Raw genomic sequence first — 72,089 nt, forward strand, 5'->3', positions numbered from 1 at the left:
AAGATTGCTCACTGAGTAGATACTGTTTAGGCCAAACTGGTAGTGTCCCAGCTAAGGCTAATTCCAAAATTCCAAACTGTTTAATGTCATGGAATAAAATAATTCTTTTAACAGAAGCAAAGGCCACTATTGCACAATATCATATTATCAGCACCAACAAGTAGAAACATAGTTAGCTCTCTTGGCTGTGTTTAACTTACAGAACACTCTGTTTGAGGACTCATACAGCTGCAATGTTCTGACCTAAGGGAGCATCTGGCCAGTTCCTCTGAGCCTAAACAACAGGAAACTTAGCCATTTTTGTTTGTTTTCCTTGAGTGTGACTCTTTGACAAGTAGGTCTCTTTTGAGGGGAAAGAAAAAGGCTGGTTGGGTTTTAAATTATAAATGAATGTGGAGGAGGAGAAATAGGATTAACACTGGTTGACCTAATTTATGCTAGGCATTGTGCTAAGTGCTTACGGCCGTGTCCTTATCCCATCTTCTCAAGATCCCTGTCTAAGTGATATATTAGCCCCATTTTATAGGCAAAGAGACTGAAGTTCAGAGTGGAATGAAGTCCCATAGCTGGAAGAAATTGAAATTAGAACCAGGATCTCTCTAGTACCAAAGTTCATGCTCTTTTTTGTCCATCATGCTTCTATTAATATGGAGGCTGAACACAAAAGTAACCCACAATCTGTGGCTGCTTTATTGATTAGTTCTGTGGTTTCTGGAATGGTCCTACTCAAATGTGATTGGCAACTGAGTCCATAAAAATGTCACATTTCTCTTTAGGTTTAGTGTGTTAAGGAAGCTTTGATCATGTCATGTACCTTAAGCAGAACCTGACTATTTTTGTCTTAGGTAAATTTGACGTTGTACAATACTGACATCTCTTTGGACTCCAGCCTTTGCAAATATTAGGCTCAATGTCAGGATTGAATAGTGAGCAGCAGCTTAGGGCCTCAGCCTAGGCAAGAAGAGAGGACTAGGAAAGTCCAAAGATTGATAAAGAGAAAGCTTACAGGCAGGCAGGCAACTCCAGGTGTCAGAATTCAGGATAAAACAAGTCCTTTTGGGTCTCAGATATTACAGACCCAAAAGGTCCTGCTGTGAGAGAGAAGATCATGCAAAGAAGTAACCTAAAGTCCAGATGATCAGTGACCATGCATCATATCTAAATGGTGCTGTTCCATAGGCAATTGGAAGCACAGCTGGCTTGCAACTCAGGAAAGATATCTGGTCTGGAGAGTTATCAGTCAATAAAGGGGCAGCTAAAACCCTGGGAGCTGATGATCTTGGGCAGAGGAGTGTGGAGGGCAATGTGGAGTGAGGAATGAAGAGGGTCAGGGGTCTGAGAGTCCTTGATGTCTGTTAACTACTCCTTCCTCAACCTGCAGCAGGCTTCCAGCTGTTCTGAACACTTCCTATCCACTCTGTTAGTTAAGGAAAGGGAGGACCTTGAGATGGCTGAACATACAACAGCCAATACTGATCAGATGAGATTGGCAGTGGTTTATTAGTCACATATACACACAGGATGGGGAAAGAGCAACCCCACATGCCATGAGGGGCCACATAGAACAGAGTGAACCAGCAGAGGCTTTGGGAGGCTAAACTGAGTTCAGAGGTTTGTCTATTCATGGAACTGGACATTCTAATTATTGAGTTGAGACTGTATTTGCAACTTAATATGACAGTAGAACTGTCTATTACTTAAGAATGAATGGAAAAGTATAAGAGGGAGGAGTTGAATAAAGGGATGGTGGAAGACAACTAATGTTTTGATTACCAACTGTGCTTCAAGATTTTTGAATGTACCAATTATATTTCCAACTGTATTTCCATTTAATAATCCCATTGTCAGTTCACCCTCAACCTGTCCTAACAAACTCATTATCTTCCTTCGTACTAATTTCTGTTTCCCACCTCCTCATTTCTGTTTCTGACAGAGTCATTTTCTCAAGTGATACTCCTGCCTCAGCCTCCCAAAGTGCTGGGATAATAGGTGTGAGCCAGCATGCCTGGCTGCTAAAATTTTTATGGAATTCTGTAGAATTCTTATGTCTATGTTGATGAAAAACATTGGTCTGTAGTTTTCTTGTATTGTTGTTTTTGATATCAGTGTATTTTGCCTCATAGAAAAATTCAATAAAACTTCCTCCTCTTCAGTTTTTCTGAAAGAGTTTGTATATATTTCATATTATTTCTCCTTAAGTGTTTGGAAGAATTCACTAATGAAGGTTGAAGTTTTCATAGGAGATTTTGAACTTTACATTTAATTTCCTTAATAGATAGAGGGCTATTAACGTTTCCTGTTTCTTCTTGAGTGAATCTTGGTAGTCTGTGCCTCTCAAGGAATTTGTCTGTTTTCATTAGGGTTGTCAAATTTATTGATGTAGTGATGCCTATAATATTTCCATCTTATTATTTTTAATATCTTTAGAATCTCTACTGATGTCAACTCTCTTATTATGGATAATGGTAATTTGTGTCCTCTTTCTTTTTTTTTCCTGATCAGTCTAGACAAAGGTTTATCAATTTTATTGATTTTTTTTCAATATACAGCTTTTGATTTCTCTATTTTTTTCTGACCTATTTAATATTAATAAATTATTATATAAATTTTTAGTTATCCAATTCCCGTGTCTTGGAACATCTGCACTTTTATGCAATGATCTTTTGAAGGATTTTTGCTATTACATTTCTTGTATTTATAATGTAATATTCTATGCATATTGCTATGGTCTGAATGGTTGTGTCCCCCCATGTGTTGAAATCCTAACCCCCAAGGTGATGGTATTAGGAGGCGAGACCTTTGGGAAGTTATTAGGTCATGAAGGTGGAGCCTTCATGAGTAGGATTTGTGCCTTATAAAAGAGACTCCAGAGAGTTAGGTAGCCACTCTGGCCATGTGAGGTTATAACTAAAAGATGCTGTCTAGGTTGAAAAGGCCCTCGCGAGACAATGAATCTGCCAGTGCCTTGATCTTGGATTTCCCAGCCTCCAGAACTGTTAGAAATAAGTTTGTGTTGTTTATAAGCTACCCAGTTAATTTTGTTATTGTGGCCTGAATGAACTAAGACATATATGAAAGAATTTATGAAACCTATTTGTAGGTTGAGAAGTATAAATAAATACCTATTTGTTTCATAGATTTGTTTTGTAGATTAATACCTGTCAGATTTCATCTTTCTGATTTCTGCTTCCTACTTTATCTCTCAGAAAATAAATTCTCTTAAAGTTGTGGAGTCATTTGATAGTGTTCTAATTGTACCTAAGAAAAAGTGTTCTTCTTATCAGTCAGGTTGGTTTGTTTTTCTAAGCTAACTTTCACTGAGTGCTTGCTATGTGCCAGGCAATTCTTATCAGTGGCCTGAGAAGCAGGTGTTACCATCATGTCTTCTATGGGTTAAGTTTGCTTTAAGGCATAATCAACAGAAAACGCAACACTAGCTTAAGCAAACATGGGTTTATTTTTCTCTCAACATAAAGTTTGCAGTTAGTACTGCAAGATTGTTATGATAGCTCTCCAATGTCACATGTGACCTGGTATCTTAACATTAGGTTCCCCAGGAGGAGAACCTGAGTTAAGGATTATGATAATGTGATTTACTAAGGAAGTATTCCCAAGAAATACTGATAAGGCAGTAAGGGCAGGGCAAGACAGGGCAGGGACAAGCAGGAATCTAAGAATGTGATCTCATGCTAAAGTGCAGAACAGGGCAGATTCAGCATGAGCCCCATAGGAGAATTTTTGAGTGAAATTTAAGACAGAGGTATTCCATCCAAGAACTGGGGAGGTGGGCTTTCAAAAGCCTTGTGAGGCTTGTTGGGAGTAATGCAAACTCATAGACATTTGCATCTCTCCATGTGAGGGGGCAAAGCAGCATCAATACCACAAAGGCAATCCTTATAAGAGCTGCAAGTGCTGGATATTGAAAGAACATGGAAGATGGTGGTGGTATGGGTGTGTGGCACATATGGAAATAGTATCAAATAATCCAATATAAAGAAATCCAAGGGAATTTGGGCAGAGCACCAATATTGTCTACTACACCAGGATTCCTTCATCTTTCCCTCCTGCTTTTTTTTTTTTTTTTTTTTTTTGAGATAGACTCTTGCTTTGTCACCCAGGCTAGAGTACAGGGGCATGATCTCGGCTAAATGCAGCCTCTGCCTCCCAGGTTGAGGTGATTCTCCTGCCTCAGCCTCCCGAGTAGCTGGGATTACAGGAGTGCGCCACCATACCCAGTAATTTTTGTATTTTTAGTAGAGATGGGGTTTCATCATGTTGGCCAGGCTGGTCTTGAACTCTTGATCTCAAGTGATCTGCCCACCTTGGCATCCCAAAGTGTTGGGATTACAGGCATGAGCCCGGCCAGGCCCCTCCTGCCACTTCTAATGTGTAGGCCTTTGTCCCCATGCTCATCACCTTGTGGTCAGAAGTTAGCTGCTCTGCATTCAGCATCCTATCTATGGCTCAGGCAGGAAGAGAAGAAGGGGTAAAAGACTGAAAAAGGACATGCCAGTCAAATATGTCTTTTTAAAAGAAGTTTTTCTTAAACCATTATCCTGCTTATATTTTATTTTCCAGAACTATGCCAAATGGTTACCCCATCTAGCTGCATGGGAATCTGGGAAAGAGTGTATTTTTAGTTGTGTGCACTGTTGTCTGGTAAAAAAAAAAAAAAAAGAGGGTCTATTGGTAAAGCAGTAGGGGTGGTGGTTGTGGATATTAGGTAGACAATTACAATATTCAGTACTCCCTATTTACAGAGGAGAAATAGATATTGAGAGAGGTTACTTACCTTACCAAAGTTGCACAGCCTATAAGCAGCAAACCAACCCTGCTCTTAATCCACTGGACACTGATTCACGTGATCTCTTTGTGGGAGCATCCTCTGTGCTAGGGACTGTAATTAAACTTGGACAAGTATTTCATCTTTGTATTAGTCAGGGTTCTCCAGAGGGACAGAACCAGTAGGAGATACACACACACACACACACACACACACACACACACACACACACACAATGTATATATATACACAATGTATATATACACACTATCTATCTATCTATCTATCTAACTATCTGAGTTTATTAAGGATAATTGGCTCACACGATTAAAAGGTGAAGTCCCAAAATAGGCCATCTACAAGTTGGGGAAAAAGAGAAGCTGGTGGAGCGGTTTAGTCCAAGACAGAAAGCCTCAATTCCAGGGAGGCTGAAAGTGTGGCCTTCAGTCTGAGGCCGAACGCCCAAGAGCCCCTGGGAGGCCACTAGTGCAAATCTCAGAGTCCAAAAGCTGAAGAACCTGGAGTCTGATGTCCGAGGATAGGAGGAAAGGAAGCAAATGCCCGGCAAGGGAAGAGAGTGAGAAGACTAAGTTAGTAAGTTTATCACCCTTCTTCCACCTTTGTTCTAGTTGTGCTGGTGGCTGATTGAATGGTGCCTACCCACATTGAGGATGGTTCTTCCTTTTTCAGTCCACTGACTCAAAAGTCAATCTTGGCAGGATGCGGTGGCTCAGCCTATAATCCCGGCACTTTGGGAGGCTGAGGTAGGCGAATTGCTTGAGCCCAGGAGTTTGAGACCAGCCTGGACAACATAGTGAAACCCTGGCTCTACAAAAAAATGCAAATATTAGGTGGATGTGGTAGCACATGCCTGTAGTCCCAGCTACCCAGGAGGCTGAGGTGGGAGGATCGCTTGAGCCTGGGAGGCTGAGGTTGCAGTGAGCTGAGATTGCTCCACTGCACTCCAGCCTAGGTGACAGAGTGAGACCCTGTCTCAAAAACAAACAAACAAAAATGTCACTCTCCTTTGGCAACACCTTCACAGACACACCCAGAAATAATAATTTACCAGCCATGTAGGCATCCCTCAATCCAGTTAAGTTGACACCTAATATTAACCATCACAGTCATCTTGGCGCTTCAGCAGGAAATAATTCATCGATTCTCCCTCTACCAACTTGCATTCACTTTCATCTCTTGATTTATTTCCTCAGATTCCTAAGTCCCCATACCCAATCCTAACCGCTAAAGGGGTTAAAACAACTGAATTTACCCCTTTTATCTAAGACCTACATCTGGAACCTGCTTAACAAGACCTTGAGAATGGATATAAGAATAGATCAGGATGGGTGTTAGGGTATGGGGATAGACAATTCAGTTATATGTCTTTCCCTGATGACAAATCCACACTGATCTTTCTCACCTTTGTACAACTGTAATGCAGAGTTGGAGTTATATGGTACATGTTTTAGGGGGCTGGGAATGGTGGCTCATGCCTGTAATCCCAGAACTTTGGGAGGCCGAGGCAGGCGGATACCAAGGTCAGGAGTTCGAGACCCACCTGGCCAATATGGTGAAACCTCGTCTCTACTAAAAAAATACAAAAATTAGCTGGGCGTGCTGGCAGGCACCTGTTGTCTCAACTACTAGGGAGGCTGAGGCAGGAGAATTGCTTGAATCCGGGAGGCAGAGGTTGCAGTGAGCTGAGATCACACCACTGCACTCCAGCCTGGGTGACAGAGTGAGACTCTGTTTAAAAATAATAATAATAATAATAATAATACATATGGTACATGTTTTAATTTACATGTGAACAAGGAGCATGGCTTAGGTTTCTTTTGTGCTGTCATGGTGCCTAGCAAAGTCACAGTACATATGGCACCTATTTGATGTATAACTGCTAGAAGATGAGATTTCAGGGCTGTATAGGCTTATACTTGAAGGGAGAAGGAGTTTTGGGAGAAGCCTACTACTCTAACCACCCACTGGCATACCACAGCTGAAGATTTCTTTTTTTAAAATTAATTTTTGTTAACTTTTGTTATAGGTTTGAGGGTACAAGTGAAGGTTTGTTACATAGGTAAACTCATGTCACGGGAGTTTGTTGTACGGATTATTTCATCACCCAGGAATTAAGCCCAGTACCCAATAGTTAACTTTTCTGTTCATCTCCCTCCTCCCACCCTCCACCCTCAAGTAGACCCCAGTCTACTTGTAGTTATAAATTCATAATGACCTCCAGCTCCATCCATATTCCCACAAAAGACATAATCTCATTCTTTTTCATGACTGCATAGTATTCTAGTGTGTATATGTACCACACTTTCTTTACCCAGTCTGTCACTGATGGACATTTAGGTTGATTCCGTGTCTTTGCTATTATGAATAGTGCTGCAATGAACATTTGTGTGCATGTATATTTATGGTAGAATGATTTGTATTCCTATTCCTCTGGGTATATACCCAGTAATGGGATTGCAGCTGAAGATTTCTATCCATCATGAAATTTTTCAGCATGAGGCACAAGGATCGAAATTATTTTTTGGCTTATTTTGTTCTGCAGAAGTGGGGATTATGAATAAATTGTTTTAGTTTTAAATCAAGCTGCTGTTTTCAAATTAGATTGGCAATTTTCTTTCCAAATTCCCCCTGAATCTCAACTCTTACTTATTTCTTCCCAATTCTAAGTCATTTTGCTCATTCAAATAAAATTTTCTTGACAGTATTTCAAGATAGTCAGTAAATACATAAAAACCTAAAGAAGAAAAATAAAATGAGTAAAAAGTAAGTTTTGACCCAATTATCCTTACTGATACAATGAAATGAACAAATTCTTTCCAGTAATGTGTATTTGGACCGTGAAAACACATACAGGTAAGTGACAAAAATGCCACCCCACATTTAAATATTTTAATCAAATTATACTGACTATAATGATGATGGAAATTTTTTTTTAAAAAAAGGAAAATTAAACACAGAAAATAAGTGAGCTGAGTTGAAAGTTATCTACATAAGGAGTCAGAATGATCATATCAAGGTTCTGGTGCAGGTACCTGTTAGCTGTTTGATTCTGAGTAAAAGTCACTGAACACCTTTGTGCCACCCACCAGTATGGGCACTGACAGTACAAAGGTGAAAAAGACACAATCTCTTCTCTTGAAAATATTACTTAGTTTTGAATAACCAAAATTATCAGGCAATGACCTACTCCAGATACCAACATTGGTAGATTGGAATATGCTTACTTTCACTTAAGAATTTCAGAATATTGGGGTCTCTGTTCCAAGATGGCTGAATAGGAACAGCTCAAGTCTACAGCTCCCAGCGTGAGTGACATAGAAAATGGTGATTTCTGCATTTCCACCTGAGGTACCCGGTTCATCTCACTGGGGCTAGTTGGACAGTGGGTGCAGGACAGTGGGTGCAGCCCACGGTCCGTGAGTTGAAGCAGGGTAAGGCATCACCTCACCCAGGAAGCACAAGGGGCTGGGGAATTCCCTTTCCTACCTAAGGGAAGCCGTAACAGATGGCACCTGGAAAATTGGGTCACTCCCATCCTAATACTGCACTTTTCCAATGGTCTTAGCAAATGGCACACCAGGAGATTATATCCTGTGCCTTGCTCAGAGGGTCCCATGCCCACGGAGCCTTGCTCACTGCTAGCACAGCGTCTGAGATCTAACTGCAAGATGGCAGTGAAGCTGGGGGAGGGGCGCCCGCCATTGCTGAGGCTTGAGTAGGTAAACAAAGTGGCCGGGGAGCTCTAACTGGTTGGAGCCCACCGCAGCTCAAGGAGGCCTGCCTGCCTCTGTAGACTCCACTTCTGGGGGCAGGGCATAGCTGAACAAAAGGCAGAAGAAACTTCTGCAGACTTAAACATCCCTGTCTGACAGCTTTGAAGAGAGTAGTGGTTCTCCCAGCACCAAGTCTGAGATCTGAGAACTGACAGACTGCCTCCTCAAGTGGGTCCCTGACCCCTGAGTAGCCTAACTGGGAGGCACCTCCCAGTAGGGGCTGACTGACACCTCATACAGTCAGGTGCCCCTCTGAGACGAAGCTTCCAGAGGAATGATTAGGCAGCAACATTTGCCATTCTGCAACATTTGTGGTTCTGCAGCCTCCACTGCTAATACCCAGGCAAACAGGGTCTGGAGTGGACCTCCAGCAAACTCCAAGAGACCTGCAGCTGAGGGTCCTGTCTGTTAGAAGGAAAACTAACAAACAGAAAGGACATCCACACCAAAACCCTATCTGTACATCGCCATCATCAAAGACCAAAGGTAGATAAAACCACAAAGATGGGGAGAAACCAGAGCAGAAAAGCTGAAAATTCTAAAAATCAGAGCGCCTCTTCTCCTCCAAAGGAATGCAGCTCCTCGCCAGGAATGGAACAAAGCTGGATGGAGAATGACTTTGACGAGTTAAGAGAAGAAGGCTTCAGAAGATCGGTAATAACAAACTTCTCCGAGTTAAAGGAGGATGTTCGAACCCATGGCAAAGAAGCTAAAAACCTTGAAAAAAGATTAGATGAATGGCTAACTAGAATAAACAGCATAGAGAAGACCTTAAATGACCTGGTGGAGCTGAAAACTATGACGCGAGAACTACGAGACACATGCACAAGCTTCGGTAGCCGATTCGATCAACTGGAAGAAAGGGTATCAGTGATTGAAGATCAAATAAATGAAATGAAGTGAGAAGAGAAGTTTAGAGAAAAAAGAGTAAAAAGAAACAAACAAAGCCTCCAAGAAATATGGGACTATGTGAAAAGACCAAATCTACGTCTGATTGGTGTACCTGAAAGTGAAGGGGAGAATGGAACCAAGTTGGAAAACACTCTGCAGGATATTATCCAGGAGAACTTCCTCAACCTATCAAGGGAGGCCAACATTCAAATTCAGGAAATACAGAGAACACCACAAAGATACTCCTCGAGAAGAGCAACTCCAAGACACATAATTGTCAGATTCAGCAAAGTTGAAATGAAGGAAAAAATGTTAAGGGCAGCCAGAGAGAAAGGTCAGGTTACCCACAAAGGGAAGCCTATCAGACTAACAATGGCTCTCTCGGCATAAACTCTACAAGCCAGAAGATAGTGGAGGCCAATATTCAACATTCTTAAAGAAAACAATTTTCAACCCAGAATTTAATATCCAGCCAAACTAAGCTTCAAAAGTGAAGGAGAAATAAAATCCTTTACAGACAAGCAAATGCTGAGAGATTTTGTCACCACAAAGCCTGCCTTACAAGAGCTCCTGAAGGAAGCACTAAACATGGAAAGGAACAACTGGTACCAGCCACTGCAAAAACATGCCAAATTGTAAAGACCTTCCATGCTAGGAAGAAACTGCATCAATTAATGAGCAAAATAACCAGCTAACATCATAATGACAGAATCAAATTCACACATAACAATATTAACGTTAAATGTAAATGGGCTAAATGCTCCAATTAAAAGACACAGACTGGCAAATTGGATAAAGAGTCAAGACCCATCAGTGTGCTGTATTCAGGAGACCCATCTCACATGCAGAGACACACATAGGCTCAAAATAAAGGGATGGTGGAAGATCTACCAAGCAAATGGAAAACAAAAAAAAAAGCAGGTGTTGCAATCCTAGTCTCTGATAAAACGTACTTTAAACCAAGAAAGATCAGAAGAGACAAAGAAGGCCGTTACATAATGGTAAAGGGATCAAGTCAACAAGAAGAGCTAACTATCCTAAATATATATGCACCCAATACAGGAGCACCCAGATTCATAAAGCAAGTCCTTAGAGACCTACAAAGAGACTTAGACTCCCACACAATAATAATGGGAGACTTTAACACCCCATCGTCAACATTAGACAGATCAACGAGACAGAAAGTTAACAAGGATATCCAGGAATTGAACTCAGCTCTGCACCAAGCGGACCTAATAGACATCTAGAGAACTCTCTTCCCCAAATCAACAGATTATGCATTCTTCTCAGGACCACATCGCACTTATTCCAAAATTGACCACATAATTGGAAGTAAAGCACCCTTCAGCAAACATAAAAGAATAGAAATTATAACAAACTGTCTCTCAGCCCACAGTGCAATCAAACTAGAACTCAGGATTAAGAAACTCACTCAAAACCACTCAACTACATGGAAACTGAACAACCTGCTCCTAAATGACTACTGGGTACATAACAAAATGAAGGCAGAAATAAAGATGTTCTTTGGAACCAATGAGACCAAAGACACAACATACCAGAATCTCTGGGACACATTCAAAGCAGTGTATAGAGGGAAATTTATAGCACTAAATGCCCACAAGAGAAAGCAGGAAAGATCTAAAACTGACACCCTAACATCACAATTAAAAGAACTAAAGAAGCAAGAGCAAACACATTCAAAAGCTAGTAGAAGGCAAGAAATAACTAAGATCAGAGCAGAACTGAAGGAAATAAAGACACAAAAAAACCTTCAAAAAATCAATGAATCTAGGAGCTGGTTTTTTGAAGAGATCAACAAAATTGATAGACCACTAGCAAGACTAATAAAGAAGAAAAGAGAGAAGAATCAAATAGACGCAATAAAAAGTGATAAAGGGGATATCACCACTGATCCCATAGAAATAGAAGCTGCCATCAGAAAATAGTATAAACACCTCTATGAAAATAAACTAGAAAATCTACAAGAAATGTATACATTCCTGGACACATACACCCTCCCAGGACTAAACCAGGAAGAAGTTGAATCCATGAATAGACCAATAATAGGCTCTGAAATTGAGGCTATAATTAATAGCCTACCAACCAAAAAAAAGTCCAGGACCAGATGGATTCACAGCCGAATTCTACCAGAGGTACAACGAGGAGCTGGTAACATTCCTTCTGAAACTATTCCAATCAACAGAAAAAGAGGGAATCCTCCCTAACTCATTTTATGAGGGCAGCATCATCCTGATAACAAAGCCTGGCAGAGACACAACAAAAAAAGAGAATTTTAGACCAATATCCCTGATGAATATCGATAGAAAAATCTTCAGTAAAATACTGGCAAACCGAATCCAGCAGCACATCAAAAAGCTTATCCACCATGATCAAGTGGGCTTCATCCCTGGGATGCAAGGCTGGTTCAGCATACACAAATCCATAAATTTAATCCATCATATAAACAGAACCAAAGACAAAAACCACATGATTATCTCAATAGATGCAGAAAAGGCCTTTGACAAAATTCAACAGCCCTTCATGCTAAAAACTCTCAATAAATTAGGTATTCATGGGATGTATCTCAAAATAATAAGAGCTATTTATGACAAACCCACAGACAATATCATACCGAATGGGCAAAAGCTGGAAGCATTCCCTTTGAAAACTGGCACAAGACAAGGATGCCCTCTCTTACCACTCCTATTCAACATAATGTTGGAAGTTCTGGCCAGGGCAATCAGGCAGGAGAAAGAAATAAAGGGTATTCAATTAGGAAAAGAGGAAGTCAAATTGTCCCTGTTTGTAGATGACATGATTGTATATTTAGAAAACACCATCGTCTCAGCCCAAAATCTCCTTAAGGTGATAAGCAACTTCAGCAAAGTCTCAGGATACAAAATCAATGTGCAAAAATCACAAGCATTCCTATACACCAATAACAGACAACAGAGAGCCAAGTAATGAGTGAACTCCTATTCACAATTGCTTGAAAGAAAATAAAATACCTAGGAATCCAACTTACAAGGGATGTGAAGGACCTCTTCAAGGAGAGCTACAAACCACTTCTCAATGAAATAAAAGAGGACACAAACAAATGGAAGAACATTCCATGCTCATGGATAGGAAGAATCAATATCAGGAAAATGGCCCTACTGCCCAAAGTCATTTATAGATTCAATGCCATCCCATTAAGCTACCAATGACTTTCTTCACAGAATTGGAAAAAACGACTTTAAAGTTCATATGGAACCAAAAAAGAGCCCGGATTGCCAAGACAGTCCTAAGCCAGAAGAACAAAGCTGGAGGCATCACACTACCTGACTTCAAACTATAGTACAGTAACCAAAACAGCATGGTACTGGTACCAAAACAGAGATATAGACCAATGGAACAGAACAGAGCCCTCAGAAATAATACTACACATCTACAACCATCTGATCTTTGACAAACCTGACAAAAACAAGCAATAGGGAAAGGATTCCCTATTTCATAAATGGTGCTGGGGAAACTGGCTAGCCATATGTAGAAAGCTGAAACTGGATCCCTTCCTTACACCTTATACAAAAATTAATTCAAGATGGATTAAAGACTTAAATATCAGAACTAAAACCATGAAAACTCTAGAAGAAACCCTAGGCAATACCATTCAGGACATAGGCATGGGCAAGGTCTTCATGTCTAAAACACCAAAAGCAATGGCAACAAAAGCCAAAATTGACAAATGGGATCTAATGAAACCAAAGAGCTTCTGCACAGCAAAAGAAACTACCATCAGAGTGAACAGGCAACCTACAGAATGGGAGAAAATTTTTGCAATCTTCCCATCTGGCAAAGGGCTAATATCCAGAATCTACTAAGAACTTAAACAAATTTGGAAGAAAAACTCAACCCCATCAAAAAGTGGGCAAAGGATATTAACAGACCCTTCTCAAAAGAAGACACTTATGCAGCCAACAGACACATGAAAAAATGCTCATCATCTCTGGCCATCAGATAAATGCAAATCAAAACCACAATGAGATACCATCTCACACCGGGTAGAATGGTGAACATTAAAAAGTCAGGAAACAGGTGCTGGAGAGGATGTGGAGAAACAGGAACACTTTTACACTGTTGGTGGGACTGTAAACTAGTTCAACCATTGTGGAAGACAGTGTGGCGATTCTTCAAGGATCTAGAACTAGAAATACCATTTGACCCAGCCATCCCATTACTGGGTATATACCCAAAGGATTATAAATCATGCTGCTATAAAGACACATGCACACGTATGTTTATTGTGGCACTATTCACAATAGCAAAGACTTGGAACCAACCCAAATGTCCATCAGTGATAGACTGGATTAAGAAAATGTGGCACATACACCATGGAATACTATGCAGCCATAAAAAGGATGAGTTCATGTCCTTTGTAGGGACATGGATGAAGCTGGAAACCATCATTCTGAACAAAGTATCGCACGGACACAAAACCAAACACCACATATTCTCACTTATAGGTGAGAATTGAACACTGAGAACACTTGGACACAGGGTGGGGAACACCACACACCAGGGCCTGTCGTGGGGTGGTGGTAGGGGAGAGGGATAACAGTAGGAGATATACCCAATGTAAATGATGAGTTAATGGGTGCAGCATACCAACATGGCACATGTATACTTATGTAACAAACCTGCATGTGGTGCACATGTACCCTAGAACTTAAAGTGTAATAAAAAAAAGGAATTTCAGAATATTGAGTTATCATATGATAAAATCATTATAGTCTCACATACATTTGGAAAATATACTTTATTCAATAATATAAACAATGTAGTAGGTGTATTTGATTATTTAATAATTTTAAGTTTATTGTACAGATGTACATGTCAATAATTAGTGTTTTTCAGATAGGATGATATACATTCTGCTTTTATTTTTATCTCTTTGGTAACAATTATTGACAAAATAATGAAACAAAGATAAATTGTTTTACAGTTGTAGTACCCTTATATGGTAATTCTCAGCCTCTTTTATCTTATATTCTACCAGCACTTACATCTAATAGGTCTCAATAAAGTAGAAATTTAAAAGTATGTACTTTCAGAAAAGGTCATATTTCATAAAGATTCTGTTACTATGTTAGTCATTTATCATAAGTGTTAAGTCTAAGAAAAGTTGTAATAGAAATTGCTAACACTTTAAAATGAAAACTACTCCTTTAGTAGTTAAAAAATGTTATTATATGGTTGAGTATAAATTTCATTACCCTAGTGAGCGTAAAAAACAAAGATGTTTAGCAAAAAAAATTGCCATTAATAGCTTTATCTAAAATTCTACAACAGACAAAGCAGAATAAAAGTTTTGGCATCCAGAGGTCAGGTGATACAGAAATGAAGTTCAGCGGGTGCAAAAGATATATCAAGGGCATGGTAGTTAAAAGAAATGAAAAGAGACAGATGTCAAATGAATATTCCACAGTAATCAGTGTTATCAGGAAGCTGGAATACAAAAAGACTTGTGCACATGGGAAACAAGGATTAGAAGCAACTTTGCCCAATGTGACAGTGAGTATTAAAAGATATAGGTCCCTGGAAGCCAGGGTCAGAAGGGATGGTAGGCCATGGACATGAGGGACAGTCAGTTACTGAAATTTTAATGTTAATTCGGTATCTCATCTAGGCTCTGGTAGGTTAGAAGTTTTCTGGCCTTACCATGGTAGTTGGATTATATGGTACTTGGATGCTCTAAAACATGTTGTGACTCAGTACTCTTTAAAAAAAAAAAAGTTTTAGCATGTTACATATTCCTAATAAGTGAAATTTTATGTCTGAACTAAAATTTACTTTACTTCCTCATGTAAGAATGCCTTGCTTAAACTCAGTATATAAAAATCAGAATTTTAAAAATTAAACAATTAGAAATGAAGTTATTCACTTTACAAATACTGGATTTATTTTTCTTAATTTTTCAATTATCTTTACTTTTTCACACATTTATGTTACCTGGCTTGCCATGTGGGCCTTTGAAGTTCTGTATCCCCTGACAGTAAGGGAGAGCTGCTCTGAGTGTTGCCTAAGACATCTACAAACAAACCTGGTGTTTTATTCCAGTTGAAAAAATGATAATTCTGTGAAGCATCTGGTCTTCTTTTTACTAGCAGCTCTAGTGTTTGAGCCTATCGTTTGGAACTGAGGAAAATTATTTCTCTAAGTAGCTCTTTAAAATGGATCCCTGTCTACAGAGAGACTTAAGTTATGGCTCTTTCTCTCCTCAGTGGCCTTAGCTCTAAATATGAAGTTCTTTCTAGACTGAAACTAGAGAAAAGTAAAGGTCAGACTGTATCTGTTTAGAATGTTGACAGTTTCTTTACCAATACCCTATTTAATATACTGATACTTGTATTGAATATGCAGTTATACAGAGGGAAATAAAAGAATAACTGGAGGATTAGAAAAAATATTTTTATACATAATAAGGAAAACATTCCACACATGCTAAGCACTCTTCATTTCCCTTAGATGTCACCTGCCTCTTTCTTTATCTCTCATTCCTTCTCCAGTGGTAGCATTTGGGTACTCAACCCAAGACCCACAGGTTTCCATCAACTAAGTTTCAGAGAGCTTAAACAAGATATTTTCAGTACCCAAATTCTCAGAAGAGTCTACTTCAATCAGAGCAAGATGATTATCTTTTACACCTATAAACACTCCAGGATCAGTCTTGCATTCAAATGAAACACAGTTGGAGGGCCTATTATGAAGGACAAAGAAGGCCTGGTCTGCCAGTGGTTTTTCACACTTATGGAGCTGAGGAAACAAGAAGAAAGCAATCCATATGTGAACGGGAAGTTCAGAGTCAACTTTACCTGCCTGTATTGGAAACTAAGGGGAATACTTATTTATAACTTGATATTTCTAGTAAGCTTGCTTAGTGAGTTGTGGAGGGAAGAGGGGGAGAAGTAAGTAGAGGGCCAGAGGGGTGGGGGGTGGATTTGATTTAATTCACTGATAGTCAACATAGAGAGGCAGTATGGATTAGGGTGATTGGATCTGGATGCAACAGTTCTGGATTTGTACCCTTCTTTTGACATGTACTATCTCTGAGACCTTGGGCATGCTGCTTTCTCTCTCAAGCCTCATTTTTTTAGTCTAACCAGTTTTCTAGATCAGTCAATCCTCAAAATATCTACAGACATGAGTAAATATAAATTATTATTATTTTGAGGCACTAAGTTTTGGGATGGTTTGTTACATAGCAACAGTTGACCAATACAACAACTCCATTGTAGAGTTACTGTGAGTATTAAATAAAATAATATTTGTAAAACATTTAGCCCAGTGCTTGCTATATAATAGAGCTCAGTCTAAGTAGCTCTATTATTGAGTAGTTATACATGCCAAACACTAGATTATATATGTTTAGGAATGTTTTGCTTAGGAAGATGCTGGTTACTATCCACTATTTATGTTAATAAGGCCTTACATGGCTGTGTTAGTTAGCTTTATAATTTTGTGTATTTATATAATTTATCTTCTATATTATGCTCTCTTCTGTTTTCTTCCATGCCTCTACCTTTGGCTTGTTTGTCAAAATAGTTATAATTACACATCATGACCAACGTAATAATGCCATTTGCTAACTAAAGAAGAATATGCAATTAATTCTATGTTCAGAATGTAGATGTTAGGTTATTTGTAAATCTTGGCACATGGAAACGCTTATGACTCTCCCTTAAGCAGGCTCAGAATGGAAAATTTTTTTTTTTTGTATTTGTTTAAGAAAACGATATTATACAAAGAAATGTTTCCTAGAGGAACATAGTAGTTCCTAAAGCCAAATAGAAAGGATTTGAGATCACTCTATGTAACAGTGCTTCTAAAACTTTAAGGCACATATGAATTTCCTGGAGATTTATTAAAATATGCTGATTCTGATTTATTTCTGGGGGGCTTGGAGTCCTGCATTTCTAACAGGCTCCCAGGTGATGCTCTGCTGCTGGCGGAGAGCAGACTTTCAATAGCAAAGCCATACATGCCACTTTCCTCCCTTCCTTACTCTAGAAGCAAGTCATTTGTAGTAAGTGATTGTGCTTTATATACAACAGCACACAAAAAAATCCTGCAAAATACCCCAACTCCCAAATCTACACAAGTTGGTGGAGTCATTCATGACAGTTCTGTAATCATATATATATATATAGATAGATATAGATATAGATAAATTTTTTTTTACCTCCACAGAGTGCTCCTTGTTGTTGGCATGCAACCAGAAGTCTTTTGTAGGACTCAGGGTTACCATTAACATCTTACCATCAACACCATCACCTTACAATTAAGAAAGTATAAATGATAAAGTTAAGAACTGTAACTCATCTTTATTTAAATGAATTCAACACCCAGGAGAAGAGTCTAAGATGTTACGTAAAATAATTACTTCATTCACTAACAGTTATCTTAGAAGTATTTGTACCCAAATTCAAGAGGCACTGATAAGTAGAGGGTACTTATAAACCGGAGAGAAATTAGTTTTCTTATATGCTTTTTAATTGGAGAGTTGTGACCCTAATGGGTACTTCTCTGGGCATCAGCTTTCCTGTCTGCATGTAAAGCCACTCATAGTGTCCCCCAATATTCATTCCTCTTTTGGGATAGTAATAGAACATTCCCCAGCTTGCCTTCTTATGGCTAAGTGTAGTAATACAACTGAGTTCTGACCAATGTGAGATAAGAGGAAGTGTTAGGTGCAACTTCTAGGTTGTACCCTTAAAGGGAAATAGAATGCATGCATCTGTTTTTCTCTGTCCTGCTGACCACACATTGTCATGCTCCCAAGTACTCTTAAACCATGTAGATGTTGGCAGAACCACAAGATAGAAGGAGATGGGTTCCCTGGACAACTTGTTGAGCCATTCCAGCCCTGGCTAAGACAGAAAGTTTTATCTAGCATAAACCACTCTTGTTTTGGATCTGTATTGAGTGTAGCCAAAACTTTATCCTAACAATTAAGCTGTAAAATGGATGAGAATGCATCCTCTGAGAATCTAAGGTTTTACCATGAGCTTAGGTTGGAGATAACCTTCTGAGACTATCTTTTTTCCTATGGGGCAAAAAGGATTTTTTTGGATTTATCTTTACCCCATAGTTAAGAATTCAAACACTATAGCTACCCAGCCCTCCAAATTACCTGATTCACTTGAGGGGCGTTGAGACTCATAGTAACTCAGTAACACCTTATCTGAAAGAGAATGCAAAAAATCCCTCTGGTGAGACATAATTTTGTTAAGTTTTCAGTTCCAACACATACATAACATCAGAAAATATCCTCCCCTTTTATTATATATCAATAAAAGCAAATCTTTTGTGGTTTTGAGAAAGGTCTCAAAAATGCACGAATATGCTCTGATGAATTCTCCAATATAGTTGTTATTAAAATATTTAAAATATTTTTCATAGCAGTGGCATAAAGGTTGTACTTTGGTGATACTAATAAGGCTAGAAAGATCTAGTGGATAATTTAGAGACAGCAAATACATGTGGCCCCTCTTTCCATCTTTCACGACAGATACTGCATTTCAATGTCAGCATTCTTCTCCGATGAACCTGACAAAGCTTCTGAATCCATCTTGACATAGAAGTGGATTCAGGCACCCACTGCCAATGCATTAGAGTTAGCACACAGCATGACCTGTTTGCCATGTCTAAGTTAATCCATTGTTTAAAGTTTGGTAGATTTATTAAAATGTTTTACTTTTATTAGTCATTATTACATCATTATAGAAAAAGAAAATAATCTACCTTTCTTTTCATCTTTTTTCAAGTCTTCAACATATATCTCATAACTTTCATCCTCCAAAGCAAAAGTAACGGATTGATCATTGTATGTGCTTAGAGAAGCAAGATATTCTGTAATAGGTGAAATTCCTGTTGTTAAGAATTCAAAAATTTGTCAGGCACAATTCTTTTGGCAACCTTTTAAAAAAATGCTCCCTCAAAAAACATTTTTGCAATTTGAGTTGCATTTTGTATGTCACTGTTGGCTAGATGAAAGCCTTTGATACAAGTTTTACATAGCTAAAAGGCTGAGATGTGACCCTTGAATGGGATTAAAGGTGCTAGTGTCCTGCATGAAGGCCCTGGGAGGCCATGTGAGTGTGCTTATGGGAGGGTTTGGTGGGGAAAAAGAAAATGGAAAGCAACAGACATTGCTTGAGGAAACCTTCACTTCATGATACCACTTGGTCTGGGGACTGTGGTAAAGAAGGGACTGTATTTTGATACACATGGATAAATAAATGTTCATCTATAAAGTATGGAGTTACCCAGAAGTTTCTGACAGTCCTGGAGAATGCGGATATAAGCCCTGTTCTCTCCTCTGGCTAAATAACAGGGACACTTAGTGCAGTGTTCCCAACTTTTAAAAAATGTCAAAATACCCATAGAAAATGATAATATTTTTATAGCCTGCTGAGGTAAACTGGAGCAGATTTAGGGACTACTTAGATGGGGCCTGGAAAAAAATAGTATACAAAATATTAAGGAGAATGTTACATACTGAATTTGTACATGAACTTCTAAAGTAAATGATTTAGAAATACTTAATGAGAAACTTCAGTGTTGCTTCTGAGAATTTAGGACATTTATAGCAGGAATAATGCTTGAAATGGCAAATGCAATTTCCAGGTAAAGTTTTTTTTTTTTTTTTTTCCCTGAGACAGCCACTCTTGTTGCCCAGGCGAGAGTGCCCTGGCATGATCTCAGCTCACTACAACCTCTGTCAGGGTTCAAGCAATTCTTGTGCCTCAGCCTCACAGGTAGCTGGGATTATGGGTACACACCACCACAACTGACAAATTTTTGTATTTTTAGTAGAGACAGGGTTTCACCATGTTGGCCAGGCTGTTGTTGAACTCCTGACCCCAGGTGATCCATCAACCTCGGCCTCCCAAAGTGCTGGGATTACAGGTGTGAGCCACCACACCTGGCCAAGTTTTTGTTTTAATGATGATCTCTTCACTTCTTGAAGTCATCATCAACTTGGAACCTTATACAAGGACGTGATAAAATTTAAAACCAACTTAACTACTACCTAAAATGTATAAAGTGTTAGAATTATATTTAAAAATATAATAGCTCTTTTCTTTCATGGTCAAAATGTTGAAATTTGGGGGGGAAATGTGATTTTTTCCCAAAAGATAACATATTTTCACCAAAACTAATGACCATGGGATTCCAATCCATAGCAAGTATTTCAAAATACTGGTGGAGTGCTAACTAGAGAATGCATGTGCATTATTAGAACAGCTACCTTGCGCCTACTTTGGATACTATTAGATGGGTACATCAGCTGCAAATGGGCAGAAGTTTCTGGTACACGTTAAAGACACAGACTTGGAACTGCTACCTGGAGTAGCACTTTCCAGGGTCCTGTGTCATACCTCCCTCCTCACTCCCACATCACCCCTGTAACCAGTCATACCTGTGATACTTGAATCATGAAGTGCTCTAGTATATTTCTGGACCCCTGATATACCAAAGGCAAAGGACTCCACAGTAGACTGCTGTTGACAGGCAGCAAGTACCAGATGTCTTTTGTGCTTTCTATCTGCAGACCAGATGGGATTAGGGATGGACCATCAATCCCCACTCTGCACAAACACCCCTTTGAGGATTCCCAGTTAAGGCTGCTTGCTGAGAGTAGTGATTGACTCCAGGGCTTTGGCCACTGCATGGTCCAAAGGGATTGATACCTCTTGGCACGCTTATTCCCCAGTAGAAGCACACTCATTAGAGATCAGGAGGAAGAAAACTAGTCACCCACAGTCTCAACACCCAAAAGGCAAGCACTATTAACACTTAAACCTATTTCCTTTAAATTAAAAAAATCACTTAAAAATATTGTAAACATATTTACACATAGTTGTGTATCTTTTGTTTTCACTTAACATTATAACATAATCATTTCTCTCATGCTATTGAAAATTCTTTATATGCCCTTTTAAAAATAGCTAAAAACCAGTTCATCATTCTTAATATTTTCCAAAAGGAACCTTGGAGTGAGGAAAAATAATTGCATATTTAGATGTGGTAAGTGAAGGCAAATAGATACTTATCACTATTGCCAGAGAATGTACGGTTCCCCTTACCTGTTTTCAGCGAAGGCCTTTTGGTGGTTTCTCTCCTAAAGTAACAGGCCTCTTTTTTTATCATAAGGCCAGAGCGGAGCTTCATAAAGTACACGTGGCAAGCTTCTTTGGCCTTCTGTTGGGATTCTAGACAATTGAAAAACTTGTGAGACTATTTCATTCCATTCATCTTTATCCTTTTATAAATCCTGAGTGTAGCAGACCAAGAAAGCAAGTACAGGTTCACAGTATCTTATCAGAAATCCTTAACTCAGCTGTGTTTCAAAATTCAGAGTTTTTCATATTTTAGGATTGTAATATAGAGCATATACTGCATATATGTAGCACCCAAGAAGAGATGGGGGCAGCACCCCATAATCAAAATTAGTTAATTTTATATTGAAACATAGGAAAATTTACACAAAGTGATATAAAGACCTCATGTTAGTTCACATCAGGAGTTAACTAAGAAATGAGTTTATGTCATATTTTGCTGTCAAATAAGTTCTGAAAAACTTTAGGTCTTTAGAAAAAAATTTTGGTTTTCAGAATTCCATATGAGGGAGTGTGAACCTGTATCCAACATATATCAACCTTTGCCTAATTGAGGGGGATCTTTTACTCATATGAAATGTGCAATCTTTTCTCCTTGTCTAGAATACACTTTTAATAATTTTGGAGGGATTGCTGAAGTCTACAAAGGTTACTGATATTAAAATAACTACCATTTACTAAGTGTCTACAGTGGGCCAAACACTGTGCTAATGATTTTACGTATGTCTCCATTTAATTCTTCATAATAATCTTGCAAGATAGGCATATTGTCCCCATTTTACAGATCGTAATCTGAGGCTCTCAGGAATCCTGACACTTGCCCAAGATTACAGGGCTGGCAAGAAGTTGTGACTGAAGTGTGTCTAAAATCAAACCTATTCTTTCCACCACCATCCACTTACCGCCATCTAAGAAAATGCTACACTACAATTTGAGGGACTAACAAAATGCAAATTCAAATTAAATCAGTCAAAGTAAAAAAGTTAATTCAGTAATTATTTCATTTTGCTAAAGAAAAATCTAAGTCTCAAAAAGAAAATTAAATTTGCTGCTTGGAAAATCATAAAAAGTCTTTCAGAATCAGGTAGAAAAGAAAATTGTAACACATGAGTCATAGGATCTCAATTTTTAACATTATGTAGTAAATGAATTATCAAGCAATTTATACAATGAAGTCAAATTTCAATTAGTCACAGTAATTCAGAAAATAAAATAATTATTTGTGACTCTGGGATTCATTTTATGAATTGAAAAAATTCTCCAGAGGATTTGCCTTCCTAAAATAATGCTTTTTAAAGATAAGTGGAAAAGCTTTTATTAGCTATTATTTTGAATTAATCCACATCTTGCTTCCAATTCAGATGAGTAGGTACCTTTAACTATCTTCAATTGATTTAATAAGGGAAGACCACTTAATTATATTCATACCCACTCTAGAACTCTCTACCATTGATTCTCAATTCAGAAATATCAACTGTGGTATCTTGTATTTATATTTTAGTGCTTTTACACTTACAAAGATAATTCATAAAGAAAACTAGTGCCAGAGCCAGCATTGTACTTATTCTCCTGACAAGTAATTTAATACAATACTTTACTGACTGTTGTATTAATTCATTTTCTGCTACTATCACAGAATACCATAGACTTGGTAATTTATAAAGCAAAGAAATTTGTTGGCCAAGTGCTGTGGCTCACACCTGTAATCCCAGCACTTTGGGAGGCTGAGGCAAGAAAATCGCTTGAGGCTAGGCATTCAAGACCAGCCTGGGCAACACAATAAGACTGTCTCTACAAAAAATTAAAAAAAAAAAATAGCTGGGCATGGTGGCCTGCTCCTGTAGTCTCAGCAACTTGGGAGGCTGAGACCAAAGGATTGCTTGAGCCTGGGAGTTTGAGGCTGTAGTGAGCTATAATCATGCCACTGCACTCCAGCCTGGGTGACAGAGTGCGACCCTGTCTCTAAAAAAAGAAAAAAAAGATAGAAATTTATTTCTTACACTTCTAGAGGCAGGCAAATCCAAGAATATTGTGCTGGCATCTGGTGAGGATCATCTGATGGTGGAAGGCAGCAGTGAGTACGTAAGTCAGAGAGGAAATCCGGAGAACTCACTTTTATAACAAACCCAATCTCCTGATAACCAAACCACTCCCATGATAACAGCAGTAATCTGTTCATGATGGTGGAGTTCTCATGACCTAATTACATCTTAAAGATCCGACCTCTCCGGAGGTTGCAGTGAGCTAAGATAGTGCCACTGCACTCCACCCTGGCAACAGAGCGAGACTCTGTCTCAAAAAAAAAAAAAAAAAAAAGAAAAGAAAAAAAAGAAAAGAAAAGAAAAAAAGGTCCGACCTCTCAACACTGTTACAATGGTGATTAAATTTTAGCATGAGTTTTGGTGGAAACATTCAAACCATAGCAACTATACCACATTGTCTTTTCAGAGCTAAAAGGCATAATATGATAACTGAAAGAATGCTCACTCCTTATATTCTTTATATTTTAGTCAGCATCACATGGGAACGTGATAGGCATGCCTAATACTGAGTGTGGACTCTGGGGGGAACAGGATTATCAGTCTTGGGTAGTTAAAAGTGAGGGTCACAATACTGAGGAAGTACTGAAGATGTGGAAATCTTTAGGAGATAAGAAGAAAGTTAAAGATGTAGGTGTGGGGGCTAGCATCTAGTAGGACAAGCACTGGTTATAGTTCAAGGATGGGGGTTACTACATTTGAAGTATTGAAAACACTTGGCATCAGGAGAATTTTGAAGAACATATGCTTTGGTGTTTTGGGAAGCTGAAAGTGTGAGGGTTGTGTTCTGGAGAGGAAAGTGCAAAGCTGGCATGGACATGCGGACTTTGCAGGAGAGAGCATTCCACTGGGGTCAAAGAGCCAGCTCAAATGTATATAAGGGCTGTTACCACTTTCCATGTCTCTATCCTGCCTGCTCCCTGAGGGCAATGGCTTAGTATCAATTTTAAGAAAAATCCCATAGCTAATTTAATCATAACAGCAGCATGAATCCCTCAGGGATTTCTTGTGAGTAAATAGGAAAGGCCCTGGAAATCTTTCTATAATTCTGCCACTCAGAGAACCAGATTATGGCTGATAGAAACCACAGAGGTGAATCACTCCATCTTCAGTTTCTTCCCCGAGCACGGATTTTACCAAGGTGTCTTCTTACTGCTTACTACCCTTGACCTGTCTGTGGCATTGGACTCTCAGGACCACTTCTTTCTTTGAACCCCTCTTTCCTTATGCCATGTCACCAGTTTCCCTAGGTTCTTCTTGTTTCTCTCTGACTAGTGCACCTTGTCTCTGTTAGTTATCCCTCTACTGTCTGCTCATAAATGTTGGTGTTCCTCAGGGTTTTGACTTTTTCTTCTTCTCTCACTCTTAAACTTTCCTCCTGGGCAATCATGCTTGCTCCAATGACTTCAATCACCTTTTTAGAGGCTGATGACTCCCCAAACTGTAACTCTATCTTTGGTCTTTTTCCTGAGCTTTCTAGCTGTTTTTCTTTCTCCACAAGTCATTTTGACCCAGCTACTTCAAAGCATCACTGTCTCTTTCTGTGTATATCTTCTGAATTCTGGATATCTCTACCTGGGTGACCTGCAGCTACCTTAAACTAAAATACACTGGTCTTAGTCTCTTTTCTGCTGCCATAACAGAATACCATGGACTGGGTAATTTATAAAGAAAAGAGTTTTATTTGGTGTCTGGTTTTGGAGGTTGGGAAGTCCAAGATTGAGGGGCTGTAGCTGGTGAGGGCCTTCTTGCTGTGTCATCACATGGTGGAAGGCATCACACATGGTGAGAGTGCACATGAGGCAAAGAAAGGATGGGGACTGAACTTCATCATTTTTATCAGAAACCCAATCCTGCAATAACTAACCCACTCCCATGACAATGGCATTAATCCATTAATGAGGGCAGAGCCCTTATAATCTAATCACCCCGTAAAAGTCCCACCTCTCTTTTTTTTTTATTTTTATTTTTTTGAGATGGAGCCTCACTCTGTTGTCAGGCTGGAGTGCAGTGGTACAATCTTGGCTCACTGCAACCTCTGCCTCCTGGGTTCCAGCGATTCTCCTGCCTCAGCCTCCTGAGTAGCTGGGACTACAGGTGTGTGCCACCGTGCCCAGCTAATTTTTATATTTTTAGTAGAGACGGGGTTTCACCATGTCGGCAAGGATGGTCTCAATCTCTTGACCTCGTGATCCACCCGCCTTGGCCTCCCAAAGTGCTGGGATTACAGGCATAAGCCACCTCACCCAGCCGGTTCCACCTCTTAATACTATCACAATGGTAATTAAATTTCAACATGAGTTTTGGAGGGGACATTCAAACCATGGCAGTACTTATAATAAAAAATGTCTTTATCTTTTTCTACCCCCAATACATTTCTCCTGAATTCACTATCTTGAGAAACAGTACAACTATCTAACATTATCCACCCAATTCTTTTTTTTTTTTTTTTTTTTTTGGAGACAGAGTCTTGCTCTGTCACCCAGCCTGGAGTGCAGTGGCGTGATCTCGGCTCACTGCAAGCTCCGCCTCCCAGGTTCATGCCATTCTCCTGCCTCAGCCTCCCGAGTGGCTGGGACTACAGGCGCCCGCCACCATGCCCAGCCAATTTTTTGTATTTTTTAGTAGAGACGGGGTTTCACTGTGTTAGCCAGGATGGTCTCAATCTCTTGACCTCATGATCCACCCTCCTCAGCCTCCCAAAGTGCTGGGATTACAGGCGTGAGCCACCATGCCTGGCCTCTACCCAATTCTTAAATCAAAAAGCTGAGAATAATTTATTTTTCCTTCTTTCCATTCTTACAATTCATTCAATCTGTCATTAAGTCTTTTTGATTTCACCTTCTGAACATATCTGAAATCTAGTCCGTCCTCTCTATTCTGTTGTCTTAGGTCACGCCTTCATCATTAGTCCCTTAGATTAATGCAGTAGACTTCTAACCAGTTTCTGTTTCTACTCTTGCCTCCTCACTTTATCATCACACTACTACCATCACACTTCACCAATGTGATCTCTGTAAAGTAAAAATATTGTATCATTCCTCAGTTCAACATTTTCAATGTTTCCCTACTGTCTACAGGATAAAGTCAAATCTCCTTTACTGTAACAGATCTTCTATGGATAGACTCAAACTAAAGGGGTTGATCTCTACTCAGTTCTAGCCAACTATTGCCATGCAAGATATGGACCCAGTGTTTCTAGATCTTTGGATTTTTTTAGAGAAACTATATACATTTAGATTTTCATTAAAAATATCCTATTTTTAAAAAATTGACTCAATTAGAAAATATCAATAACAGTGTTCAATCCTAATAAAATACTCCTGCTGGATGGATCTATCCCAAGGCTCCCATATTGTGACCTCTGGCTAGATCCATGAATGAAGACGGCTGGATTTTTAGGGAAGAGAAAGTGTTGATGGATGTGGGGGAAAGAAAGTAGGAGAAGAGAAAAGCCTGACCCTGGGAAGTAGCTTCCTGGAAACTGGGAAGGGAAGGGTTGTGAGAGGCTTTCCTCCAGGTCATGAAGTCCTGTACCCTGTTGGCATTAGAGGCAAAATGCCCTGGGGGTGACCACAATGTGGGACTGACTGTGGGGATACCTGCAGTGGTTGGCTACTAAGTTTTGTGGCATTGTGAACTGTGGCTTGTGTTAGATCCTGGTAGCTCAAGAGAAGGAATTAAATGTGCTTTCTTGCCTTGTGTCTTGGGATCTTAGAGCAGAAGCTTATTTAGAAAAACAAGATATGACATATCTTGCATTTTGAGTTGAGAAGCAGTTTACACCTGTCACATACCCCAGAGATATCTGTCAAAGTTTTCACCAGGATTGTTTAAATAATCACAGTTTTAGTGCAGTAGCTCTATCCTGCTTGCCCCCATCTGTGGGTTTACTTTCCATGATTTCAGTTACCCACAGTGAAATACAATAAGATATTTTGAGAGAGGGAGCGGACATTCACATTATTTTCATAACTGTGTGTTGTTCTAATTGCTCTACTTTTTTATTAGTTATTGTTAATCTCTCATTGTGCCTAACTTATAAATTGAACATTATCATGGGTATGTATCTGTAGGAAAAAACATAGTATATATAGGGTTCATTACTATCCATTATTTTAGGCATCTTTTGGGTGTCTTGGTACATATTCCCTGCAAATAAGAAGGGAGTACAATATTTAACTGAGCCAATATTATTGGAAAGGAAGATCTGCTAAGCGACAATTAAAATAATGTGATGTATTTGTAAAGCCATACAAATGAGTTTGAGATTATTTTTATCACTGTCCTCTAAATGGTATAGGTAAGTAGTTAGGGCCACTGTTCCCTTAAAGGAGGGGTTACATTTTAACTTTTGTATCAATACCACCAACTCTGGCGTAAACTGTAGCCCACTCCCTCATTCCAGTGTCTATAAAGAGCCCATATTTCCTGAGGTACAAAGAAAATGCATTTTTTATTGAGAGGCAATTTAGGGATGCAAAGTCACTGAGTCACTGTTTCTACAGAGAGCATTTTGACTCAGCTACAAGTAAAAGGATTAGTTTAGCTGTGATTTCCTGGTTGTTCAGAAACCACAGTCAAATTAGTGATTTCCCTGGTCACCAAAGAACAGTGTGGGTGGGCCAGAGACTCAGGGAAAACAGAATGAGACAGAAATGATATTAACTCTGCTTTCTCTTCTACTGTACAGATGATGTACAGAGAAATAGAAAGGAGCATGAAGGACAAGGTTATGCCAGTCCCCACCATCATTCCTTATCCTCCATTTTCTTTCCAGTTCACCAAGGCTCCATTAACTTACTTTTGTGTTACTGCTCCCATATGAAAAACAGATCCTAAAATTGCATGCTTCCTGGCCAAGTGCAGTGGTTCGTGCCTGTAATCCCAGCACTTTGGGAGGCTGAGGCGGGTGGATCACTTGAGGCCAGGAGTTCAAGACCAGCCTGGCCAAGCTGGTGAAACCCCATCTCTACTAAAAATACAAAAAATTAGCCAGGTATGGTGGTGTGTGCATGTAATTCCAGCTACTTGGGAGGCTGAGACAGGAGAATTGCTTGAACCAGGAGGCAGAGGTTTTAGTGAGATGAGATGGCACCACTGCACTTCAGCCTGGGAGACAAAGTGAGACTGCCTCAACAGAAAATAAATAAATAAATAAATTTGCATGCTTCTTTCCTAGGACAGATAATTTTAAGGATCAAAGAGTTATACAGCCCTTTAATCTCAGAGCTATAGCTGCCACCTGACTTTACTTACCTTCTATCTTATTACAAACTCCAAGTTTGCAGCTAGATAGACTTGAGCATCATTTGTTGGTTCTGCTTTATTTCTATGGTTTGGCTTTGATTGGTTTGGTCCCACCAAGTCTCCTGTTGAAATTTGATCCCCATTGTTGGAGGTGCGGCCTAGTGGGAGGTATTTGGATCATGGGGCGGACCACTCATGAACAGCTTGGTGCCATTCTCACAAGAACGAATTCTCACTCTTAGTTTGCAAGATGGTTGTTGAAAAAAGGTTGGTCCTTCCTCTCCTCTTTCTCCTGCTTCTGTTCTCCCCCTATTCTCCCCCTATGTGACCTCTGCATGTACTGATTTCCCTTCCCTTTCCATCAAGAGTGGAAGTAGCCTGAAGCCCTCATCAGAAGCAGATGCTAGCACCATGCTTCTTGTACAGCCTGCAGAACTGTAAGCCAAATAAACCTCTTTTGTTTTTAACCCTTTCTCATTTGCCCAGAGAATAATTACTGGCAGCGCTTACAACTGCAGTGTTTAAGATAACTTTGCCACTAAAGATCTCGCTTTTATTATTATTTTTAGATCTCTCTAGTATATCAAGTTTGGAAACAAAAGACATCATTCTATTTATAGCATTCTGTTTTTAGTAGTGGTATTTTCATTTATAAAATATAGTAATTCTCGATCGCTGAAAATGTCAAATCCTAGAAAATGTAGCATTCCTACATGTGATGTTAACATTCTTGAACACTTCTTGAACAGTTAGTTGCTTGCAGAAGTTTCATTTGGTGAATCTCATTTTTTCTGAAATAGACAATGCTGATGGTAGTTCTGTTTAGAAATAACTCCAAGAACAGTTTTTATATTCTATTTTTGCATTGAAAATCAGATTTGCTTCAGCTTCAAAGAGATGTTTATGTAAAATTAAATAAGCACTGGCAGCATGCTGCACTTTTTTTTCTAAATGGGAAAAGGGTTAAATTACCCAGCTTCAGGTATATTTTTATGGCAACACAAATTGACTAAGATGATTATTAAAATATCTTCATCTGTTATTCTCTTCTTCATCAGTAGTCGCAAGTTAAGACCACATTCCTAATACCACCAAAGGTCTTAATGAATATTTGTTGAATAAAAGTGGACCCGCTTAAAATTTTGCTAGTTTATCAGGGAAAAGGTTTTGGGGGTTTGGCAGCAGGAGGTGTGTGGAGCAAAAAATGGTTGATATAAAAGGCTATAATTAAGTTTATCACTATTCACAGGTTCAGATTATCTCAGCTATTCCTGCCCGGTGATGTATCAAATATGCCAAAGTTGGCTATATATAGTCAGTTCAAAACCAGTCTGCTGTATTATACCCTTATGTGTCATCCCTTTTTATTTTAGTTCTTGTATTCTTAGTAGATTTTGATAAGATAGCATGTATAAACATTGGAGTAGTAAATATTTGATAATAGATAAAAATAATGTGTAAAACATTCAGAGATACTTAAGTCCTTACTTCCCAGCTTGAAACACAAAGCTTTGCTTGCTGTGTTCTTCCACTTTGCTGTGGAAATTTTGTTGGTTGAATACTTCATTTTAGGCTTCATTTTTCAGTATTCTGTTGGATTAAAATATAATATTAGTTCATCTGTCTCAACTTAAAAACAAATGGAAACAACTGTGGCTAGCTCACTACCAAATTGGTAACATAACCTTATGGAGGAAATAATTATTTCAGTAAAGTTTGAACATAGTATTCTAACTATGCATTCATGCTGGGATATGGTACTCTGCACCGCATAATGAGGCTTTGGTCAATGGATTGCACATATACAATGGTGGTCTCACAAGATTATAATGGAGCTGATAAATTCTTATCACCTGGTGCTGTTGTAGCCATCGTAACATCCTAGAACAATTCATCACTTGCGTGTTTGTGGTGACGGTGGTGTAAACAAACCCACTGCACTGCCAGTTGTATAAAAGTATAGCACATACAATCATGTGTAGTATATAATACTTGGTAACACATGACTGTGTTACTGGTTTATCTATTTGCTATACTATACTTTTTAACATTATTGTAGATTTTGTTCCTTCTACTTATAAAAAAAGTTAATTGTAAAGCAGCCTCAGGCAGTTCTGTCAAAAAGGTATTCCAGAAGAAGACATTGTTATAGGAAATGGCAGCTCCATGCATGTTATTTCCCCTGAAGAACTTCCAGTAGGACAAGATATGGAAGTGAAAGACAGTGATATTAATGATCCTGACCCTGTGTAGGCCTAGACTAGGGTGTGTGTGTTTGTGTCTTAGATTTTAAGGAAAAAGCATAAAAAGTAAAAAATTAAAATTAAAAATTTTTCAAATTAAAAAAAGCTTATAGAATAAGGATATAAAGGAAGAAATTTTTGTACAGCTGTATGATGTTTGTATTTTAAGCTAAGTGTTATTACAAGAGTCAAAACATTTAAAAAATTAAAAGTTTATAAAGTAAAAAAGTTATAGTAAGCAAGGCTAATTTATTATGGAAAAAGGAAACAATTTTAAATAAATTTAGTGTAGCCTAAGTGTACAGTGATAATAAAGTCTATAGTCATGCTCAGTAATGACCTACGCCTTCACATTCACTCACTACTTATTGACTCACCTAGACTCATTTTCCAATCCTGCAAGCTCCATTCATGTTTAATTGCCCAATACAAGTGTACCATTTTTTAATCTTCATACCATATTTTTACTTTACTTTTTCTGTGTTTAGATATGTTCAGATATACAAATAACACTGTGTTAGAATTGACATTTTATAATCTATTCTCTCTGAAGCCTACAACCTGAAGGCTTCCTCTGCGAATAAGAACTTTGGTTTCCACAACCCTTTATTTTAACTCAGACATTACTTTTTATTGATCCCAGTTGACTGTAGTCTTTTATCCCTTACCCATCTCCCAGCTGAACCCCTCCACCCCCCACTTCAAGTTTTCCCACCTTTCTGGACCAAATGAATGTACTTCTTAAATGTATTTGATAGAAGTCTCATGTCTCCCTAAAATGCATAAAACCAAGCTGCACACCAATCACTTTGAGCACATGTTCTCAGGATCTCCTGAGGGCTTTGTCACAGGCCATGGCCACTCATATTTGGCTCAGAATAAATCTCTTCAACTATTTTACAAAGTTTGACTCTTTTTGTAGATAGTGGAAATACTGCTACTGCAGTTCTGAGACTGTTTTGTTATACTTTAGTATAGAGGAAATAAGTAGATATATTATGTTACATGGTTTTGACTGTAGGGGAAAGGAGATACAAACATAAAAGAAGTCATGAGAAAACCTATGGAATGTTAAATTTGAGTCAGTAATATCGGTGTGCCCATATCTTAGTTTCTTAATACTGTCTCCACTGAAAGGAACAGCTGCTCCAGATCTGGAGCTGGTAAAGTAGTGGTGAACATGGAACATCCTGTTGTGCCAGAAAGCAGAGTCACTAAAAAACTAGTGAGGCTGTGTCAGAAGCATATTCACGAGCCACTGGGAAGAATCTCCTGCTGGCCAAACTTGACACAATTTGAGGATCAAAAAGAATAATGGTGGTAATTGACTATAAAGCATTTAAAGAAACCCACAAGTTCATAGCATTTCTCAGGAATTGAATGAATAGGGAGGGGTCTAGTCATTACAGAAGGAATGATAGCATTGAAATAGGCCTCATTGTCTGGGGTGCCACCCGGAGTTCTTGGTCTCACGACTGGGGAAATCAAGGAAGGTGGACACACCAAGGGTGAGGTTAGAGCAGAAGTTTAATAAATGAAAGAAGGAGAGAAAGCTCTCTGCTGCAGAGAGGGGTCCTGAAAAAGTGTTTCTGTTCTATAGTGGAATACAAGGGTTTTTATAAATGAGCTAGTGGGGAGGGGGTACTTTATTTGCATAAGGTGTGAAAAACTGGTTAGGACTAGGTGTGTCATTTGCAGAAGGCATGAATTCCTGACAACCCCCATGCTGTCCTTCCAGTGTGCATGTAGGCTCATAGCCTAAGTTACTTCATGTTGTTTGACTTCCCTTACTGTGCACGTGTTGGGGATAGAATCCTCCATTGTGGACATGCCTAGCTCAGTGTAACTCCCCTTATCTGTGTAGCTGTAGGCATGTTCCAAGCATGCCCTCCTGAGCAAGCTTCCTTATTTGAATATATCCAAAGAAGGAAAGGAATGTGTTCACTGAGGCCAACTGAATGTATATGAAATTTGAAATTTGCTGATTACACAGAAGGCACTCTTTTGTGCTGGAGCTTGCTTCCTTATCTATGTTTGCGGCTTGATCTCTCAGGCTGCTCTTTGTTAGAAGAGAAGTTCTACCGAGGACTTTGCCCTATTTGCCTAGCTGGTTTCTTTCTTCTTTCTGTCTCAGAATCAGACAAATCACCATCTTGCAACCCCCAATTTAATACTTGATTCAAGCAAGGGACATCAATCGACGTGATACCTTGATGATGAAGCTGGGTCACTGTATCATACTGAAAAAATATGGAGTTCTGTATCATAAATTGCAGAAAATTCCATATTCTCTTAGTATGGTTCTGCAATCTGGCTTCAACATCAGGGTATAACACTGTGCTGTGGTTTGTGGAGGGAGCAGGACTTCTTCTCCAGTCTTAAACTCTCTGACATTGCCTGCAATTCTATCAATAATTATTGCTTCTTCTTTTTAAGTATTGGCCTCTGGTTTTGCCACACTACAAACAAACAAACCAAATTATCCCAGCAGTGGTTACAACTTAAATCTCTTATGAACTTCATATGAATAATCTCTTCTGGCAGTTAAAAGAAGAGCATTGAGTTCTTGGGTTAGAGGACTCGTTAGAAGGTAAACTTTAGGCACCCTCATTTTGTCCCTGGACAAACCTCTGGAGGCTGAAACTCCAGATGATCTTGTCTAGGTAGAACTGCTATAACATTATGTGCTTGCCACCTATTTACATCCAGTCCCATGTGCAAAATCCTCAGTGGTGAGCCAGTTGAAGACTACCTATTCTGTCCCTCAGTCTTGCCATGGGAGTAAATGTTGTGCTTACACAGCTTGAAGACTTCACATCAACTTTTATTTTCTTCCTCTGATTCTCCTACCTTTGTTGGTCAAGAATGTGTAGAAGCAGAGGATCTTACATATGATTTTACCAAGCCCCTAACTTTACAGATGAGTAGACTGAAACTCTGAAGATTAAGTGCCTTGCTCAGGATTATGAAACAGAACCAGGAACAGAATCTAGCCTCCTGACTTCCATCTTGATTCCAGTACTTCCCTATCCTGTCTCCCTCCATTCTTTCTCCCTTTCCTCCTCAAAACAGGAAGAAAATAATCAGAACTGGGAATTTAACTCCAAACACTCAGCCTTTCTTATACACAAAGCAGTTGTCCAACTTCTTTGAAATAATGAGTTTCTGAATATGGTTGTTAATTTGTAATCACACATTTGGAATAATAAGATAGGGAACCCAATTGTAGTTGTATTTTAAGTTGTACATAAAATAGTTTAAATAGTAACCTGCACACAGTAGATAATGAAGTAACACTTTACTAACATAAAAACTGCATTGCCTTGATGTTGTTTGTTTTCTCTTCTACCCAAGGATACTTATATCCTAGAAAAAACAATTCCTTGTCATTAAAAAAAGTTACTTTTTCTTTTTTTATAATCTTAGAATATTTTAATAAAAAGTTACATTTTCAAATAAATATGGGAAATGTTCCAATCTACATTCTATCTCTAGGAGAGTCAGACTCATGTTAGCATAGAGAAGGTGTTGATAGTCCTTTATTGAAGACTCATGGGTACCTTTGTTTAACTATTGTTTTCAGTAGTTATTTGATCTCATAACCTTTTTCTCCCCTCTTATCACCCTCATGGACTAGTTTGAGAGAACGCACTTGGAAGAACTTTGCCGTAAACTAGTATTAGCTTGCATAATTGAGCAAGATAGAGAAGCTGAAAATACCACATTTACAATGGAGTCATTGACACAGAGAAAGTCAACACCCTTTATAGAACCACACGATAAGTCAAAAGCATAGTCAGGAAATATTTTCAAATCCTATTCTGAAAAAGTATTTTCTTCAAATAACCTGCAAATTCTTTGCCTTGATCACTCTTTTCACCATTTTTTTTCAGACTAAAATTGACTCATTACTCTCCTATTTTTATATCAGAAATATTTCAGAACATATGGCAATAGGAACATCACTTGTTCTTTTTTGCTGCTATTCCCAATGATATACAGCAAATATCCCTGCACACTGGTTATGACACTCACCTAATTTATAAAGTGCTGGTCTCAGATGATGAGGTTTCCTGTAGTCAGCAATTGTAGTATTTAAGGCAGTTACATCTCAGTTCTACTTATATAGACACACACACATGGATTAAGCAACATTGGATGACAGCATTTGATGTATGAGGCAATGCAGATGGAGCTACTTAAATGCATAGAACGTGTGGGAGCTTATCTTTTTCCTACCGTCAGATCCTAAACAGAGATTATTTTAGCTGTAGCACTTTCATTTTATTTATTTATTTATTTTTTGAGGCAGAGTCTTGCTCTGCTGCCCAGGCTGGAGTGCAGTGGCACGATCTCGGCTCACTGCAGCCTCCACCTCCCAGATTCAAGCAATTCTTCTGTCTCAGCCTCCCAAGTAGCTGGGACTACAAGGTGTGTGCCACCACACCTGGCTAATTTTTTTGTATTTTTAGTGGAGATAGGGTTTCACCATGTTGGCCAGGCTGGTCCTGAACTCCTGACCTCAAGTGATCCTCCTGCCCCAGCCTCCCAAAGTGCTGGGGTTACAGGCGTGAGCCACTGCACCCGGCCTAGCTGTAGCACTGTCAAAGAGTTACACTTAGTTAATCATTAACTTTTATAAAATCTTTACAATATAGGCTCTAGGTAATGTTTATTGCATAACATATAATATAGAAGGACACAGATTGTTTAATTTCCTTTCTCTTTTCTACAGAAAGTTGAAAACATTTAAAGTAATTTTTTTCTGATTATAAAAAAGATATATGTGCACTTAGAAAATATGTAAATGACAGGAAAGTGTATGTGTGGTAGATCCTGACATTCTTTTTTCTATGTAAAAAATTATACACATCTCTTTTATTTAAAAAATAGAATCATACTGCAAATATATTTTAAGCTGTTTTTTCCATTTTCCAATTAACACTATATCATAAATATTTTCACATATTAGAAACATTCTTTTACAAGTAACATTATAAATAGCATTCAATCATAGAAATATATCTTAACGAGTGTTTTATTGATTAACACTGGCTGTTTCCAGATTTTATTTTTGTTTTTGTTTTCTAATATTGCTAGTGTTGCAACTGACAGTTTTGTGTGTGTTGTGTGTGTGTGTATGGGTGTATGGGTGTGGGTGTGTGTGAGTGTGTGTTGTGATTCTTTGAAAATATTTGTAAGTTTATTGGTAGCATAAACTCCTAGTAGTGGAATTGCTGGATCAGAGGGTACATGTATCTTATAGCTTGACAGATATTAATGAATTGACTTCCAAAAGCTTGTATTAATTAACGGTTTTGTCAACAGTCCAGGGGAGTACCCTTTTCTCCATCTTTCTAGCAACAATGAGTGTCATTACCTTTGAAAGGTTTGCCTTTCTAAAGAGTGTAAAATATCTGATAGTTTAAATTTTATTCCTTTATTTTGTGAGATTGAGCATCTTTAAAAAAATGTGTATTGTCAATTTCTATAAATTATTGATTTTTAAGGACTCTACCTAAACTAAGAAATTAGACCCTTGTCTGTGATTTGTGTTACAACTTTTTCCCCTGTGTCATTTATGTTTAGATTTTGCTAATGGCATTTTTTGGCCATACATAAGTTTTCAAATATTATGTGGTAAAATATAATCAGTGTTTTCTTTGAGAACTTCTGGTTTTGTGTTCTGCTTCAAAATACCTTTCCTCTTCCAAGATTATAAATAAATTTACTTATGATAGTATCTAAAACTTTAATGTTTAATATTTTATACATAAATCTTTGATTGACTCAATGTTACTTTTGGTATAAAGAATAAGTTAGGGCTCGGTGTGTGTCTCACGCCTGTAATCCCAGTGCATTGGGAGGCCTAAGCAGGAGGACCACTTGAGGCCAGGAGTTCAAGACCAGCCTAGGCAACATAAAGAGACCCTGTCTCTACAGAAAAAATTTTTAAAAATTAGCTGGGCTTGGTGGTGTGCACATGCAGTCTTAGCTACTTGGGAGACTGAGGTGGGAGGATCACCTGAGCCCAGAAGTTTAAAGTTGTAGTAAGCTCTGATAGCACTATACTCCAGTCTGGACCACCTGGTGAGACTCTTGTCTCCAAAAATGAAAAAAATAAAGATAGTGAAAAAAGAATACATTTGGGATTTTTTTTCCTTCCAAATACATACCCCAACTACATCTGAAATTCAGTTCAGACAAAGTGAAGTTTCACATGTTATGTTGGGACCAGAATGCAGAGGGCTATGAATGCTACAATAAGGAGTTTGAATTTTATCCTATGGACAACACGAATCTTTTGAAAGTTTCTAAAGCAAATGAGAAACATCATCTAGAGTGTGTTTTATGAATATAATTTTATGTCTGTGTGAAGCAACATCTGAAGGAAGGAAAGAAGGGACAGGGAGGCAAGAAGAATAAATAGTTAGGAGGCCAGTTAAAATACCCCAGGCAAAAAGCAGTGAGGACCTAATGAGGGCAATGTTAGTGGGACTAACGAGGAGGGGATGGAATGATGAGTGCTACAGGTACTTCATAGAGTCCTTGCAGGTTGGTGTGCGTAAGGGCCCCAGAGATTCCTGTTCTGTTCCACTAAGTCATGCAGTTACCAAGTGGCTGAGTCAGGATTAAAACCCAAGTCTCACTCCCAGTTTAGACTTGGAACAAGTAAAAGACTTGGAAGAAAAATGAGACAGTTTTATAACTATTTGGAATGGTAGAAGGAGATGCTAGAACAGAGATGGAACAACATTTAAAGAAATAATGGCTGACAACATTCCAGAATTGTTGAAAGATCCTAATCCTTAGATCTAAGAGTTTCAATGAATTTCAAGCAGATAGAAAGAAAGAAAGGGCTGGGGGTGGTGGCTCAAGCCTTATATTCCCAGCACTTTTGGAAGCTGAGGTGGGATGATCTCTTGAGACCAGGAGTTTTAAGACTAGCCTGGGCAACATAGCAAGACCCCATCTCTACAAAAAAATAATAATTAAAAAAATTAGCTAGGTATGGTGGCACACACCTGTAGTCCCAGCTGGTAGGGAGGCTGAGGTGGGAGGATTGCTTGAGCCCAGGAGTTTGAGGCTGCAGTGAGTTAGGATTATGTCACTGCACTCCAGCCTGGGTTACAGAGCAAGACCTTGTCTCTAAAAAGAGAGAGAGAGAGAAGAAAAATCCACATCTTGATATATTAGTTATGAAATTGCAGAATATTAAAGAAAAAAAGTGAGATCAGCCAGGGCACCATAATGAGCCCTCATCTCTACAGAACGTAAAAAGGAAAAATTAGCTGTGCATGGTGGTATGTGCCTATGGTCCCAGTTACTCAGGTGGATGAGGTAGGAGGGTCGCTTGAGCTAGGGAGGTACAGGCTATAGTTAGCTGTGATCACATCACTGCACTCTAGCCCCTGGGTGACAGAGTGAGAACTTGTTTCAAAAGGAAAAAGAAAAGAGAAGATTGTAATGTCAGTCATTGAGGACAATAAAACTATTTGGAGGAGGAAAAAAATCACCCGTCCAATATGGATGGAAGTTTACAGTCTTAGAGTAGCCCTAGAACCTGTGAAATAAACATTTGATATTTGCAGAACCAAGGTGCGTGTTGCAGTCAACTGAGCATTATTAAAAACTGCAGAGGTGGCCTAAAACTCCTTATTTTACAGATGAGGAAAGTGCCACTCGGAGCAGGTGAAGGGTCTTCCCCAAGGTCACACAGCTAGTAAATGGGTATGTGGTGGAGCCAGGACCAGAACTCAGGTCTCTCAACTCACAGAGCAATAGTTGTGACTGCTCTTCCCTCTATCCTGCTGCCATTTCTTTATTCAGCAACAACAAAGAAAAACAAAATGTGAAGAAAAGTAGAGTTTCAGTTTATCATGGAACTTTTTGGTGATTCCTTATGTTTCATGTATAGAATTTAATAACTGTTTGAATACATTCTTACACAGGGCAATATCCCATCACCAGGAACCAATGAAACTGCTCACATTTTTTGGATGGGGGTAAGAGGATGCAGTCTTGATTTGTTTCCTTCTAGCTTATAACACAGTATGAGGGTAGTGTGAGAAAGTTTTAGAAAATATGATTAAATCTGAGTCATGGAAATCAGTTCTGGCACAGCAGTCTGTAGAAGGTGGTGAGGGTAACAAGAGGTGGGTGCAAATCTCAGCATATACAAAGGCTTTGCTGAGAAATACACAGGGGAAAGGTAGGTGCCAAGCCACAGCATTTATTATATATACCTGAGTCAGTAGATCAAATAAATTCACAAAACTGTAAAAAAAAAAAAAATCTATTCTGCCTGAGTTCACTGCTTTGGACCTGGCTTGGTTTGCTTTCTGAAAAGTTCATACCTTAGATCCACAAAGGAAAAGAATTTGCAAGGGTAGGTAATGCCAATATATCAAAATGTATCACCCTGTTTGTTCATGAAAAGATACTATTGCATGTGTGTGCATGTATGCATGAAAAATGATTTCTATACATAATTCACCACAAATACATGCCAAAAAGTAGGAGAGCATTTGTAATTGGCAACAATACAATCAAACAGATTGCTTAACCAAGGATGAGAACTTGCCTATTAAGTCACTTTTGATTCTGGGAATAGTACCCAGATTCTAAAGCCTAAAGTGGTTTGCATGACTTAATTACAAATGCTAACAAGAACAGTTCTTTGTGCAGTACTCTAAATCCTATCAGCTGATTTGCTGTTTGTTTTGAAAGAGAAGCATGAGATTTTCAGATGGCAAAGCTTTGGATTTTGATACCCACCTTCAAAACAGAATGCAATATATATCTTTAAATTAGTTCCTTTGTAGAAAAGCAGGCTAATTTGGGTATGGCACATTTCTCAAACACATAAAACATTAATAAGATATTTATTCCAGATTTTACAGTTATATAGTTAGAGCCAGTGAAAGTGTGCCTAAGTTCTATTCCCACTACATAGATATGCCACTAGATGCTACTGGAATTGATTCTGGGAGCCTTCATCTGAAGGCAGCTTTAGGAAATAGCAAGGAAAAACAAGAGGAGTTTCTGAAGGATGAATTAAGTGCTTATATAAATAGGGAAAGAAGGACTTTAGTCTCTAAAATTTAGGACCAAGAGAAGGGGTTGGCCCGGGACTTCTGGGAACATTTTTCTCCTTGAAATAAGGAGCATGTGAGGAGTAAGCACTTCTCGGCTTCTACTCCTTTGGCTCCTCTGAGTATCTGATGCTCAGAGCTGGGTCAACCATCTTTTCCCATGAAGAGAGATCACAGATGCTCTGAGGATGGTAGAGTAGAAGGGTGGGAAGACCCTGAGTCCTTGATGATATCCTTGATTTTTGACACCAAATCTGAGACTGCCCAACTAAACTTCTGATTAAGCAAGCAAAAAGTGTCCTTAAGTTTTAAGCCTTGTTCAGTTCTGTGTTCCCCAGTTGCAGCTAAAAGTATATCAAGTGATATAAATTATCTTTATTTTTCATATAAGTATAATCTGCGTTGACTTTTTCTAAATCCTTTAAAGAAATGGCAAACAACTAATGTATTCTGGACATTGCATTACTAATATCTTTATGGTTGAATTGTTTAAACATTTTAATGTTTAAATAATGTTATGTTTTAAAGAAAATTTTAGTATAACATGAATATGTAAATTCCTGTGCTAAAAATCAAGAAAATAATATTATATATGGTAGGAAAACATGATATATCAAAAAATAGAAAAAATAAACTGAAAATCTTTTGTATCAGAACAAGAGGTACTCTTTTAAAAAAAAAAAAGTGCAGATTACCAGTAATAGTACTGTTATTGCTATTCTATTTTTGCAAAACAGTAAAACATCAGTTACATTCGTTTACAAAAAATTTTTGTATATATAAATTTGTCTATAAAATGATTATGAATATCATATACATGTAAATCATGCCTTAAGTCATTGTGGGACAAATAGTGACAAAATGAAATGACTTGCCAAGACTTTGAAAATCAAACTTCATAAAATCCTAAAGTAAAGAAAGGAAAAGTAAACACAAATTCTTGGTTGTTACCTCTGGGGGAAACCAAAGGAGATGCAATTAGGTAGTGACACAGAGGAGCCTTCAGAGGTATAAGGAATATTCTGTTTTTTAAACTGGATGATAAATACACAGGTATTTGTTTTATTATTTTTCTCCAGAACTTACATATGCATTCCATATATTAGTTTATGTGTATGATATATTTCTTAATTAAAAAGCTTGAAAGAAAGAAAATCAATCTTCAGTTAACATTCTACTCATAAAGTCAACTGTTAAGCAGACTTCCTTATCCTCCAGGAACAAATGTAGCTACCAAGTTAAAAAAAAATCAGTTAATACAACATCAACACTTTCAAAATTAAAAAGAAATTGCTGCCTGCGAGCAGGAATGCATTATTTAAAATTCTGTGGTTACATTTTAAAAGAACAAGTGAACTAGTATAAAGGGGATTCCATGTGCTAAACTGTGACAATTTGACTAAAACAAAAAATATGTGAAAGTTTTTCCTTGTGCCAAGACTAAAGTTACAGACAGCACAACTTTTGCTGGCTTTTTTTCTTATGTTTGAGATATGCTTATTGAATAGTGACAAAAATAACTGATATTATAAAACAGATTATTAAAAGTTTTGTAAAGCATGTAATATATTCCACAACACTTTCGCTGCCACACCATTCAACTTAGCTGGCATAGTCAAAAGCCAAAATGAGAGTCCCTCTCAATGCTGGTATTTAGCTGGTATGCTGCAAGGCTGGTTCATTTCTTATTTCTCTTTGCTAATGCCATGCCAGCTATTAAATATTTTGAATATCACCTGGGTAGAAGGCATGAGATTTTCTTGTACAACCAAATGGCTGCCTGCTAACACACAACATTGTTAGATGAAATTAAATTTGATTATTACAAGCCATTTAAAACTTAAGAGTACAGAGGCTTTCTTCTCATAGATATGAAACTTCCTGGTCATTTATCTGAATAAAATAAGCCACAATCTGCACCATGGATATTTCATTTCCATAAAGTTTTAACAGAACTGCCTTGTGTGGTGATCTGAAAATGCAACTTAAAGGTCTGGAAGCTTGACCACCATGGTATGACAAGGTTTTCACTTTGCCTCCTTCAAATAGCTGCTCCAGCTATTCCCCAAATTGCTGACTTCATTATTTCTCTGTGGAATTCTTAGTTGGCTCAGCCTTACTTACCTGGTAGCTGGGCTTAGTGTGAAAGCTACTAAAATGAAAAGACTCTGTTAAACACCTCTCTTCTCCCCAAAGATAAGGCTAAATTATTTTCCCACTCTGGACAGATATGACTTCTTCTTGAGTGTACCCACTGATGCACAGAGAAATAAATATAACTGGTAGACTTTCCTTTGCCAAGAGACTTTTCATAAAATAGGTACAGTGAACTGCCATTCTAGAGGTTACTAGTTGCTGCATGGTTCCACCTAAGATAGTAGGGAGAACCAACGGGTCTAAACCCAGATGCTCTTTCACCAGCTTTTGCCATAAATGCCTAGAAAAAAATTGGATGGTGACAAAATAATAGACTTCTAAGTTTTATACTTTTATGAATTAAGAAATATAAAGACTTAAAAATATTTTTTTCTGTCACATCACAGTGCAAATGACCTTAATGCTTCTAAATGTTGAATCTTATTTCATGGGCCTTATAGCACTGAGCAGAAATTCTTCCACTTGACATAATGAAAAGTAATAATAATTGGACAGCCAGATGTAAGCATTACCTGTCAGGTCCTAGGCATGGTATCCTCCCAACATTTTTTGTAAAACAGCTTATGCTCCTTTGAGTTAATAGCATCTAATTTTTTATATTAAATGACCACCACATACTGACAATTATGATTAAGGTTCCACAAACCATATGGCTCTTGAATAAGTCAGTGAAGAAAAAATAATGCCACCATACATGCAGGTAATATGGACCTTTTTTCTTATGGGGGAAAAAACAGGAAGCTGGAGATAGTCACTAGATTACATCAGAATGAATATTGGTACTTATTTCTGTGCCTGAAACTTGTTCAAAAGTTTAGAATGAAATATTACTAAAGGAAACTGAACAATTATGGGTCAGGCACAGTGGCTCACACCTGTAATCACAGCACTTTGAGAGGCTGAGGCAGGAGGATTACTTAAGCCCAGGAGTTTGAGATCATCCTGGGCAACATAGTGAGACCTCATTTCTACAAAATGTAAAAAAATTAGCCAGGTGAGGCAGCACATGCCTGTGGTCTCAGCTACTTAGGAGGCTGAGGTGGGAGGATAGCCTGAGCCCACGATGTCAAGGCTGCAGTGAGTTGTGATTGAGCTACTGCTCTCCAGCTTGGGTGACAGACTCTGTCTCAAAAATAAATAATAGTAATAATAATAGTAATAATAATAACAACAACAATAATTTACAAATATGAAGCAGTTATGCTGACTACTGATCAAGTATTGTTAAACAGGATTGCTAAAGAATGTGGACAAATAATATATATGTATAAGAGATAATGGAAAAATAAAATTTAGGGAGGAAAAACTTCGGAACTAATAAATTCAGATTTGAGGAAGTTCATGTTTGGGTCTAATAATTATCCAAAGAAAAGAACAAGTGGAAAAAAGCATATAGTCCTCTAAAAAGAAATTACAAACAGCTTAAATAGCATTTCTTAAACAATTGCCAGTAATATGCCAGCAGGCTAAGAAGTTAGAGTGGCTGAGCTTTGAGCACAGCAGACACACAAAACTATGAAGTTCTGTTAAATTCTAAGGAAATACTGAATCTTTGCTAGGAACTATGTCGTAAATAATGAGCAAAACATTCTTACCATTGCAAAAGGTCTCAGAGGCACTAATATGGCTAGGGAAAATTATGACAATCGTTTAATTTATGGAATGTTCAAAGTGGAGGGGAATTAGATGTAAACTGGGTGCTGATTAAAAGTAAAGCACTCAGCCAAGTTTGTGGGTGAACTTCTCCTTAGTTCTGGAAATAGCAATGGGAATGGCAAAAAAAAGTTACAGAAGAGAACAATGGCTGGCAGGAACTCTTTCCCTAGGGCAACAGGTGAATGTAGCCCTGAAGGAAATAGATAGAAGGTTTTAATGTCACTTCGTTAATATTTTCATATTTGAAAATGATGGAAACTTTGAATAAAAAAATAGCTTCACAAAGAGGATTAGAGATGCACTAAATGAAGTAGTTTGGAATTGTTCTTTAGTTCTTTTTTCTTAATGGGACCTGACCCTGGACTTTAATCTCTGATCTGAAATTTACTGACTTTATGATTTTGGGTTAGTACTACAATCTTTTCAAATCCCACTGTCTCAATTTCATAAATGGAGATAATATTTACCTCACAGAGGTGCTGTGAGGGATAATGTGGAAGATAAATGTCTCACTTTTAGTAAATGGTCAGTGATTAATAAATTACCTTTGATGACTGCTTCTAATTTGTTTTACCCATCACAACACCTGTCTTGAGTGGGATTTTGTTGCTTGTTTCACATTTTACACAAGACAAAAAAATTCAGGCTCAGGAAAGTTAAGTAAGATCCAAAATTACACAGCTGGTCAATGACGGATGATGGACTGGAGGCCTGACTGCCTCTAAAAATTTGTGTCTTTACTATTATGCTATATTGCAGTCTTCACTTAAAAAATACATAACAAAAATAAATACCTTTGTAGGTATACTGTAATCTACCGATAATAACATGAGCAGCATGTGCCAGGAGTCCTCTATAGGGAGGAAGCGCCCCCAATTCCTCACTCCCCCTTACCACTCCCTGCATACTGAACTTTGCCTGAACTTTTTGAGGCCCGCTAAGGTTGTGTCCCCTTAAAAGTTACTTTTGCTTGCAGACGTCAGCACCAGAGAAACTACAGGAAACCGAAGAGATTAGAAGTTCTACCATGATTTCCTGAAGTTCTTGAACCCAACCCAATCATTTTGTTGTTGATAGAATTAAGGTCCATTTCTTTATGCTGTTCCAGGAGTTCATATTTGGTCTTAATGTTTCTAAATGTTCCTGCTACAAACTGAGATACAAAGAAGGTGAATCCAATGACCCTCTTGATTTCCACCATGTTTGCCAAAATTTCAACTTGAATGAAAGATACATTGATTTTGGCACAGTCTGACTCACATCTCCAGAAAAACCCTTATGGTATCAGATTTACTGACATATATATTTTCTGATGTAGACATATATATATATATATGGATAATATATATATATATATATGGGGATATATATATATGGGGACATATATATATAGGGAGAAAATACATACATGTAGGGAGAATATATATATATATATATATTCTCTCAATGCTGACCCCTCTTCAGTATTTCACTGTAATGATTTAATTCCCTGATGGAGCTTAACTTTTCACAATTGAATTTCATGCCTATTTCCCCGAAGTTAGTTGTAAGCTCTGTTTCCTTAATCACTGGAAAACCCTGGCCAAGAGTGACATTTCCTGTTTCTCAATCTCTTCCCTTATTTTCAGTTCTGGCCATTTCAACCCCTAAGTGAAAGTTTGCCTCAGGATTCTTTTCTCTCTATAAATGGGAAAGGGAAAGAGGTGCTTTCTGGCTGTAGATACTGTAAGCTAAACAATGATGAGAAAGAGATAAACATCTAGGTTGCTTAGGAAATCAATTATGAAATAACCAATCAAAGATTGGTAGAAGGTCCAGGATCCTTTCAGAGAAGAATGGAGAAAATGTGAAATATGAGCTGAGGAAAGTGCGATGCTTGTGCTAGAAGTTCTTAACTGTTTAAGACAATACCGAGCTGTGTGATTCAGTTCAAGCACTCTAAACTTTGGGAAATAGAGGATTCTGAAGTTTTCTGAACTCAGAGAGGTACATTTTCTGGGTGGAAATCAAAAGAGGAGCATTAAGTATTCAAAAGACAAATTTGAGAAGCAATAAGTAAGAATGTTGGAAACAGTATAGTACCCCAGTGTGGCACAGAAGGATGCTTCAGCGGGAGAAGCACAGTGCAGAGGAGGAAATACGAGTCTTTGCCCTAGACACTTCACTCTCAAGTCTCTGACTTGTATGCAGCCACAGGACATACTTTTGGATTTGTGCTATTTTCTTAATTAAAATAGTCTGGAGGCATATATTCATGTGTGGAAAGAAAAGGCAGAGAAAATTGTGAGGAGGCAGAAAGCAAGGAATGAAGAAAAGAAAACGATCTTCAAAGGAAAGTCTATAAATGAAGAATAGTAGCAAAACTGATGAGCTTTTGAATTTCTCCACTTAGGGTATCAATTCCTTGTTTTTCCACAAAAGTTTATTTTTGAGGGGGTGATACCTCTCAATTCTTGTATTTGAAACTGACAGTGAGAAATAACAGTGAGAAAATTATGACAGTGAAAGAGATCTGACATAACCAACCCCCATCATGCTTTTAACCTCCGTATTGCCTTTGGTCGTTCCTGGGCTTGGGCCAAGCTAACTTTGCGAGAAATTTAGTGTATGTTTTAAATGATAATAACCCTTCACCAAAAGTAAACCACCTTGGTAAAAATAATGAAAGACCACCAAGTTAGGAGTTTGAGAGGGGCCTGAATTCTGCTAAGATGTAGGCGTAGTAAAATGATTACTAGCCATTATTCTGGAGGTCACAAGATTTGCAACTTCCACAGTGACTACTGTAAATAACATCACTATTGTATAAGCTAAGATTGACCTTTAGAGATGTCTGTTCAGGCTTTTGCATTTCTGATGACCAGTGACTCCTCTGTGGCTCCCACCCAGAAATAGACTCAGTGCATACACGAGGACCATTTTTCACATGCCTGTGATTTTATTCCCACCAATCAGCAGCACTTATTCCCCTAAGCCCTTTGCCCATCAAACTAACCTTGAAAAACCCTAGCCTCCAAATTTTGGGGAGATTTGAATAATAACTTTGAATCCTCTGTGGCATGGCTGGCTGGCCCTGTGTCAATTAAACTCTTCACTGCCATGCCATGGTTTCAGTGAATTGGTTTTGTCTGTGCAGATCAGAGATTAAAGTCCAGGGTCAGGTCCCATTAAGAACAAAGAACTAAAGAACAATTCCAACCTACTTCATTTAGTGCATCTCTAATCCTCTTTGTGAAGCTATTTTTTTATTCAAAGTTTCCATCATTTTTTTTTGGAGATGAAATTTAGCTCTTGTTACCCAGGCTGGAGTGTAATGGCATGTTCTTGGCTCTCTGCAACCTCCACCTCCTGGGTTCAAGCGATTCTCCTGCCTTAGCCTCCCAAGTAGCTGGGATTACAGGTGCCCACCACCATGCCCAGCCAATTTTTTTGTTTGTTTTTGTCTTTTTAGTAGAGACAGGGTTTCACCCTCTTGGCCAGGCTGACAGCGAACTCCTGACCTCAGGCGATCCACCCACCTCGGCCTCCCAAAGTGTTGGGATTACAGGCTTGAACTACCATCTTAGCGATGTCCCCTTTTACTGAAAACCACTTGTAAACAATTGCAAGCATGTTTGTCTTGAGTAAGCATTAGGAGTTAGAAGTAGAATTATCAACTTGCTTTATAAAGTTTCCAGCCTGGCAACAAAGCAAAGACCCTATCTGTACATAAACTAAAAAAATTACCTTGGCATAGTGGCATGTGCCTGTGGTTCCTGCTACTTGGGAAGCTGAGATGGCATGATTGCTTGAGCCCAGGAGTTGGAGGCTGCAGTGAGCTAGTATCACGCCACTGTGCTCCAGCCTGCGCTACAGAGCAAGATTCCATCTCTTAAAAAACATAAAATAAAATAAAGTTTCATGGAGGGGGCAGAATTTACTATAAAAACTATTACAATCTCTTTTAGCAATTTATTAATTTTACAAATCACCCAAAGGAAAGCAAATGGAATTATAAGTTAGTAACAGCTATTGTCATTGACTTCTACTGCTATTAGCAATAATAACAAATTGGCCTTATCATTTATTTTTCAGGAAAAAAAGACACAGTTCTCCATGGTTCCCAAGGTTTAACTTTGCAAAATCTGACTAAAAATCTCCCAGAATATTCAGTCTTACCTTGTGATCTTGTTTTGATTTCTTCCCTGAAGAGCTGCAGCTCTGTGTTCGGAGGAGTCTGTAGACTCTTTTTATTAACCAAAGTTTGGCAGAGACCCAAATTGCCTTAGAAGGGAGATCTGGGCGGGTGAGGTTTTAGCAGGCTTGAAATCTCATGTAAAGAGCCAGTAGAGTTACAATTCTGTCAACGTCTAAGGCTCATTACTTTCTGCGTCCTCCCTCCATCTTAGTATTTTAAACCAGCAATTATGATTCTTCTTCTGCCCCTAAACTTTACGTTTTGGCTCTCTTTGGAGTTGAACTCCTAAACTTCAACTTCAGCACTGTTCATTTTGAAATTCTTTTGCCATTTATATATTCACTTTTGGCCGTTGGCTTCTCAATTTACAAACTTCATTAAGAGGTCAGTTTATTCTTCCTAAATTCCTTTATAATAGAAATTTGCGACCCCTTTTGGCATATCAGTAACAAGCAGCTCGTCTGCAAATAAAAGCTCTCAAATACTCTGTATTCCAACATATCTGACGTGCTTTCCTGCTCCCCACTGTTCATCTTTTCTTTCTATTCATCTCAAAAATTTCACAGAAGATAATACTTTATTACAAAAGCAAATCCTGTACTGTAGATCCCATGAAAAGTTGTTCTTACCTCATGAGAAATTTTGCTCCTACTCACCCTCTCTCCAACTTGTTTCGCATCTGTAGCAGAAAATAAAGGGGTGAAGTAATGCTCTTTTAAGACTTGGACTGATTCCACATCCTAAGATCACACTTTGGAAAGAAGACTGCTGCTGTACTTAGAAGGATATTGTGATGGACTGTTACCCTAGCAAGCCCCTACAGCCATTCAATCTACAAGATTAGAAGGGTGAACTTGAAACAAAGGGGCAGCAGAAAAAAGTTTACTGTAAAACAAAATAGGAATTTTTTAGTTTTTCTCATGGCATGTTGAGGGATAGAATGTTAGGGTTCTGGAATCCAGGGGAAAGAGAAAATGAGACAGCAATAGATGGCTGACCAGGCTTGGGAAAATGTGACTGTGATGGAGTCCCCTTTGGAAAAAACAACTAAGGAACTCTGTTATCTTGTTTAAAGTTGTTTCATTTTCTGTGCAGTAATCCCCTTTAATCATCCCCAAACCCAAGCAATCATCTGCTACAAGCCATAGTGTTGCGTTTGTGAGTAATGAAGAAAGGTGGCTATGTCTGCCCTTTGGATAAAGCAGTGAAGCAAGCAGACAGGATGCCAACATGACAAGAACGAACCAGGAATTGAGCTGTGTGCAATAAATAGGAGGGAGGGGTGACACGTAACAGCCAAGGGAATATTAACATACTCTACTCTGGGAATTCTTGCAAATACTGAGGAAATTACAAAGGATGAATAATGTATCTTTATGATGTATATTGAACCCTCCTTCATTATTCCAAAAATTTCTCGTTTTATCTCTAATTATGCTTCATGCCTTAAAGTCTGCTTTGTCCATTTGTCTGCTTTCTCCATTAGCAGAGCTCTGCAAACATTCTTTTGGTTAGTATTCACATAGTGTATCTCTTTTCATTTTTTTTCTTCCAAACTTTCTGTGTCCTTACATTAAAGATGTGTCACATATAAGTAGTATACAGTTTTTGTTTTGTTTTGTTTTGTTTTTTACCAGTTTGACAATCATTTGTCTTTGAACTGGAACATCTATTGCAATTATTGATATATTTGAATTTGCTTCTACTATTGTGTTTTTTTTCCCTGCTATTTTGTCCCCCTGGCTTATGCTCTTTTTTGGATAAAACAATTTTTTTTTTTTTGAGATACAGTCTTGCTCTGTCACCTAGGCTGGAGTGCAGTGGCGTGATCTCGGCTCACTGCAAGCTCCACCTCCCGGGTTCACGCCATTCTCCTGCCTCAGCCTCCCGAGTAGCTGGGACTACAGGTACCCGCCACCACGCCTGGCTAATTTTTTGTATTTTTTTTAGTAGAGATGGGGTTTCACCGTGTTAGCCAGGATGGTCTCAATCTCCTGACCTCCTGATCCACCCGCCTTGGCCTCCCAAAGTGCTGGGATTACACGCGTGAGCCACCGTGTCTGGCCTGGATGAAACAATTTTTAAAAAATTATTCAATTTTCTCCCAGCAGTCATGAACTATAACTCTTGACTCTTTATGAAACAAGAACAAAAACAAAAAGGCGCTAAAACCACAGCTCTGCTTTTAAGAGGCTTTCTGATTTTTTTTTTTTTTTTTTTTGCCTTTGCCCCCATGCAGCTGCATAATTCAGCAAGTGTTTTGAAGAGGAAACTCATTATATGTAGGTTCAGTTCTCCAGCCCTCTCTTCTTGCTGGCGGCTTGGCCCTTCCAATTTCCAATTTTGTCTCTTCATTCCCACAACACCAATCAACAGTGATTTCTCTGTCTCCTGGCAGTGACCTCCTACCTTGGTAAAATACAGATTCCCTGCCTTGGCCAATGCTCTTGCAACTATTATGAAAAGTAGCTAACTACTGTTAGCTAATCTCTCCATGGAATCTTAGCCCCTCATCCTTCGTGCTTCAGCAACTCTCTCCTCATCTGCCTTTCTGGTTATTCTCAATGGTAACATTGGACTGCCACAAGTTACTCCATGCTATTCAAGTAGCTAGTTGAATGAAGATGAAAGCATGGCTCTAGAAGGCAGGACGACTAAGGGTTAGGTCATACAGACTTTATTCTAGTAACCATATAATTTGTTATCTGAATCATAAGTTTTTGAGAATGAAAAGAATATTATTAATCATTTGACCAGAATAATAGGAAAACACTGAGATATGGTCACCCCACGTTTTATGACTTTTATAGTTCTTCATCCCTAACCCCACTACTTCCCAAATCCCAAATCTGCCTTATTAACTTCCTCCTTACAGGGTAGATGCAAGGTATATGGGTTACTGTCTAAAATTTTGCTGACTTATAGACATATACTTGATCTGGTTGCACAATTTTATTCCCAAAGGAAGAAAGTTCAAATTGATGTTTTGCTACCAATAGACCTTAAAAAATGAAAATTTAAAGGATATACTTCACATGGAGGAAGGTGAACCTAAATGGTAGGTCTGAAATATAAACAGAATTGAAGAATAAAAAGTATGATAGATATTGAGGTAATGCTAACAAATATTAATGGTAAATACTGACAATAATATCTTGTAAGGTTAAGAAAAACAAACTAGAACTAAATACATTACAAAAATAGCCTATATGTCTGGAGAGATGATGATAGGAATGAGAGTTCTCAAGCATATTGTATTGCTCAGGAAGAGGGTAAAAATATTGCTGAATTTTGGGCTCTGTATTCATTTTTAAATTTCTAGAAAAAATTCAGAATAATAGAAATTGGGCATATAACTAACTTCCAAATGATTAGAGGAGAAAAACAGAATGAGAAAAAAATAGCAGTCTATCCAGCAGAAATCAAGAAAGAAGAGACAACAAAGCATAGTAAAGGTAATACCAAGAGAAAAAACAAAGCATGATAGATTTAACACAAATATATCAATAATCTCATTACATGGACTAAAGGTGCCAGTCAAAGAAGCTAATATACTTAGACTTGAAAATAAAAGATCCATGTAATGCTGTTTTAAAGAGACATATACTAAAGATACAAAGAAGTTACTTTGTCAGGTGTAATGGTCAGGTGTGATGGTTAATACTGAGTGTCAACTTGATTGGATTGAAGAATGCAAAGTATTAATCCTGGGTGTGTCTGTGTGGGTATTACCAAAAGGGATGAACATTTGAGTCAGTGGACTGGGGAAGGCAGATCCACCCTTAGTTATGGTAGGCACAATCTAATCAGCTTCCAGCGAATATAAAGCTGGCAGAAAAATGTAAAAAGAGAGACTAGCCTAACCTCCCAGCCTACATCTTTCTTCTGTCCTGGATGCTTCCTGCCCTCGAACATCAGACTCCAAGTTCTTCAGTTTTGAGACCCAGACTGGCTCTCCTGCTCCTCAAGCTTGCAGACAGCCTATTGTGGGACCTTGTGATTGTGTAAGTTAATACCTAATAAACTCCTTTATATATCTATTCTATTAGTTCTGTCTCTCTAGAGAACCCTGACCAATATACCAGGCATGGTGGTTCCTTCCTGTAATCCCAGTGTTTTGGGTGCTGGGGTGGGCAGATTGCTTGAGCCCAGGAATTTGAGACCAGCCTGGGCAATATAGTAAGTCTTTGTCTCTACAAAAGAAAATTAAAAATTAGCTAGGCATGGTGGCACATGTCTGTAGTCCCAGCTACTTGGGAGGCTGAGGCAGGAGGAGTGCTTGAGACCAGGAGCTTAAGGCTACAATGAGCTTTGAACATACCACTGCACTCTAGCCTAGGCATAGACCAAGAGTGAAACACTATCTCAAAAACAAAACAAAACAAAACAAAACAGAGGCTACTGGATAATGATAAAATTAAATTCATTGGGAAGAAATAAATCCCCACCCACAAACACCTGTTAACAGAGTCTTCACTACATAAAATGAAAATAAAAGTAATTACAGAGAGAGATACAAATATCTATTATCCTAGTGGAAAATTTGTATGTCTTAGCAATGTTGTCAAGCAGGAAAAGCATTAGGAAGAATATAGAAATTTTGGTTGACACAATGAGCTGGGACACATGGATATATAAATAACACTTAATACAACAGGTAGAGAACACATACTCCTTTCAAGCACACGTGGAACATTTGCAAAATTAAACATATTCTTATCTATCAAGTCAGTTGTAGAATTATTTCAATTGATGTCACCAAAAATGGCAGAATAAGGAACTTCAAGGTCTATCTCTCCACAAAAGCAACTAATAAGCCGGCAAAAACTGTCAAAATCAACTTTCATAGAACTCTACATATAGTTGAAAGCTTATGACAGCCATGGAAAAGTTAATGAAGAAAGAAGTTGATGCATTGCAGAAAAGAGTGCTGTGGCATTTTAAATTGCCTACTTGCTATCCCTCATCTGCCATCCCCCAGATCAATGGCAGTTATCAAGATGGTAGCGCATATTCCAGGTGCATGCTGCTAGTGCCAGAGGGACTAAATGGACCTTTTTCTCAAGTAATTGTGATTTGTGTTTCAGCCTGTCTGGGGACTCCCTTAAGGACTAGTGTGACGAGTTGCCTTTGTTTCATCTGATTCAAAGTGTTTCCAGGGCTGGCATGGCTTCTCAGTGGCATTTGCCAAAAGCATTAAAAGGTAAAAGTATTGGCTGCAGCAGCCTGGGGCAAGGGATAACAGTCAGAACAAGCAATAGACATATCAAAAAAGCCAGGGAAGGAAGAGGTTAGAAAAGGAGATACATGAGGGGAATAAGGACTTTGAAAAGTTCCTACATATACTGGGGAATCAAGAAGACAACACTCATTGCTAGGAAGGTGCACGTGTTCAGAAAAGTCCTGAGAAGACCCCAGGCTTTCACCTCTGGCTGACTTTCAGGCTCCCTGCAAGCAGGAAGTGAAGACCAAAGCAGAGTTGTAAATGGCCTTGCTATGCGTTGAAGGCGTGTCCCAACACAGAGCCAATCTGAAAACACTAGGAGAGTAATTTTTCTTTTTCTTTCTTCAGCTTCTATTTTTGGCTCTAGTTGTTTAAGGAAATCATTGTCATAACACTAGCTGACCATTAAGCTAATGGAACACCGACTTCAGTGACCACACATAACAAAGAATACAGACTGTAGAAAAATGCTTTAGAAAAGTCACTAAACAGACAGATAACAACAACCCACTACAAGCAGCAACAACAAACCATGAGGATGTGGAGAATTGAATTTCCTGAGTTACTGTATTATAATGTGCAAAATATCCACTTTTCGACACAAAATTATGAGCCACTCAAACAATGAAATATGGACTTTAAAAAGTGACAGTAATCATTCTTGAGAAAGACCAGATATATGACTTATTAGGCAAAGCCTTTAAATCAACTGTCTTAAATATATTTAAAGAGCTAAAGGAAACCATGAAAATTATGTCTTTGCAAATAGAGAATATCAATAATAGATAGAAATAATAGATATAAACTGTAAAAAGGAACCGAATAGAAATTCTGAAGTTGAAAAGTAGAATAACTGAAATAAAAAATTCACTAGAGGGATTCAGTAGCAGATTTGAGCAGTCAGAAGCAAGAACCAGTGATAGGTCAATTGAAATGATCCAGTCCGAGGAACAGAAAGCAAAAAGAATGGAAAAAAATGAGCAGAGTCTAAAAGGCCTGTAGGACATCGTCAAGCATACCAACATGTGGACAATGAGAGTCCTATAGGGAAAGGAGAGAGAATGGAACGAGAGAATATTTGGCAAAATGATGGTAAAAATGTCCCAAATTTGATGAGTAACCAAGATTCTAAACATTCAAAATACTCAATGAACTCCAAGCAGGATAACTCAAGAGATTCACACTGAGATACACTATAACCAAACGGTTAAAAGCCAAAGACAAAAAGAAAATCTTGAAAGCAGCAACTGAGATGTTTCTCACCATGTATAAGGGATACTCATGTATAAGATTACCAGCCAGTTTCTCTTCAGAAACCATGGAGGCCAGAAGACAGTGGGACAACGTATTTAAAAGGCTGAAAGAAAAACATTGTCAACCAACAATTCTATATCTGGAAAAACTATTCTTTAAAAATGAGAGAGAAAGTAAGACATTAAGAAATTAAGATGTTATCAGATAAAGAAAAACAGGGCAAAATAGGGAGTTCATCACTAGTAGACCTGCCCTATAAGAACTGCTGCATAAATCCAGCAACATTCTAAGGTTCTATGTCATAACTAAGTGAGGTTTATACCAAAAATGCAAGAGTGGTTCAACATACAAAAACCAATCAATGTAATAAATCACACCCATAGAATGAAGAAAAAAACCCCACCCATATAATTATCTCAATAGATGCAGAAAAAGCTTTTGACAAAATCTGTCACCCTTTAATGATGAAAACACTCAATGAACTAGAAAAAGAAGGGAACTTTCTCAATTGATAAAGGACATTTATAAAAAATTCACAGTGGCATTATTCTCAATGATGAAAGACTGAAAGCTTTCCTCCTAAGATGAGAAACTAGACAAGAGTGCCCATTTTCTTTTTTTGGTTTGTTTTTTGTTTGTTTGTTTGTTTTTATCCCAACATTTTATTTTATTAAATTTTTTATATACTTTAAGTTCTGGGGTACATGTGCAGAACGTGCAGTTTTGTTTCATAGGTATACCTGTGCTATGGTGGTTTGCTGCACCCATCAACTCGTCATCTACATTAGGTATTTCTCCTAATGCTATCCCTCCCCTAGCCCCCCACCCTCTGACAGGCCCCAGTGTGTGATGTTCCCCTCCCTGTGTCCATGTGTTCTCATTGCTCAACTCCCACTTATGAGTGAGAACATGGGGTGTTTGATTTTCTTTGATTTTCTGTTCTTGTGTTAGTTTGCTGAGAATGATGGTTCCTAGCTTCATCCATGTCCCTGCAAAGGATACAAACTCATCTTTTTTTATGGCTGCATAGTATAACATGGTGTATATGTGCCACATTTTCTTTATCCAGTCTTTCATTGATGGACATTTGGGTTGGTTCCAAGTCTTTGCTGTTGTGAATAGTGTTGCAGTAAACATATGTGTTCATGTGCCTTTATAGTAGAATGATTTATAATCCTTTGGGTATATACCCAATAATGGGATTGCTGGGTCAAATGGTATTTCTAGTTCCAGATCCTTGAGGAATCACTACACTGTCTTCCACAATGGTTGAACTAATTTACACTCCCACCAACAGTGTAAAAGTGTTCCTATTTCTCCACATCCTCTCCAGCATCTGTTGTTTCCTGATATTTTAATGATCACCATTCTAACTGGCGCGAGATGGTATCTCATTGTGGTTTTGATTTGCATTTCTCTAATGACCAGTGGTGATGAGCATTTTTTCATATGACTCGTGGCTGCATAGATGTCTTCTTTTGAGAAGTATCTGTTCATACCCTTCACCCACTTTTTGATGGGGTTGTGCATTTTTTTCTTGTAAATTTAAGTTCTTTGTAGATTCTGGATATTAGCCCTTTGTCAGATGGATAGATTGCAAAAATGTTCTCTCATTCTGTAGGTTGCCTGTTTACTCTGATGATAGTTTCTTTTGCTGTGCAGAAGCTCTTTAGTTTAATTAGATCCCATTTATCAATTTTGGCTTTTGTTGCTATTACTTTTGGTGTTTTGGACATGAAGTCTTTGCCCATGCCTATGTCCTGAATGGTATTGCCTAGGGTTTCTTCTAGGATTTTTATGGTTTTAGGTCTTACATTTAAGTCTTTAATCCATCTTGAGTTAGTTTTTGTATAAGGTATAAGGAAGGGGTCCAGTTTCAGTTTTCTGATATGACTAGCCAGTTTTCCCAACATCATTTATTAAATAGGGGATCCTTTCCCCATTTCTTGTTTTTGTCAGGTTTGTCAAAGACCAGGTGGTTGTAGATGTGTGGTGTTATTTCTGAGGCCTCTGTTCTGTTCCACTGGTCTATATCTCTGTTTTGGTACCAGTACCATGCTGTTTTGGTTACTGTAGTCTTGTAGTATAGTTTGAAGTCAGGTAGCGTGATGCCTAAAGCTTTGTTCTTTTTACTTAGGATTGTTGTGGTTATGCAGGCTCTTTTTTGGTCCCATATGAAGATTAAAGTAGTTTTTTCCAATTCTGTGAAGAAAGTCAATGGTAGCTTGATGGGGATAGCATTGAATCTATAAATTACTTTTGGCAGTATGGCCATTTTCACGATGTTGATTCTTCCTATACATGAGCATGGAATGTCTTCCCATTTGTTTGTGTCCTCTCTTATTTCCTTGAGCAGTGTTTTATAGTTCTCCTTGAAGAGGTTCCTCACATCCCTTGTAAATTGTATTCCTAGGTATTTTATTCTCTTTGTAGCAATTGTGAATGGGAGTTCACTCATTACTTGGCTCTCTGTTTGTCTGTTATTGGTGTATAGGAATGCTTGTGATTTTCGCACATTGATTTTGTATCCTGAGACTTTGCTGAAGTTGCTTATCAGCTTAAGGAGATTTTGGGCTGAGATGATGGGGTTTTCTAAATATACAGTCATGTCATCTGCAAACAGAGACAGTTTGACTTCCTCTTTTCCTAATTGAATACCCTTTATTTCTTTCTCTTGCCTGATTGCCCTGGCCAGAACTTCCAATACTATGTTGAATAGGAGTGGTGAGAGAGGGCATCCCTGTCTTGTGCCAGTTTTCAAAGGGAATGCTTCCAGTTTTTGCCCATTCAGTACGATATTGTCTGTGGGTTTGTCATAAATAGCTCTTATTATTTTGAGATATGTTCCATCAATACCTAGTTTATTGAAAGTTTTTAGCATGAAGGCCTGTTGAATTTTGTCAAGGCCTTTTCTGCATCTATTGAGATAATCATGTGGTTTTTGTCACTGGTTCTGTTTATGTGATGGATTACATTTATTGATTTGCGTATGTTGAACCAGGCTTGCATCCCAGGTATGAAGCCGACTTGTTCGCAGTGGATAAGCTTTTTGATGTGGTGCTGGATTTGGTTTGCCAGTATTTTATTGAGGATTTTCGCATTGATGTTCATCAGGGATATTGGCCTGAAATTTTCTTTTTCTTTTTCTTTTTCTTTTGTTGATGTTGTGTCTCTGCCAGGTTTTGGTGTCAGGATGATGCTGGCCTCATAAAATGAGTTAGGGAGGATTCTCTCTTTTTCTATTGATTGGAATAGTTTCAGAAGGAATGTTACCAGCTCCTCTTTGTACCTCTGGTAAAATTCAGCTGTGAATCTGTGTGGTCCTGGACTTTTTTGGTTGGTAGGCTATTAATTACTACCTCAATTTCAGAACTTGTTATTGGTCTATTCAGGGATTCAACTTCTTCCTGGTTTAGTCTTGGGAGGGTGTATGTGTCCAGGAATTTATCCATTTCTTCTAGATTTTCTCGTTTATTTGTGTAGAGGTATTTATAGTATTTTCTGACGGTAGTTCGTATTTCTGTGGGATCAGTAGTGATATCCCCTATATCTATTTTTATTGCATCTATTTTATTCTTCTCTCTTTTCTTCTTTATTAGTCTGGCTAGCAGTCTACCTATTTTGTTGATCTTCTAAAAAAAACCAGCTCCTGGATTCATTGGTTTTTTTGAAGAGTTTTTCATGTCTCTATCTCCCTCAGTTCTGCTCTGATCTTAGTTATTTCTTGTCTTCTGCTAGCTTTTGAATTTGTTTGCTCTTGCTTCTCTAGTTCTTCTAATTTTGATGTCAGGGTGTTGATTTTAGATCTTTCCTGCTTTCTCTTGTGGGCATTTAGTGCTATAAATTTCCCTCTACACACTGCTTTAAATGTGTCCCAGAGATTCGGGTACATTGTGTCTTTGTTCTCATTGGTTTCAAAGAACATCTTTATTTCTGCCTTCATTTCGTTATTTACCCAGTAGTCATTCAGGAGCAGGTTGTTCAGTTTCCATGTAGTTGTGTGGTTTTGAGTGAGTTCCTTAATCCTGATTTCTAATTTGATTGCACTGTGGTCTGATAGACTGTTTGTTATGATTTCCATTCTTTTGCATTTGCTGAAGAGGGTTTTACTTCCAATTATGTGGTCAATTTTAGAATAAGTGTGATGAGGTGCTGAGAAGACTGTATATTCTGTTGATATGGAGTGGAGAGTTCTGTAGATGTCTATTGGGTCCACTTGGTCTACAGCTGAGTTCAAGTCCTGAATATCCTTGTTAATTTTCTGTCTTGTTGATCTGTCTAATATCGACAGTCAGGTGTTAAAGTCTCCCACTATTATTGTGTGTGAGTCCAAGTCTCTTTGTAGGTCTCTAAGAACTTGCTTTATGAATCTGGGTGCTCCTGTATTGGGTGCATCCTAAATATAGTTAGCTCTTCTTGTTGCATTGATCCCTTTACCATTATGTAATGCTCTTCTTTGTCTCTTTTGATCTTTGTTGGTTTAAAGTCTGTTTTATCAGAGACTAGTGTTGCAACCCCTGCTTTTTTTTGCTTTCCATTTGCTTGGTAAATGTTCCTCTGTCCCTTTATTTTGAGCCTGTGTGTATTTTGCACGTGAGATGGGTCTCCTGAATACAGCACACTGATGGGTCTTGACTCTTTATCCAATTTTCCAGTCTGTGTCTTTTAATTGGGACATTTAGTCCATTTACATTTAAAGTTAATATTGTTATATGTGAATTTGATCCTGTCATTATGATGCTAGCGGGTTATTTTGCCCGTTAGTTGATGCAGTTTCTTCATACTGTCGATGGCCTTTACAATTTGGTATGTTTTTGCAGTGGCTGGTACCGATTGTTCCTTTCCATGTTTAATGCTTCCTTCAGGAGCTCTTGTAAGGCAGGCCTAGAGGTGACAAAATCGCTCAGCATTTGCATGTCTGTAAAGGATTTTATTTCTGCTTTACTTATGAAGCTTAGTTTGGCAGGATATGAAATTCTGGGTTGAAAATTCTTCTCTTTAAGAATGTTGAATATTGCCCTCCATTCTCTTCTGGCTTGTCAGGTTTCTGGAGAGAGATCCACTGTTAGTCTGATGGGCTTCCCTTTGTGAGTAACCCAACCTTTCTCTCTGGCTGCCCTTAACATTTTTTCCTTCATTTCAACCTTGGTGAATCTGACGATTATGTGTCTTGGGGTTGTTCTTCTCAAGGAGTATCTTTGAGGTGTTCTCTGTATTTCCTGAATTTGAATGTTGGTCTGTCTTGCTAGGTTGGGGAAGTTCTCCTGGATAATCTCCTGAAGAGTGTTTTCCAACATGGTTCCATTCTCCCCATCACTTTCAGGTACACCAGTCTAACGCAGGTTTGGTCTTTTCACATAGTCTCATATTTCTTAGAGACTATGTGAGTCTTAGAGACTTCGTTCCTTTTCATTCTTTTTTCTCTGATCTTGTCTTCATGCTTTATTTCATTAAGATGATCTTCAACCTCTGATATCCTTTCTTCTGCTTGATCAATTTGGCTATCGATACTTGTGTATGCTTCACAAAATTCTCATGGTGAGTTTTTCAGCTCCATCAGGTCATTTATGTTCTTCTCTAAACTAGTTATTCTAGTTAGCAATTCGTCTAACCTTTTTTCAAGGTTCTTAGCTCCCTTGCATTGGATTAGAACATGCTCCTTTAGCTCAGAGGACCTTGTTATTACCTACCTTCTGAAGCCTACTTCTGACAATTCATCACTCACTCTCCATCCAGTTTTGTTCCCCTGCTGGTGAGGAGTTGTGATCCTTTGGAGTAGAAGATGCATTCTGGTTTTTAGAATTTGCAGCCTTTTTTGCCTTGGTTTCTTCCATCTTTTTGGATTTATCTACCTTTTGTCTTTAATGTTTTTGACCTTCAGATGGGGTCTCTAAGTGGATGTGCTCTTCATTTCTGTTTGTTAGTTTTCCTTCTAACAGGCCCCTCTGCTGCAGATCTGCTGGAGTTTGCTGTAGGTCCACTTCAGACCCTGTTTGCCTGGGTATCACCAGCGGAGGCTGCAGAACAGCAAAGATTGCTGCCTGTTATTTCCTGTGGAAGCTTTGTCCCAGAGGGGCACCTGCCAGATGCCAGCCAGAGCTCTCCTGTATGAGGTGTCTTCTGAAGAATGCCCATTTTCAAAACTTTTGTTCAACATCGTACCAGAAATTTTATCCAGAACAATTAGGCAAAAAAAAAAAAAAAAAAAAAAAAAACAGAAAGAAAGAAATAAAAAGACAGACAAATTGGAAGAGGAAGAAATAAAATTATCTTTATGTGCAGATGACATAATTCTATATATAGAAAATCCCAAAGAACCCACAAAAAACTATTATAGGTAATAAATGAATTTAGCAAAGCTACAGATACAGGAGCAGCACTTAAGAATCAATTGTATTTTTACACAATATCAATGTCTCAGAAAAGAAAATAAGAAATCAGTTTTATTTACAATTGTGTCAAAAATGAAATACGTAGGAATTTAACTAAGGAGGTGAAACAATTGAATACTGAGAACTACAAAATGTTGTTGAAATAAATTTAAAAAGATTTAAATGAATGGAAAGACATCCTATGTTTATCACTAAGAAGGCTTAATATTATTAAATAGCAACATGCTTCACATTGATCTAAATATTCTACACATTCTCTAGGCCGAATTCCAGCTGGATTCTTTGTAGAAATTGAGAAGCTGATTCTAAAATTGATACAGAATTTTAGACCCAGAAAAGCCAAAACAATCTTGAAAAAGAATAAAGTTGGAGTACTCATGTTTTTCAATTTCAAACCTTACCATAAAATAACAGTAATAAAGTATGATACTGACAGAAGATATATATATAAATAAGTGAAATACATTTGGGAGTCCAGAAATAAACCTTCACATCTACGATCAATTGGTTCTTGACAAGGGAGTAAAAATCAATGAGGAAAGGAATTGTCTTGAGGAATAGCCTTTTTGACAGATAGTGTTGGGACAACTGAATATCAACATTCATAAGAATGAAGCTGGACCTCTGTTTCACACCATATACAAAATACATCAAAATGGATTAAAAATCTAAATGTAAGAGTTAAAGCTATAGAACTCTTAGAAGAAAATATAGGAGTAAATCTTCATGACTTTAGATTTGGTAATAGATTTTTTAGATATGACAACAAAAGCAGAAGTAAAAACAAAATAGGTAAATTGAATTTCATTACAATTATTTATTTATTTATTTGAGACAGAGTCTTGAGCTCTGTTGCATAGGCTGGAGTGCAGTGGCACGATCATTGCCTACTGCAGCCTTGACCTCCTGGGCCCAAGCAGTCCTGCCACCTCAGCCTCCCAAGTAGCTGGGATGACAGGTGCATGCCACTACACACAGCTAAGTTTTGTATTTTTTATAGAGACAGGGTTTTGCAATGTTTCCTAAGCTAATTGTCTCAAGTGATCTTCCTGCCTTGTACTCCTAAAGTGTTGGGGTTACAGGCATGAGCCACCACCTCTAGGCTTCAATACAATTAAAATATTTGTGATTCAATGACACTATCAAGATAGTGAAAATACAACCTACAGGATGGAAGGAAGTATTTGCAAATCATATATCTAATAAGGATCTAATATGCAGAATATATAAAGAACTCTTATAACTCAAAACCAAAAAGGTAACCGAATTTTAAAATGGGCAAAAGCTTTCAATGAGGATTTCTCCAAAGAAGATATACAAATGGCTAATAAGCATATGAAAACATGTTCAGTGGGGAAATGCCAATCAAAACCACAGTGAAATACTATTTTTCACCCACTAGGATGCATGTAATTTTTTTTTTTTGAAAAAGGAAAAATAACTATTGTTGAGTATATGGAGAATATGAAACAGCTTTTAAAAAATGTCCACTTAAAAGTAATTTTTTAAAATTGAGGTAAAATTAACATGATATAAAATTAACCAATTTAAAGTGTACAATTCAGTAGCATTTAGTACATTCACAATATTGTGAAACATTACCTGTGTCTAGTTCCAAACAGTTTCATCACTCCAAAAGGAAATCTTGTATGCATAAAGCATCCATTCCCCATTTTCCCTTACCTCTAGCCTTTGGCAACCATCAATTTGCTTTCCATTTCTGTGGATTGTCTTTTCTGGATATTTCATATAAATGGAATCATACATTATGTGATATTTTGTGTCTGGCTTCTTTCACTTAGCATAATGTTTTTATTCATGTTGTAGCAAGTATCAGTACCTTATTCCTTTTTATGTCTGAACAATATTCTGTTATGTCCATATACCACATTCTATTTATTTGTTCATCAGTTGGTGAACATTTTAATTGATTCCACCATCTGGCTATTGTGAATGGCATTACTGTAAACATTTAGGTACAAGTTTTCATTTAAATATCTGATTTCAATTCTTCGAGTATATACTTTGGGATGGCATTGCTGGGCCATATGGTAATCCCATGTGTAACTTTTTGAGGAACCACCAAACTGTTTTATGTAGTGGCTGCACCATTTTACACTCCCAACAGAATATATGAGGGTTGCTGTTTCAAACAAACCATGTTCTCTGGTCACAAGGCAATTAAGCTAGTCCTTACAATAAAAAGATTTTGATGAAACACCATTAATTTGAAAAATCCAGGTCAGGAAAGAAGTGTAGTATTTTAGGACCATTAGACCAGGGTGATTATTTCATAAGAAGTCAGGTCACAATTGAGATGATAAAGATCTATGTTCCTCACATAGACCAGACCAGCTAGTAGGAAGAAAAGAGACATTCTTTCATTAATAAGTTGCCTTCTTGTGAAGAAACTTTCGTGGAAAGAGACTGAGCTGAAATAGAAGCACCACCATTTCCTTCCTCCCCCTTTGAAAGGGACCAGAGCTTCCTCATGGAGGACACTGAGCAGAAGCCAGAGCAGATCCTCTAGTGACAGGTATACGAAGTCTCAGGTGACGACAGGTTGCAAGATTCTGGATGACTTAGGACTGAAATCTACATTGTATTGTGGAGAGGTAAGGATGGTAAGTCTTGAGGAAGGGAACAGGGACACCAGGAAGTGATACATAGTGAGAGTTCTGTGAGGGGAAGATGATTGGATTGAGAAGAAGACGGAGAGAGAGAGGAGCTGAGGGATGGAAGGAAGACATTCTAGAATGCCTACCATCCCCACATGGTATGAAGAGTGAGTTACGTGCTCCATAGCCAATTCTGAAAAATTTTACTTCACACTTTTTTTAGAACACGTATTTAACCCTTTAGAAAAATAATCAGTGGGTCCTCCATTAGAGGTTTGCTCATTATCATCCAGTATATAAAAATGAAAATCTCTGGAAAATGTAGTCTACCTGTGCTCCTCACGCCCCTTACTCAGTGATCCCTGGACAGATCCCAACCTGCTGTATTGTGGATTTATGGGTGAAGAGAAGTGCTGGGCAGCAGACAAGTGCCCTTCCTGGGAGATCATCAAGCCAATGTTTGATTTTACTCTCAACCTGCTTGCTAGTTCATTCTTTCTTTGATAAGACATGTAGCTAGAAAGGAAAGTGCTGCCTCTCAAATGAATGGTGCCAGGATTTAGAACTGTCTAGTCTGCTATACTCCAATAAGCCTGGTTTTTGTTTGTTTTGTGGAAATCACAGAGGTCAAGTTCCCTCTCTGTTTCTATCCCTGGTGCCTAGAAAAGTAATCCATAAGCTGCACTAATTGAGAAATAGCAGGTACATTACTCCCTGCTTATTTGCAGTTTCACTTTCTGCAGTTAACAGTGGTCTGAAAATATTACAGTATTTTGAGAATGAGAGAGAGACCACATTCACAAAAATTTTATTACAGTATTTTGTTGTAACTGTTCTATTAGTTATTATTAATCTCTTACTGTGCCTAATTTATAAACTAAACTTTATCGAAGGTATGTATATATGGGGGGAAACAGTATAATATAGAGGGTTTGGTACTATCCATGGTTTCAGGCATCCACTGGGGGTCTTGGAATGTATCCCCCATGGATAAGGGGGACTACTATACTTGGCATCAAATGCCCAATCTTTTCTACAGTGAGCTCTCAGGCAAGTCTGGGACAGAAAATATTCTCTCCATGCACTACTAAACTTGATTTTGCTCAGTAGTTTTCAGATTTTTCTTAAAAACACAAACTTTCATCAAATAAAATCTCAACACAGAATTCATACACGTCAACATATAGATGCAGAGCTCCTATAGTCAAAGGAGAAGTAAGGGGAAGAAGATCACTATTGCTTAAACTATCCCAGTTGTGGGAGGCCTTGAGATTCCAGGATTCTGCAGAAGAGATTTGAAAACCGCCAATCTATAGGAATGTCCTGCATTGGTTCATATCTGAGAAAATTTCTAAGAGAAACAGCATGTTCTAAGAGAAACAGCCTTCAGTCTTCCCCTCCCAGAAAGTTATGACAGGTGCATATCACAAGCCAGGAGAGAAGATATGTGGGAGCTACACCAAAGAAGTGTTCTTCCTTGGAGTATTGCTGGACTGAGCATGGTGAGAAATAAGGTGGGAGAAGATAAGTCGAGGATTTGTAGTCTGACTTTGGGTACAGCTTCTGTACCAGTCTATGGTCCTTTCTTCCAGATCATCTATTGTTAGGGTAGTTACTTTGGGCAACTTCATCCCCACAATGGAACCCACCCTACTCCTTTCCACTAGTGTCATTTTCCCATGCCACTCCCTATGCAGAGGCATTTCCCACTTGGGCTGCCCCAACTCAAGTTTTTTTTCCTTTCACACAAGGCCTTATTGTTTAACTGATTCAGCAATGAGTTTTACCCACTGTAGGGGATGTTTTATAGAGTCCGCAGATTTCCTTATTTCTAAGGTAAATAGCCTTGAGCACTGTTTACAATCTCAGGAAGAGTGGTTTAGATCAGGAAGAGTGGTTTACAATCTCAGGAAGAGCAAAGCAGATGCTAAGCTACTTGGCACACTCAGTGGTTGCATTCTTTTCATCATCCCAGGAGCGTGCTTTTCAAGGTTCAAGATTTCCTTTACTACCTGAAAACAGGAGAGAGATTTTATTACTTTTCTATTGCTTCCATAATAAATAACCACAAACCTAGTGGCTCAAACCAATACAAATGTATAATCTTACAGGTCAGAGAAGTCCAACACCAAGCTCACCAGACAAAGATCACGGTACTGGCAGGGTTGCATTTCTTTCAAGGATGGTGCTACTTTCTGTAGCCAAGAGTCAAGGAGGAGCAAAGACTGGGCCCAGAGAACACAGCTCTAGGAAGGGGTTGTTAGGCAGCAGCTAAGGATTCAGTACAGAGAATCTGCCAACCACAAAATCCTGGTGAGGAGGAAGCTCAGGAAAGAAAAGCTCTAACCTCAGTGTATGCCCCAAGAATGATTGATCCTTCAGTAGGGGTCCCTGGATGAGAAGACCCCTCATCCATATGGAACAGACCTGTGGTGTCACCACACCTGCAGCTGAGCCACACAGCCACAGATGTACCACCTACCCCAAGCCCTTATGTAACATGAAATAGGAAGAGATATTTATCGTAATAATCTGAGGTTGTTGGCCATGAAGCATCACTTGGTGAAAGCTCACTAAATCCCACCACCTTGACAGAGCAAATTTGCCCAGTGGAGCAGCCTAGAAAGTCAGCCTCTGTGGTCATAAAGCAGGGTTGTGGGAGGTGGAGAGTGGGCCTGGAGGGGTGCACAGAGGCATCCAGCCAAAAGGCCAGGGGTTCCTTTTTTTAGGCTACTGCCCTCAGCAGTCATGTCTCTCTGAGGGCCAGGAATCTAGACTGAATTGAAGCTGGCGACATAATCCCTGGGTCACTTGTGTCTTCCTAGAGTGACACTGCCTCCTGGAGGAAATCCCTGATGGTGCCTCATTTTTATTTCTTTTTTTTTTTTTACATCCTCTGTACCAAGTACCTGCTCATAGGAGACATAGTAAAGATGTAGGTGTTGACCAAGTGCACGTGGAAAACATATTGTTGTTCTACATCAGTGATTTTAATTAAAAAATATGCCTCTGAAAGAAAGAAAGCTCACTGGTTTGTAGTCCTTTAAACAAAGTAATGTGATATTTAGTTGAGGGTTAAGTTATTGCACCATGTCTCTAGTACAGTTCAGTGTCTTTCCATTTTTAGACAAAGGTAAACCTTACTTTTGTTTCCTTTTAGAAGGGGTATATCCACTGAGACCAGAGGTCAAACTCCCTTTGTACTTTTATTTTTATTTATTTTTTTTTTGAGATGGAGTCTCTCTTCATCACCCAGGCTGGAGTGCAGTGGCGTGACTGGAATCACTGCAACCTCTGCCTCCCCAATTCAAGCAATTCTCCTGCCTCAGCCTCCCAAGTAGCTGGGACTACAGGTGCACACCACCATGCCCAGCTAATTTTTGTATTTTTAGTAGAGACGGGGTTTTGCCATGTTGGCCAGGCTGGTCTCAAACTCTTAACCTCAAGTGATCTGCCTGCCTCAGCCTCCCAAAGTGGCATGAGCCACTACACCCCACTGAACTCTGTTTTTCATGAGTTGGTTTTACTTTGAGTTTAATTTTCTTCTTGTTGCAATGGTATGTCTATGTGAGACTTTCATTGCAGACCTTTTGCCGCAGCCAGGATGGTCACACACAAATAGGTGCCTTTCCTCATGAAAAGAGAGGATACAGCTCTGTAGATTAAATACAGTCATGTGGGTTCTACCACAGCCTTCTCTTGAACATTGGCAAATATTTCTCTCTGGAGCAAGAGTTTTCATATATTGCTTAAGATAATCCTTGTGTTTTAAAGTTTTCTGCCATATTCGCATGTTATTTCCTCTATATGGTTTTTTTTTTTTTCTCACATATTTCGGAAGTTCAACCCATGTTTTTGCCACAAAGGAACATCTCTTTTGACATCTAGCCCTCCTGGACCTCCGTGTGTCGTTTCAGCCTGCTGGGTCAGGCAGTATTTCCCACATCCTTTCTGGGTTCATTGGTATGCTAGCACTGATAGATTCTCAGCTACTGATCCTTAAAGATCTTTTTACAGCCTTCAAAATTGCATATATGTTGTTTGCTGAATCTCATCTTTGTGTTCAAAATATTTCAAGTTTGATTTTGTGTTGAATTTTCTGTCACAGCCACTAGTGCATAAACAGCTTTTCTCCCATATGAATCAGGATGTTGTGACTCAGGTGGTAGACCCTGAGGAAAGTCTTGCCACACACTTGATAGTCACAAATGAATGGTCTCTTCCTCGTGTGCTTGCATAGGTGCTCTTCAAGCATCTGGACCTTATTGTAATTGGTGCTACATACAGTCCTGGAAGGAGCAGATGAACTTCTTAGAGAGTGCAGGGGAAAGAGGGGACAAGGGAGTGGGACTGGTCTCTAGCGGGCCACGAGAAACGCCTAGGCAATGGTCAGGGATGACAATGCCTCAGGCTCCCTAGCCTCAGTGCCCACCCAGATCAGGTATGCAGCCACATGGGTGCACCAGCATATGGACCCAACACACAAAGCCAGCTACTTCCAAGAGCTCATTCTGGTGCCACCAGGCCCTGGCCTGTAAACACTTATTTCTGACCCACTAGTTTCACAGAATCATCATATTATATAATTTTCCTATTGCTTTTCCACCGCATACAAGACCTTCTGGGGTTATCTCTTTAAAAAATTAATTTGAAAAGGCCCTTTTTCCCATTTTCGAAATATTTGTTGATCTAACTGTGGTATTGAAACTGCCTTTGCAAAAATTATAACAGTGAGAAAATTATGATGTGAAAGAGATCTCACCTAACTGACTCCATCTTATTTCCAGCCTCCAAACTGCCCTTGTTCATTCGTGGGCAAACGCCAAACTAACTTTTGGGAGGACTTCAGTTTGTAGTTTAACTTTGAAGCAAAGATGATAACAGCCCTTTCCAGAAATGAATGTCCTTCTTGCCTGGGGACCAGATTGCCTTTGTAAGACTAACAAATTGGCAACAAGATTAGAAATTTTGGTTTAGGAGTCACTCAGCCAGGGGCCACATGATTCCAAACCTCCCCAGTTGCTCCTAGGGATAACATCGCTATTGTAAAACCTAAGATTAGTGCTTGAAATATTTTTCAGACCCTAAAATTCTGATGCACCAGCTAGCACCATCCAGGCCAGTAATCTGGCTAAACCAGTTCTGCAATCCTGTCCAAAAACCGAAGACAGCAAGAAGAATCCACTTTGACCCCCTGTGATTTCATCCCCAACCCAACTAATCAGCACTCCTCATTCTCTGGCCCCCCACCTGCCAAATTGCCCTTAAAAACTCCAATCTCTGAATTTTCTGTCTTCTGTTTAGCTGGCTGTGCATGAATTAAACTCTTTGTCTATTACAATTCCTCTGTCTTAATAAATGGAGTTTATCTGGGCAGCAGGCAAAATGAACCCACTGGGCAGTTACAGTGTGACTTGAACAATGTACCTACTCAAATGTATTTACTGTAAATACTTTGAGTCTCTAGCTCTTGGTTTATTTTCCGCTAATTCCACAGAAGCCAGGATTGTTGAAAGACCTATCTTCATTTAGTGAAAAACAATAGAAACATACCCTGGATAGAGTCAGGATAGAAAAATCTAAAGCTTAGCCCTTATATGCTGTATCAGGTATCTATTAATTCTCTCCTCCTCCAATTTTCTCTTGGCTTACAGCTATTGTTAGGTAATCTGACCCTATGTAAGCACTCAAAGATGAAGTTGTGTAAGTGGCAAAATGCAGAGACTTACAGGTGTGCCCTCTTAAAAGACATTTTAGTAAATACATGTGTGGTTTCTGGCTCCTATTGTTATTGAGGCCAGGCATTCCTGCTCCCATTGGTACTGCCATGAAGTACAATGTTTGGTTTCCATTTCATCTATAAGCTATAAACTCCCTGGTGAACCTCATTATACTCAGACTTGTATTTCTGTGCCTAAGGTAGGCCCTGGCACACAGGAAGGCTTATTTCCTTTTAGACTAGAAGAATTTACTTCAGTTTTGTTGTTTGTTTGTTTGTTTTATTTCACCACAGATATGGTGGTTATAAATTCTCTTATTTTTCTTTCCCTGAAACTCTTATTTCACCTTCAATAATGAAAGACATTTTTGCTAAATGCAGAATTCCAAGTGAACAAGCTTTTCCCTTGTACTTTAAAGATACTGTTTCACTGTCTTCTGACTCCCCTTCTATTGCTTCTTATGAGAAAGCAGCCATCATTTTAATTGTTTCCCTGTATTTAGTGTGTCATTTTTCTTTGCCTTCAAATATTTTTCTTCCATAGTTTGATTATGATGTAAATAGGAGTGTTTTTTCTACTTATTCTTTCTAAGCTTCAGAAATTTGTAACTATATGTTTTATGCCACGTTTAGGGAATTTGGGCCATGTTTTTTCCTCTCAATTCTCTCTCTCTTCTTTCAGGTCTTCAGTTTTGAATTGTCTCACAGATCCATAGGCTCTGTTAATTAAAATTTATTTCTCTGCCTTCTTCAAATCAGATAATTTCTATTGACTTTTAAGTCCATTGTTTCTTTCCTCCATCATTCCATTTTGTTCTTAAGCTTACCCAGTTAATTTTATATTTCAGCTGTTTTGTTTTTCAGTTCTAGAATTTCTATTAGGGCTTTAAAAAAAATCTCTTTTCTTCTGCTGAAATTTCCCACCTTTTATTAGCTGTGAGCATATTTTCCTTTTTACTACTGAGCATCATTTTAATATACACTTTAAAATAATTGTTGGCCAACATCTGGGTCATCCTAGCTTGTTTCCTATTAATCTTTCTCCTATGAATTGGTCATGTTTTCCTGCTTCTTTGAACGTTGTATAATTTTTTTTTCTTTGAGATGGAGTCTCGCTGTGTTGCCCAGGCTGGAGTGCAATAACACAATCTCAGCTCACTGCAACCTCCGCCTCCCAGGTTCAAACGATTCTCCTGCCTCAGCCTCCTGCGTAGCTGGGATTACAGGAACCCACCATCATGCCCAGCTAATTTTTGTATTTTTGTAGAGATGAGGTTTCACTATGTTGGGCAGGTTGGTCTTGAAGTCCTGACCTCAGGTGATCTGCCTGCCTCAGACTTCTAAAGTGCTGGGATTACAGGTGTGAGGCACTGCACCCGGCCTGAATGTTGCATAATTTTGGATTGCATCCTCAATATTGTGAATGATGTGTTGTAGAAGTTCCAGAATCTGAATGTTCCTCTGAATAGTACTGTTTTTAAGCATATATTTAACTTTTATAGAATGAAACTGTAACACTGTATTTCCACTGTGATGAATGTAGCTGAAATTTTACTTCTTTTAACTTTAACTAATTTGCTTTGAGTCTTTCCCCAATAGTCACGTTCAAGGATCACTCAGAGATTTGGGAAAATTTTGTACCTAGAGTATGAGACCCATTCTTTGGCTCTCTCCTTTCTGGGAGTTTCTTCTTCACTTTCCAGTGGATCTAGTTCCCCAAACACAAGTCCTTTTCTCTGATTCTTAAGCCAGTAAAACTAGGATTTTCTATCAGAGTTTTAGCCACCCTACATGGTGAAAACCCACACACACAAAATGCGAGCTGATGTCTGTTCTTTTCTGCCCAGCATTTACTTCTCTCAGTATCTATCTGTTTTTATTCTCTATTTGGTACCTTCAGGTGTTGGTTTTGGAGGAAGAAAAACATGGGTAAACTTGAAGACAGACTGAGAGAGATCATGCTATCTCAAGAACAGAGAGAAAAATAATGGGAAAAAAGTGTCAGAGCCTCAGGGAAATGTGGGACACCATTAACTGTGCAGACATAAGTGTAATTGATGTACTATAAGGAGAGGAGACAGAAAATAGAGCAGAAAGTATTCAAAGAATTCATGGTCAAAGAGTCCCCAGATTTTATACAAATTATTACTCTACATATCTAAGAAACTCAATGAATTCTAAGTGAGATAGATGCAAAGAAATCCACACACAACACATTACTGTAAAAATGTTGAAAGCCAAAGCCAAAGCCAAAGCAAAAATATTGAAAGCGTAAGAGAAAAAGGACTGATCATGTATAGTGGAATGCCAATGATGCTTACAGCTGAATTCTCATCAGAACCAATGGATGCCAGAAGGCAGGAGGGTAACATTTTGAAGGTACTGAAAGACAAAAAGTTGTCAATCAAGAAGTTTATGTCCAGCAAAACTATCTTTCAAAAAAGGGCAATTTCTCAAAGAAAATATGCAAATAGCCAACAATACATGAAAAGAGTCAATATCATTATCTATCAGGAAATGCAAATCAAAACCACAGTGAGATATCACTTCATACATGATAGGATGGTTAAAATATAAAAGAGACATAATAACAAGTATTGAAAAAGATGTGGAGAGTTGGAACCTTGAGATCTTGC

General features: G+C 38.4%; 1 protein-coding gene across 2 annotated transcripts; it reads right to left on the minus strand.

The window, feature by feature from the left end:
• Positions 1–14,299: 14,299 nt before the first annotated feature.
• IL33 (interleukin 33) lies at positions 14,300–48,366 on the minus strand. 2 transcript variants are annotated; one of them, XM_054519354.2, is made up of 8 exons: positions 48,228–48,366; positions 30,407–30,508; positions 21,597–21,722; positions 20,930–21,055; positions 19,249–19,356; positions 18,638–18,688; positions 17,687–17,778; positions 14,300–16,260 (listed from the first exon to the last, which is right to left on the minus strand). In XM_054519354.2, the coding sequence occupies exons 2-8, from the start codon at positions 30,495–30,497 to the stop codon at positions 16,060–16,062; spliced, it is 795 nt and encodes a 264-aa protein (XP_054375329.1). In that variant the 5' UTR covers positions 30,498–30,508; positions 48,228–48,366; the 3' UTR covers positions 14,300–16,059.
• Positions 48,367–72,089: the final 23,723 nt, after the last annotated feature.

The sequence above is a fragment of the Pongo abelii genome, chromosome 13 (genome assembly GCF_028885655.2).
Source record: "Pongo abelii isolate AG06213 chromosome 13, NHGRI_mPonAbe1-v2.0_pri, whole genome shotgun sequence".
NCBI classification, from domain to species: Eukaryota; Metazoa; Chordata; class Mammalia; order Primates; family Hominidae; genus Pongo; species Pongo abelii.

Bases quoted from the DNA above. Each gene is read 5' to 3' on its own strand.
- IL33 (XM_054519354.2), bottom strand. From the start codon at position 30,497: ATGAAGCCTAAAATGAAGTATTCAACCAACAAAATTTCCACAGCAAAG. The intron at 18,689-19,248 runs GTAGATTATTTT...ATTCTCTTTCAG, and splicing joins GAAAAAAGATGAAAAGAAAG to ATAAGGTGTTACTGAGTTAC. The intron at 16,261-17,686 runs GTAAAAAAAAAT...TTGTTTCCTCAG, and splicing joins ACAAGGAGCACTCTGTGGAG to CTCCATAAGTGTGAAAAACC.